We start from the raw sequence: 72,089 nt of genomic DNA on the forward strand, positions 1-72,089 counted from the left end.
TCATGACATTATGTACACCTTGGAGGACTGTTCAATACAAAACTAGTTACTAAGTCTACAAAATCACATAAACACTTATACATTTTTGTTTTTAAGTCTGTCACATAAGACAATTAGTAAACACTTGTCACATTCCATTTTAACCCCTAAACACTATCTACAGAGTGTATTATACAATTCTTACTGTCATCAGTTGCATAAACACTTGCACACTCATGTCTAGAGATTCGTTTAATACAAAACCAATTATAAGTACTGAACTGTAAAATCACATAAACATCTGTACGTTTTTATTTTAAGTTTAACACACCAAGGTTATGCTTATCACATTTTGTTATAACTCTCAATGATCTATAATGCACCACGTACCAGTTTATTACATGATTCTTACAATTGTCACTATTTGCATATAAGTTGTCATACTTTTAACAATGGTTGCAAAAATCTCGATCAAGCACCGATTAATCGGAGATCAATCCCGAATAATCATCGACTACTCCTGATTAATCGTTAGTCTCTACCTCACACTCGACTAGCAACCAACGATTACTTGAAAACATCTTTTAGCCCATGAAATAACATTCCAAAAGTTATATTTTCCAATATGTAGATGCATAATAGTAATATGATGATAGTTGGGCCCAATGAGTAGAATGAAACCATTAACATCTTACAAAAGATTCCCCCAAATTGCAGTCATATGGAATGGAATCCAACAATTCTACTACATCCTAATTCTACGCTGATTATTATACCAAACCACTGACTGCCATCTTCTTTCACTCTTCTTCTTTTTAGTATACTATCAATCATCAATCATCAATCACCAAACAAACACCCCCCAATTGTACAAATCCAAAACCCATTACTTCCTAACCCTAATCGATGAGAAAAAGACCTCGAATCGCTCGAAATAAGGTCTTTTTTTTTTAAATCCATTCAATTTCAGTTTTGCATGTTAATTGTTGTAATTTTGCCCCAATTTTATCTACATGGGATAGTTACTTGCTAATTAGCAACTCTTTTGAACAACAAATATATTCAATTGTGTCAATTAAAATTGTTCATTGATAGTGGATTGTAAATTATTATGATTATTAACCTAATGTTTTGTGATTATTAATATTATTATTATTATGTATGCATGTTAAGTGATAGGTGATTGTTAGAGTCATGGTTGTAAAAATCCCGACTAGGCGAAGATTAATCCTGATTAACAAATTAACCTTTTGCAACTTCCAAAACACTAACAATCGTAGCAAGTAGGAACTGATTAACACTTAAAACACTAAAAATTGATAATTCAGACTTAAAATGGGAATATTGGTCAAATATCGATCCAATATCGCCAAAATTATAGGTACTGATATTTTACCAAGGGACTGATCACTGATATATCATGGTGATATATCAGCGATATCGACTGCATAGCGGTTAGAGTTAATCTAATGTTTTATCATTATTGTGTATGCTGTTATTATTATTTATGTTAACTGATATTTGATTGTTAGAATTAATCTAATGTTTTATTATTTTTGTGTATGTTTAGGGGGTTAATGATGGATTTAACTCAAATGATTTCATCAGCCGAATGCCGGATGATATACTTATATCTATAATATCTACTCTGCCATTAAAAGAAGCAGCGTCCACCAGCAAGCTCTCAACAAGATGGAGATACCTATGGCGTCAAACATACTGTCTTGATTTTGATGCCAACGACAAGTTAGATGATATAGCAGTCGATTCAAAGCTGCGCGTTGTAGAGCGACCCAAATACATCAACTGGGTCAACCGTGTGATCCGCCAACACAAGGGTCCCACCATTGATGATTTAAGAATCTGTTTTGACCTTGATAAGACGTCCAAGTCCGCCATTGATAAATGGGTCGAGTTTGCAGTGTCCAAACGGGTTCAAAAGCTTGAACTTGATTTGTTAGAAAACGGTGAGACGCTTCGTCAAACTCCGCGAAACTATGCTTTCCCGATCAAGATTTTCGATAGGTTGACCGTTCAAACGAAACAGTTTGTCCTTTCCCAAAACCGAGACGCTTAAATCGCTATTTCTGAATGTGTTAATGTGAGTGAAGATACAATTGCAAAACTGTTAGTTAACTGTCCGGTTCTTCAACAGTTATCGATTCACGGGTCCGGGTGATTTGGTAGATGTGAAAATTAGTGGGAAATCGCTTGTGTTGAAGTACTTTGAGATAGTGTTTTGTTTTGGGGTTAAGTCTATTGAGATAACGGATTCAAATCTTGAGTCTTTTAGCTATCTCGGGCCCGGGATAATTATAAAGCTTAATAATCTTCCAAAGCTTGAAGAGATTTCGATCGGTGAAGGGTATTCAGGGTTTGAAAATAATGTGTTTGGACAGATATCTTGTTGTATTTCTCACCTTCAGATTCTTACATTGGATATCTACCGTCCCGAGGTTAGTAAAGTCGGTTTTAACCCGAGTTTGTATTCGCGTTGATGAATAGTTTGCTTTTAAAATTGTGTTGTTCTTTTGCAGGAAAATATAAAGTTTCTTTCTTTCCCTGTACTGCCAAAACTGAAGCAATTGATATTGAAAGTGGGCGCGTGGGATGATGATAGTCTCCTTGAGTTCACTTCTTTGGCAAAGGCGTGTCCAAATTTGCAGAGATTTGTGATGCAGGTTCTTGCTCTACCTGTAATTAATGGATATAGTTTAATCTTCACCAATTATTATTCTTGAAATAATCTTTAGATTAATTGGGATGTTAAGTACCGAAAAAAATCGATGGAACTTGCAACACTTTCGATTTTGGGACATTCTCTCTAAAATCCTGAGGCAGGGTTTAAAGATTAAGTTACTTATATACCCTTATAGTTACAAAAAAATGATGATAGTGAGTTGGGTACTCAAGATTATGCTATTTTATCATTCTTAAGTGTTTTTTAGACATTTATCTTCTCAAACTATGCGTCTACTTAAAGCTGCACTTTTAATGGGACAGAGGGTGAGTTTATGAATTACTCCCTCCATCCCATTTTAAATGTCATGGGACCCAAACACACACAAATTAAGAAATTTTGATCAATTTTATTTTATGAGATGTGAAATGACAATAATGTCCTTTAAGTTATTATTGCATTTAAATTGAGACAACCAAAAATTGGAAATTGAAACATCTAGCATAAATAGTAAGGGCACAATTGGAAATTGAATTTATATGTATGGAAATGACATTTAAATTGGGACAAACCAAAAACGGAAAAATCGACATTTAAAATGGGACGGAGGGAGTATTTGAGTATTACCTGTTTCAATATATCAGAACCGTGTTCTTATCACAGTAAGGTTTTCTATAGTTTGTCATGTTGGTGACTACGGTTGGTTTGCAACAAAAAGTTGTAATGTTGGTTTACTTGTAAATGCCATGACCATGCATAATGGGGCCCATATTGGGGTGCGAATTGCTTACACCAACTTAACATGAATTTGCGGCTTTGGGTTTGGTCTAAACGGGATCAATTTGCAATCAAACCCTTGAGTATGCTTGGCTAAACGTGTCGGTTTGGGTCGGGTTCATGGGCAGGCCTGTTTATCTTTATACTTAATATCATTATTGTTAGTTTGTTTTGCCATTATTTAAGATGATTTTATTTATTTATTTATTTATATATATATTATTTTTTCTTTTGCTAAACTTCAATGTTAAAACACATCAGGTTTTTATATTTTAAACATATTATTTTTTTATATGCATTTGTATTGTGGGTTGTAAATTTGTACTCTTTAGAGTAATAAAGCACCAAAGAAAGTAAAAAATATAAAATTTCGTGTTGATCCGTGGAAACTTATGACATGGTTTTCAGGTTTGTGTCAAATTTCCTGTTGATGCCTGGTTTGACCCGCCAACCCACGAACACGACCCATTTTATGCACCTTTGTGTTGTATCTTGCAGCTAAATTGGATGTCACCAGCCAAGAGAAGAAGAAAGGTAAGGCAGGTGGCTAAGCATTCCCATAAACATCTTCAGTTGCTGGAAATAGTGGGCTATTACGGTCGCACCAGTGATGTTGAACTGGCTGTTTACTTCATTGAAAACGCGGTTTCCCTCCAAAAGATCATAATCGACACTCGTTACCAGGTTTTGGAGCGAACCCCGATTGACAATGACCAGGTGAAGAAGGAGAAAGCTGCTAGATCTTGTGCCAAAAAGCAGATTGAACCAAGAACACCACAAGGTTAGTGTGTGTGGTGCTGATGGTATGTTATACGCTGATTCGACGGTTGTGTTGAATTTGAGTCCGGGTTTTTGAACTTCAGTCTGTTCTTTTCATTTTGACTTATTGACTGGTAAGTTTAAAATGTTATGAATTTTGTGGGTCAACGGTATGGGATCATTGTGAGTTATGAATTTGGTGTAATGTACAACTTGTATTGCATGAGTTACATGGCATGGTTTCATCATTTTTGTATAACTGGATTTACTATAACATCAACTAGGAAATTGGAAGATACACTAACTCAGAGTTTGAAAGTGTGAAATAGATTTACTCGAGTTAGAAGAAATTTTATACTTTTTGTTAACTATTACTGAAAGTTGTTTTTTTCTCTTTTATCTTGATTTGCATGATTGATGAAACATTGCGGTTGTTATATGTTTCCCATAGTTCAACGGTAAATAATACTAGTTTATTTTGCTACTGATGAACAATGGTAACTCGAGGTTGTTTGGTGAGATGAAGAAATTATATACTTTTTTTTGTTAACTATTCACTGAAAGTTGTTTTTTTCTTTTATCTAGATTTGCATGATTGGTAAAACGTTGCATGTAATATGGTCTTCAATATTAATTGATCATCACTAGTGAGTTACCATTGTTCATCAATGGTAAATTAGACAAACTGCAGATCAGTAGCAAAATAAACTAGTATTATTTACTGTTGAAGAATGGCACGTAGTGGCATGGTAGAAAACAGGTGATTAAGTGGCACTTGTTGAGCAGTTAGTTATTCTCTAGCGAAGTTCCTACCGAAGCATCTATTGATGTAAGAAACCATCATTCTTTTTCACATTTGTGATGATGGTTCACCCAACCATGAAAAACACTTGGTCTTTCAAAAAGACGAATTAACACTTTAGTTTTCAAGAAAACGTGTGGTTAGTACTATATGCTTCATCTTTTTATAAAAGCTAAAACTTAAATTTATACTAATGTTAAACTAAATGCAATTAAACTAGGACACAAGGATTAAAGCGATAAACACACAAAAAAAAGGAACAAATGATCACAACTAGGTTCAAATTTTATAAATGTTACTAGCATAACTTGCAATGAAATGGACCAAGGTACACTATTAGATAAACATAGTTTCTTTTAATATCTGCATTTAATATTGTCACCACTACTTATCTCTACTATATATAATGCATGAGTGAATGATCTCTTAAATTTTAAGAGGTACAATCACTATTGCATAATAAACAATTATTAATGCATACAAATTTGAAATTTTAGGGTAATATAGTATTTTGGACATGTTGGCAGTTAATAATATTTGTTTTAGAAAAAAGTTACAAATATAGTCCTTCAACTTCAACAAAACTTTGTTAATTTATAAAATAGTTACACATAAACCCTTAATCTTTACCCATTTATTTGACAAATTCATTTAAAATTTTTATTTATTCTATATCTTTTTATATATAATGTTTAAAAAAAAACGGACTTACCGTTGCAATGTGCTTAATTTTGTTGACGTTTCAATGTAAACTTTATTTATTTTGATGTGTTTATTATGATGTACAAGTCAATTAAGCATAAGAGTACAACTCAAATATGCAATTATGAACCAAAAATATAATTACAAATTTAACCCTTTTAACTATACTCAACTTTTGTAAATTTAATTAATAATTACTCTTCCATCCCATTAAGTTTACTCGTATTTTCAACTATTTTCCTTTTTCTTCGTTTTTCTTTTATATTTTTAAATATAATAAATTTCAAAACATACAATAACGACGTGTTTATTTTTGTTTGACGTCTCAATATATGATGTACTAAAAATCGATGTGCGTATTATAAAGCAAAATGATTTCGTGACATTTAAAACAAAGTATCAATTTTGGTTCAGGTCAAAATGCCCAGCAAAATGAGTTTTGATCATTTTTAAAATTTCTTTTTTATTTTTTCGAGTCAACGATCGAGGACTTTGACAATAGGGATGAGCTCGGTACCGTACCGGGTACCGAAAATACAAATCCCGAAATTTGTAAATTCTTGGTACCCGGTACCGATTCCAAAATATTCGGTTCAATACCAGTACCGGTACCAAAGGTAAAAAATTCGGGAAATACTGTACCATACCGATCCCGAAACTCAAAACTTTGGTACCGCCGGTACCAAATCGGTATCGGTATGGTACCGATACCGAATTTGCTTATCCCTATTTGGCAGGTCAAAACGTGTTTGAGTTATAGCAAAGATGTAAGCCAAATGAGTTTAGATATTATAAAAAAAAGTTTGAAATTTCGAAAATGCAATTATACATTAGTTTGTTCTAATACACGCTTTAACACCGGTTATGCATCCGATAACCATGTTTGTGTGCATACCCCGCCGCATCGCGCGGGCCACACGGCTAGTATAGATTACTCCAGTGATTGTTTGTTTCACTAATTAAATTATTTAATATAAAAATTAAAGTAATTGTATGACTATCATGCCCTGTTTATTTAAACTAGAATAGTGCCCCGCGTGATGCAGCTGGGAAACAGGAAACACATACTTTTATAATCATATAACAAATTTTTGAGTGTTCATTATTTTGTTTAAAACTGTAAGACTGTTCACCAGTTTGGTTTCACGGTTGAAACCGGAGCTGACCATACATATTAAAATGTTAATTATTTACTTATTTAGCATTAGATATAATATATATTAGACATAGTTAAAATATAGTTAACCGAAGTTTTATTTAATACGAGCAAAATCGTCTATCACAACTTTAATTTAACCAAATTTTCAGATATGGCTTTTTTATAATCTTTGTTCTTGTTATGATTTCGTATTCTATTTATTCTAATAAAGTTTTATTATTCATGTCACCAAAGTTATCTTTGTTCATAGTAGGATTCTCTTAATAACGTATTAGTTGATTTTTAGTTTGAAGTGAATGTATATGCAGATTTATAATTCTTATTCTAAATTTTAAACTCAAATTTTTTATCGAAGCACAAACTATATCGGAACTTAATCGTTGGTAATGGTTCAGTTTAGTTGGGTTTTTAATTAGAAACAGTTTAGTTTCGGTTTTCGACGACAACAAAAAATGGGTAAAGGTTGGCTCATGGTTTAATTTAAAACCATCAAAGGCAAAACGCAAACACTTTTGCATAATTTTTTTTACTTCGAAAACTATAGCAATATCATACTCAAATTAAAAATAATAAAATGCTCGTTTTTATGATGCCATTTATTTTAAAAAATATTAACGTACGAAAAAGTTATGATCGTTTTTAAAATCATGGGGGTAATTGGGGTTAAAAATGAAAATAAAATAATATATAAGTAAAAGACAAAGGATCAAAGTTATAACTTTAAGGGATGAAACTATTTTGAAGAATTGAAAAATGCACGTGAGATTTTTATGTTACAATTACATTTTTGTCCCTAATTAGTCTTGTACATAATGCAGTAATTCTTGTAAATTACTTAAAGATGGCGTCTTAATTTGACCTTCTTTGGTGTATTATATATAGTAACTAGACGGGTGCCCGCGCCACGCAGCGGGAAACGCAGACTACGTAATAAGTTTATGGGTGTTTATTGTTCGGTTTGAAACCGTAAAACCGTTCATCTTTTGATTTGACGGTTGATTTTTTTTCTTTAACTTTTGGCAAGTTTTTTTCAACTTTCAAAGCATCTGTCTTGGTTTTCGACGACAAAAAAACCGTTACAAAAGGTTTGGCTCACGATTTAATTTAAAATTATCAAAACCATGCCGAAACACACATACATAAAATGTATTTTTTTTAACTGAAAAAAACTATGATAATATCATACTCGAATTAAAGATAAAAATATGCTCGTTTTTATGGTATAATTTTATAAAAAAAATCTTAATGTATGAAAAAGTTATTAACGTTTAAAAATCATGGGGGGTATTTGGGTTAAAAGTGAAAATTAAAATAAGATTTAGGTAAAATATTAAGGGTTATTATTATAATTATTTTTTAAATTTAATTATAATTGAGGGGTAAATATTGTAACTATATATTAAATAAACAGTAAGTTTTGTTTCAATGTGAGAATGACTATTTTGCCCCAATACAAGATTGTACCATATGCAATACTACTTGTGAATCCCTTAAAAAATAGTGTCTTGATTTGCCTTTTTTTGTTACATTATATATAGTATAGATAACACTAGTAGATATATAAACACAATTCATAACATTTCTATAGAAAAACATCATACATGAGTCCATTCTAGCGAGCGATCATACAATTAAAAAGATCAACATTAAATCAAACCATATACATGATTTTGATCACATGTTTATTCGTGCATAATTTGTTATAAAAGAATTGAGACTGGTGCATCGAAACATTATCAATTGACCCTAACATCAAAAAAATCATTTGTTATCAAAAGTTTCTCAAGTCTGACAAGCCTCTCTAATCCTGATATGCCCATCAGCCCATGTTCCCAGTAAAAAAAGATGTTCGAAATTGTTCAAGTACCATCTTTTCATAATATGCTCATACCTGCCCCAGTAAAAAGTACTAACTATAAAACACCTACCAGACGATGTCTACACGCTAGTTTGTGAGTAGAGTTCATGGTCGCCAAATTGACTTTAGCTCTATATCTTCCTTGATTCAACATTCTTTCATATCTTTTTAATCTACAACTCAAACCACATGCTTATATATTTAATATAATAATACTAAAATGTCTAGTTTTGTTATGGATTATGCATACACTATATAGTCGCATGAGCTTGGTACCTGTTAGGGCCCAAATTTTATAGTTGGATCTATGCTCAGGATTCCGAATATGTTCAGGATTCTCGAATACGTTTAGTATCCTGAGTATTAGTGCTAATAAATAGATATTTCTCTCTTGGTGTTGATTTATAATTGCAGATATTAATTGTTGATTTAATCCATGCGAAATACACGGTTGGTGGTTACATAAAACGTGTGGAATGGGTTATAACTGCTGGGATTAAAAGCCAAGTAATGGTTAATGGTCAACAATTGACTATTATGCTGAAATCTCGCACTTATTGTTAATATTAACATGTGTGGGACCACATTTGATGAGTAACTCCCAAAAGAATCGGTCAAAGACGTGGAATGAACATTGAAGAACGTGGATAGACTCAAAAGAAGAGTTCCTCAACGGCTATATTGGAAGACTCTTTTAGTTCCGGAATACTCGGAGGGTTAGTTAGGGATTCCGAGCTATCCTTCCAGTGTCAATATCCCGAGGATGATATTTCGTCCTATATTATTTTTATTTGTTTTGCAGATAATACCACGTGTTAAATATGTTTATAAGAACGTGGATTGCAACGGGATGCTACTTGAACTTTGTCAACAAACAACGTGGGCAGTAACGTCTTGGTTGAAGAAGTAGTCTAGGGTTTCCGGATATTTCGGGATAACAGTTGTAATTTTCTTATTATAAATAGAGCTGATAATATCAATAGGAAACACACACTTTCACGATCTAGCCTACTAGCAATCACTGTAACACTTAGCTCTCGATATTATATCAGTTCCAACCACTGTAATCACCCGTTTTTTATATTAATAAACTTGACGGTGATAGTTTTCACCGTCCGGGGGTTTTTTGTGCCGGAGATTATAATAATCACACGTAATTCGACCAAAAGTTAGGCTTATAATCTTTAACCGAAGGTATTCGACTAAAGATTAAGTTGTAAACTCTTGACCGAAACGAAGACTATTATATTCAAGGGTTTTTTCCCTCATAATCATATCCTCGTGTTCAATCTTTTTACTATTTAGCACCTAGCCTCACACACTAATTTGATCAAAGTTAAATTGCTAATTTTTGACCGAAACAATTTGGCGCCCACCGTGGGGCAAACGGTGCTTTGATCATTATTCATTCTCAAACGAAACCCTACTCTCGATATCCACAACATGTCTTCACAACCCAAGATTGTTTCATCTTCTGCCGCAGCCTCAGAATCCTCAGCGAGGCCGCCCATGCCTCCTCCTGCTGGTGGTATCCCGAAGAAGCCCGACAACGCTCAAAAGAAGACTGCTACTCCTGTATTCTCGGGATCGAAACCATCTTCCCAGACTCCCATCATAGTGTCCAACAACGACCTTCTGTCTTTGTACAGACGGCTACAGGAACAGATGGATCACCAGAACAAGACCAACCAGATGCTTGTGAGGGAACTGGAAGATTTCAAGAAAGCCAAGAAGCCGGCGGAAGAATTCACACCACTAAACCCGAGATCTCTGGATTTCACTCCTCCAGGATCCTCAGGATTGGTTCATCCAGAGCCAGCCACGGCGTACAACCCTGGACACCCATCTTTCCAGCATTTAGGGTCTGCGAGATTGCACTCATCTGGATCCCAAAGATACTCGTATGCGTCATTTGCTGGGCATTTTCAACATGCAGGATCTTCAGGATTTTCACAGCCTGGAGGACCCTCAGGATTGTTCCAACAGTCTGGATCCTCAGGATTGTTCCATCAGGCTGGTCCTTATCAGCAGACGGTATCTTCAGGATTAGCTCAAGCTCAGCAGCCCTCAGGATCCTCTGACGTGCACCAGGGAGACTTTATCCCGATGCAGGCTAACACTCTAACTGCTCCGTTTGGAAATACTCTGTTTGGGAATATGAGCTACATCGCCCAGACCGCTCCTCAAAATGTTAATCAGGGTAACCCTTTCAATACGATTCCATTTAATGCTAATCAAGGATTTTGCCAGGATGCAGGCATAAGTCCAGGCTTAGCCCGAGAATTGCAGAAACTTAAGGACATGATATCGAATGTCCCCGGCGTAACGTCCCATAGCTGAAGTTCCCACTGATAGTCACAGGATATCCCGGTTTGTGCCATTGATTAGCAACGTACAGATCCCAAAACGGTTTCAAACTCCAAATATGAAGCTATATGATGGCTCAACGGATCCTGAGAAACACGTCGCACAATATAGAGAACGCATGGAGATCAATCAAATCCCTATGGAAATCAAAGAGGCATGTCTTTGCAAAGGGTTTGGATCTACCTTGAACGAAGCAGGCATGAAATGGCTACTGAGTATTCCTCCTAACACTATCAATTCTTTTTCTCATTTAGTTAACCTGTTTAATAACCAGTTTTCTTGCAGTAGAACTTTTGAGAAAATGACAGGTGATCTTTATAGGGTTACCCAAAATCCTGAGGAATTCTTAAGAGATTTTATTACCAGGTTTAGTAAGGAGTCGTTGGAAATCCCGAATCTAAACCCTGCTTCAGCAGTGGAAGCTCTCAAGTTGGGGTTAGAAAAAGGCTCCTCTTTCTATGATGATCTTGTTATGACTCCATGCAGGTCATTAGACGAAGCAAGAAGCAGAGCTTTGAGGTTTATCAGGCTAGAAGATGACAAGAAAAATTCTAAGCTCGATATCCCGAAGTATGATCAGACGAACAGGAAATCCGAATCCCCAGGAAAATCATATCGAGCAAAGCCTTACTACAAGCCTGATAACCCCAGGATTAATGCAGTAGATTAAGAAAACGATGAAGAATATCCTAAGATCTCTGAATATTGTTTTTCTGTTGATATTGGTGGATTAATGTGTGCTATGCAGGATTTAGGTGAGAAAGCCAGGTGGCCAAGGAAAACGGAGAGACCAGGAGCCTGGAAAGACAAATCAAAATGGTGTGCTTTCCACGAAGACTTTGGGCACTTGACCGATGATTGCATTGCACTTAGAAGGGAGATCAGTTATCTTCTCAGCAAGGGCCACTTAAAAGAGCTACTTGGCAAGAAGAAGGGAAGAGAGCAGGATCCTGAGAAAATTCCTGAAAAGCCGACTCCTCCACCAACAGATGCAAGAACAATCATGTTCATATCCAGAGGATCCGACATTTGTGGAACCTCGTATTCTGTTGCAAAGAGAAATGTTGACCAAAGAAAGTTAGAAGTGGCTGACAGGCCAACAAAGACATCTATTCTCACTAAAGAGAGGATTATATCCTTCGATGAAAGCGATAGAGTTGATGTTCAGGATCCTCATCATGATAGTTTGGTAATAACTTTATATGTGGCTAACCGTTATGTTCGCAGGATCCTCATAGATGGCGGAAGCTCTGTCAACATCATTCAATTTGACGTGCTGAAAAAGATGAATATTCCTGAGGATGAGATTGTCCCCAGTTCCTTAGTATTGTTTGGATTCAGTGGAGAAACTAAGAGCACTATTGGGGAGATTAAGCTCCCAATATATGTTGAAGGGGTAAATAAAATGCAAAAATTTTGTGTTATTGACTGTTTATCTTGTTGCAATATTATAATAGGCAGGCCCTGGATACATGATATGAAAGCGGTTCCCTCCACTTATCACCAATGTGTGAAGCTCCCAAGTCCGTGGGGAGTTATCAAAATTATTAGTGACCAACAAGACGCAAAGAATTGCTACACCTCTTCCATGAAGTGTACTGCCAAACCCAAGCAGGCGTAGCAATTACAGAAGCCAGCACGAGGCGTAATGGAGGCCAGGGAAAAAGAAATTAAAGAAGTACCTCTTTATCCCAAGGATCCTGAAGTCAAAGTGCTGATAGGAACTAGCATTCCTGAGGATATTGAGTCAAAATTGCTCGATTTCCTCAAATCAAGGTTATCAACATTTGCATGGAAACATGAAGATAGGACAGGTATTTCCAAAGATATTATAACACATAAACTTGGAATTGATAATTCTTTCAGGCCAATCCATCAAAAAAGAAGAAAATTTGCACCTGAAAGAAACATAATTATTCAAGAAGAAGTAGAAAGACTCTTGAAGGAAAAAAATGATTATGGAAGTTCAATATCCCCGATGGTTAGCAAATGTGGTGGTTGTACAGAAAAAGAATGGCAAATGGAGAGTTTGTGTGGATTTCACAGACTTGAATAAGGCTTGTCCTAAAGATCCATTCCCTCTACCACACATCGATTCAATGGTGGATGCTACAGCCGGCCACGAGATGCTGACATTTATGGACGCATCCTCAGGATTTCAGCAAATCCAGATGGAGCCTCAGATCAAGAAGATACGGCATTCATGACTCCCACATGTATTTATTGTTATATTGCTATGCCCTTTAGACTTAGAAATGCAGGTGCAACCTATCAGAGGTTAGTTAACATGATGTTCAAAGAGCAACTGGGGGACACAATGGAGGTCTATATTGATGATGGTGGTGAAATCCAAAAAAGCTGAAGATCACCTTCAAGATCTCAAGACGGCCTTTGATATCCTCGAAAAATACAACATGAAGCTGAATCCTTCGAAATGTCATTTCGGAGTAAAGGCTGGCAAATCCTTGGGATACATGGTTACCAAAAGGGGGATAGAGGCGAGTCCAGAGCAGATACAAGCTATCCTGAATCTGAAATCCCCAGAATCGGTCAAGGATGTTCAAAGGCTAACCGGTAGGATAGCGGCGCTCAACAGGTTCATATCCAAATCCTCAGAAAAATGCAAAGAATTTTACGATATCCTGAAGAAAACAAGAGGTTCGAATGGACCAGTAAGCATGAGGAAGCTTTATCATCCCTAAAAGCTTATTTTTCTTCTGCTCCTCTATTGGTAAAACCAGAAGAAGGTGAATCTCTATCTCTATATCTTGTTGTATCAAATAATGCTATAAGTGCAGTTCTGGCTAAGGATCTCGAATGTCAACAACATCCAATATATAATGTAAGTAAAAGTCTTTTGGATGCTGAAACCATGTATTCTTATCTTGAGAAGTTAATTTTAGCACTTATTATGGCATCTACTAAACTTAGACATTATTTTGAAACTCCTCTATATGTGTTAAAACTAATTACCCTATTAAGTCTGTTTTGAGAAAACCAGAAATGTCAGGTAGAATGGCAAAATGGGCAGTAAAGCTAAGTGCATATGATATAACATATGAACCTAGAACTGCCATCAAATCCCAGGCATTAGCAGACTTTGTGGCTGATTTCACCAATGAACTTAAAGAAAAGGCAGACTTGGAAGTCCAACAACTTGAAGAAACCAAAGATAAGTGGATTCTATACACTGATGGTGCTTCAAATGTTAGGGGAACAGGTCTCGGGATTCTGCTGAAATCGCCACAGGTATGAAGCTTTGATAGCAGGATTACAACTAGCAATCGACATGAAAATCAGGTTTATTCAAGTACATGTTGATTCATTGTTATTAACTAATCATTTTAATGGTTCATATACTGTTAGAGGAGAAAGACTAATGAAATATCTAGAGCTAGTTAAAAAACTAGCAAAGTGTTTCGAAACGTTTGATATTTCGCAGGTACCTAGGGAAGAGAATGTTGAAGCAGACGCCCTAGCTTATTTAGCTTCATCCTTCAGGATACCAGAAGGTGTCAAGATCCCTATCGTACATATCCTAAGCCCAGTGATAGAAGAGCAAGGTGTCAATGAAATATCAAAAGATGGCGAAGATATGGGGGCCAAGAATCCTGAGAATAGTGAAAACTTCTGGATTACCCCAATCAAAGAATATATTAAGGATGGGGTTATCCCCAGAGATGAAAACCCAAGAGCTTTTCGCACAAAGGTAATCCCATATATTATAATGAATGATATATTATACTATAAACCTCTTGCAGGACCATATCTTAGGTGCTTGGAGAAGGAAGAAGCTCAAGAAGTTCTTCAAGATATCCATGATGGAGATTGTGGGAATCACACTGGGGGCAGAGCTCTATTCTCCAAAATCCCGAGGACGGGGTATTTCTAGCCAACGATGAAGAGAGATGATATGAATTATTCTCAGAAATGTGATGCATGCCAGAGACATAGCAACATTTTACACCAGCCAGCAGAACCATTATATCCTATTATATCCCCTTGGCCTTTCGTGAAGTGGGGGATGGATATCGTGGGGAAATTACCAAGAGCCCCAGGAGGAAAAGTCTTTATGCTGGCAATGACGGATTATTTCTCTAAGTGGATCGAAGCGGAAGCCTTTGTTCAAGTCAGAGAAAAAGAAGTCATCTCATTCATCAAGCGTAATATCCTGAACAGATTTGGGATTCCAGCAGAGATAGTGTGTGATAATGGCTCACAGTTCATCGGCAAAAGAACAACCAACTTCTGTGCCAGTTGGGGAATCAAGATGATCACATCAACACCTGTCCACCCTCAAGCTAATGGACAGGCCGAATCAAGCAACAAAATCATCATCAATAACCTGAAGAAAAAGTTGGGGTTTAAGAAAGGAAAATGGGCCGAGGAACTTCCTTTCGTTCTTTGGGCAGATAGAACCACTTCGAAGAATGCTACGGGTCAGACTCCTTTCTCATTAGTGTTTGGAGCTGAAGCAGTTATCCCCACAGAGATGGTTATCCCAACGGCCAGAGTCACTCATCAAAATCCCGAAGATAACACTCGAAGCCTACTTGAAGATCTAGATGCGGTAGAAGAACTCCGGGATTTGGCAAAGATCATAATGGCTTCTTATCAACAGAAGATAGCAAAGTCCTACAACAAGAATATCAGAGTTCGAAGGTTTCAAGAAGGCGATTTGGTTCTCCGAAAAGCTTTTCAGAATACTACCAATCCTACGGATGGCAAGCTCGCTCCAAAGTGGGAATGCCCTTACCTGATCGATTCAGAAGCAGGAAAGGGGGCATACAAATTATCTACTTTGGATGGTGACCTACTACCAAGGGCTTGGAATTCTATTCATCTCAAAAAATATTTCATGTAAGATTCCTATCCCGAGGATAACTGTTATACTTAACAGTTAAGGTATGTACTCAAACTTAAACTTTTATTCATTTATTATTATTCTTATTCTTCATACAAGGTACTGACTTAAGCATCGGAGGGGTGTTAGCAAGGCTAACACCCACCCCTCAATTAGAATTGACTGTTTTGTAGGGCCTTGTCGCCAGCTTATCCTTAAGGTATAAGAGGTTTTCACCTATTCCAAGGGTTAAGGGATCTTCATCTCTTCTTAAGTCGCCTGTAGAGCACGTATATTCAACCTTAGTTTGAGAGGCGGGGCCAGCACATGAAATATAGTGACTTGTTACCTCGTTATCCTCGGCTAATGGTTTGGATATTGAGGTTCAAGGGATCTTCATCTCTTCTTAAGACGCCTGTAGCGCATGATTTATTCGGCCTTAGTTTGATAGGCGGGGCCAGCACATGAAATATAGTGACTTGTTACCTCGTTATCCTCGGCTAATGGTTTGAATCATATGTTTATGGTAGACGTACCATAATCTAAGGTTAAAGAGATTTACATCTCTTCAAAAGGGCCTTGACGCCAGTTCATTCTTAAGGTTTAAGAAATTTACATCTCTTCTAAAGGGCCTTGTCGCCAGAATTTCTAATAATATTTTCAGGATAATGTTAATGTCACAATTCTATTGTTATATCCCCAGGATTAGAAGAATACTCTAAACAATGATCTTATTGCAAGGATAAGACGGTCTGGACAATTTCCAGGTTAATTGATACGCGGTTCTGGTATGATTTACTATTTGCAAGTATTTAAAGTTTATGACTTGATAGTGGTTTATTGGTAAAACTTAAACTATTACTAAGAAAATTTTCATTTCTAACAAACTTAAATTTTTCTCTAATAACGGGAACAGGGATTTCGAAGGACTGATCTATTCCCGTAATATTGTCAACTTTAGTCGGTGCTAAATCATAAAATTTTGATGCTACATGGAAAACCGTTTATCATTAGAAATTTAACAGCTGAAATTGGTAAAAACAGTTGTCAAATTTTGGGGACAATTGTTAGGGCCCAAATTTTATAGTCGGATCTATGCTCAGGATTCCGAATATGTTCAGGATTCTCGAATAAGTTTAGTATCTTGAGTATTAGTGCTAATAAATAGATATTTCTCTCTTGGTGTTGATTTATAATTGCAGATATTAATTGTTGATTTAATCCATGCGAAATACACGGTTGGTGGTTACATAAAACGTGTGGAATGGGTTATAACTGCTGGGATTAAAGGCCAAGTAATGGTTAATGGTCAACAATTGACTATTATGCTGAAATCTCGCACTTATTGTTAATATTAACATGTGTGGGACCACATTTGATGAGTAACTCCCAAAAGAATCGGTCAAAGACGTGGAATGAACATTGAAGAACGTGGATAGACTCAAAAGAAGAGTTCCTCAATGGCTATATTGGAAGACTCTTTCAGTTCCGGAATACTCGGAGAGTTAGTTAGGGATTCCGAGCTATCCTTCTAGTGTCAATATCCTGAGGATGATATTTCGTCCTATATTATTTTTATTTGTTTTGCAGATAATACCACGTGTTAAATATGTTTATAAGAACGTGGATTTCAACGGAATGCTACTTGAATTTCGTCAACAAACAACGTGGGCAGTAACGGCTTGGTTGAAGAAGTAGTCTAGGGTTTCCGGATATTTCGGGATAACAGTTGTAATTTTCTTATTATAATTAGAGCTGATAATATCAATAGGAAACACACACTTTCACGATCTAGCCTACTAGCAATCACTGTAACACTTAGCTCTCGATATTATATCAGTTCCAACCTCGGTAATCACCCGTTTTTGATATTAATAAACTTGACGGTGATAGTTTTCACCTTTCGGGGGTTTTTTGTGCCGGAGATTATAATAATCACACGTAATTCAACCAAAAGTTAGGCTCATAATCTTTAACCGAAGGTATTCGACTAAAGATTAAGTTGTAAACTCTTGACCGAAACGAAGACTATTATATTCAAGGGTTTTTTCCCTCGTAATCATATCCTCGTGTTCAATCTTTTTACTATTTAGCACCTAGCCTCACGCACTAATTTGATCAAAAGTTAAATTGCTAATTTTTGACCGAAACAGTACCGACATCAGAAATCGCGATCTTGATTTTCCCAAAAAACTTGGTACTGAGACCCAAAATGATCGGTTCGGTATCATTACAGTAGGAAAAAGTTCGGTAAATACAGTACCGGTACCGATCCCAAAAATTCCGTTCCCGATTTTCTCAAAAGTTTAGTACCTATACTAGTATCGAATTGCTCATTTTGATACTGGTTCAATTGCAACACCCGATACTATTTCATCATCCTTATAAATATAAAAGTAGAATTAAAAATCTTATCGAATAAAATGGGAAATATAAAAAGATTAAAAATTAAAAATTAAAAAGTGAAACATGGTATCCAACAAAAGGTCGAAACGTGGCAAGTGATGACCGGATCTCATGCCCCAAAACTAGTACACTACTATAGTACTATGTATATATCATCATCTTTCTAGAAAATGTGATCCAACCATCACATGAAAATCCTAATTACTCTCTCCTCATCTTGCTAGATTCAAACAGTATCACTCATTTTTTTCCCATTAATCATTATCAACACCATTATAAATGATTCATCCATGGAGGATGTGCAAAGAAGTTGTCTGTTTTTCAGATGAATTTGATTTCTAAATCCTTAACTTATTATGTTTTGTGGTGATGGTTTGAAATTTGGGAACATAATATTTTGATTTTAGATGGGTGACATGATTATGTTCTGAAAATTGAAAATTAATTTTTCAAAAAATAAAGAAAGCTTCCATGTCTTGTTGATGGGGATAAAACTCTGTTCCTCACCAATTCGTTAACGGAAAGCGAAACGTTGAACGTCTCATGATTTACTTTTGCTTTGCGTGTGCACTGCAGTTCGGGCTGTTTCTCGACAAAGAAACTGAATAACAAATGACTTGTTGATCACATACAATGAAAAATGGTCATCAGTAGCTTCTTTGTTAGTCAAAAGCATCATTTGGTTGTATGATTTGCTCTTTGTGTAACCCGGGTGACCATTTTCATCTGCTACATGACATTGTGACTCGTATGACATGTCATGAAAAATGGTCACGGGGTCGTATGTTTTTGTTAGTGGTCATAGCGATTCTTTCTTTGTTAGCCAAAAATATCATTGGGTCGTATGTTTTGCTCCTCATGCGACCCATGCGCCATTTTCATCTGTCATATGACATTACTACTCGAATGACATGTCAATGATGTCTGAATAGAATGGCAGTGGTATTTGTTTAGATTTGTACTTAATTAGTTAAATTGTTTTTATAAAAGACGCTACAACATCTTGAACACCTTTCAAAGTCATATTCGGGTGTTCAAAGTCATATCCGACGACACCATGAATAACATAAAACCCTTGACAAAAAATTGGTTTAGTGTGGCATTTTTAATTTCTTGTAGATCGTTGTTTTTATAATCTAAGTTTATTACAAAGAAACCCTCTCAAGAGGCTGGCCTAGTGGCCTTACCAAAATTTTCATATACAAGAGCTTAGACTCTCCCTAGATTATAATTTACATGATTAAATACAATCAATCATATCAATCAATCATACCCAGTGAAATCCCACCAATAGCATAGCTATAAGTAGGGTCTGGGGAGGGTGGGATGTAGGCACACCGTACCTCTATCCACATGGATAAAGAGGTGGCTTCCAGAGAGACCCTCAGCTCTAAAGTACATATGTATGAAGCAATACAAAGGAAATCAGAGTTTAACAGTAATAATAATAATAATAATAATAATAATAACAATACTATTTATGTAGAGAAAATATTATTATGGTGTGACTAAAATCAGGTAAATAGAAGCCCTAAGGTATTCCTTTCTCCCTAAAAATCCTTAACTTTAATTCTACTTCTCCAAGAATTCCTATCCTCAACCATGTCCTCGGAGAGGTTTAGGTCTATCAAATCATGCTTAATCCTCTCATCCCAAGTCAATTTAGGTCGTTCTCTACCCCTTCTCCCCTCTATAGTAATGTTTTCTATGGATCTAACAGGATTCGTCGTTTGTCTTTTCTTCACATGTCCAAACCATCTCAATCTCCACTCTCTTATCATGTCTGCTATGTTCGATATCCCTAATCTCTCCCGAAACATGACGTTTCTTATTCGGTCTAACCTTGTGTGCCCACACATCCAACGTAGCATTCTCATTTCTGCTACCTCCATCTTCCGCACTTGTGCCTTCTTGATGGCCCAACAATCTGTTTCATATAGCATTGCAGGTCTAACTGCAGGTCTAACCTACATGATTAAATACAATTTAATCTAATTATTATATTCAACTAGAATCAGAAAACCCGAACCAAACCAAACTTATGAATTTGCATTACTAATTTTGAATTTTCAGTACTTTATAAGAATTAAATAAATAGTGTTAACTAAATATTTTGTGCCAAATGTTTTTTCGCCCCAAAAATTTGAAGCCCAAAAGGCAAACTGAAAAGCAAAACCAAACGAAACCCAATAAAACCAAAACTGAACCCAAACGAAAATCCGAAAGAATCGAAACCGCAAGGTTTAAAAAAAACTCAACTAAATTTTTGGATTTTTGGTTCGGTTTTAACATTAACTGACCCATACATACCTCTAGGTTATCATATTTAACCCATTTAATATATGTTGTATTCGGGTTGACTTTTTTATTAAACGGGTCGTGTTCAGTTTAGCATTGTTAGTCCTTTTAGTTAAATAGGTTGATCTTTATCTTGTTTAATTAATGAGGAAATTACCATTTGCTTCCCTGTGTAATATCTTCGCTAGATGGATTGATCACTGAAAATGAATTTGCGCATGTTGCGCCTCTGTGTGTTTCTTGGGCGGGTTTTTTTGGATCCTTCCGTCAGTTGACTGTTGGATGGCAAGGGTATTTTACTAATCTTCTAATAAATAATAAATATAATAATAATAATAATATTCATCATCGTAGCAGATGAATCATATTAATAACAATAACAATAACAATAATATGGGATTAACAACAGCAGCTCATCATCATCATCATCATCATCATCATCGTAGCACCATCTCCAGCGCCGACACTTGTTTCTCTGACGACCCGAAGCACACCATCTTATCTCTAACATATTTCTCTCAAATCACCACCAAAATCACCACCCGAAGCACACTCGTTTTTCCGGCGCCGACACTCGTTTCCCCGTTTCCCTTTTTTCCGGCAACCAACTATTTTCCGGCAACCAAGTTTTATCCGGCACCACCAATATCAAGACAAGCACAATATATTAATACAAAAGATTAATGGAAACAAGTTTTTGTCTTTTAGATTCAACAATATATTAATTCGTGTTCGTTTCGTTATTTTTGGGTTCAGTTCGGGTGAAAAGGTATATCAAAAAGGTGAAATATATAGGTTTGTTTCGTTGTTTTCGGGTTCGGTTTGGGTGAAAAGTATATAAAAAAAGTGAAATATATAGGTTCGTTTCGTTGTTTTCGGGTGAAAAGTATATAAAAAATGAAATATATAGGTTCGTTTCGTTGTTTTCGGGTTCGGTTCGGGTGAAAAAAGTTAAATATACAGGTTCATTTCGTTGTTTTCGGGTTCGGTTCGGGTAAAAAAGTGAAATATATAGGTTCGTTTCGTTGTTTCGGGTTCGGTTCGGGTGAAAAAAGTGAAATATATAGGTTCGTTCATTGTTTTCAGGTGAAAAGTATATTAAAAAGGTGAAATATATAGGTTCGTTTCGTTATTTTCGGGTTCGGTTCAGGTGAAAAAAATGAAATATATAGGTTCGTTTCGTTGTTTTCAGGTGAAAAGTATATAAAAAAAGTGAAATATATAGGTTCGTTTCGTTGTTTTCGGGTTCGGTTCAGGTGAAAAAAGTGAAATATATAGGTTCGTTTCGTTGTTTTCGGGTAAAAAGTATATAAAAAAATTGAAATATATAGGTTCGTTTCGTTGTTTTCGGGTGAAAAGTATATAACAAAAGTGAAATATATAGGTTTGTTTCTATTGGGTCCATATTTGGTGGTTTGTACTTAGTTCTATCTTTATTGGTTTTCGTGTTGGGCTATGTATGTAAACCGAGATCCATTATGGATCTCGGTGGGCTTTGGGCTTTGTTGGGCTAGCTAGTTGGTGACTCTATATATATATATATATAATCTATTGTATAGGGTTTTGGTTGCTAGTTCAGTGGTTGGTGAGCAGAACCAGAGATCTCGAATAAACCTTCATAGCCACCATCTAGAGAGCAATACCGGTTTGTGTAAACTCATGTACCAGACGATTTGTTAATATAATCGTGTGCATTTGGTGTATTATTGTTTTCATATATTCATATTGTTCTTCTATATTGTTCTTGAATCATCACGTTGTTAGGATTCCGCACTAACATCGTGTTTGGGTTGATATCATACTGTAGTGATCCAGATTCGGGACTTACAGTTTCATTGTTTTCGGGTGAAAAATATATAACAAAGGTGAAATATATAGGTTCGTTTCGTTGTTTTCGGGTTCGGTTGGGGTGAAAAAAGTGAAATAAATAGGTTCGTTTCGTTGTTTTCGAGTTCGATTCGGGTGAAAAAAGTGAAATATATAGGTTCGTTTTGTTGTTCTCGGGTTCGGTCCGGGTGAAAAAAGTGAAATATATAGGTTCGTTTTTGTTGTTTTCGGGGTTCGGTTCGGGTGAAAAGTAAATAAAAATAGTGAAATATATAGGTTCGTTTCGTTGTTTTCGGTTTCGGTTCGGGTGAAACATATATAAAAAAAGTGAATTATATAGGTTCATTTTGTTGTTTTCGGGTTCGGTTCAGTGATATAAATAATAAAAAAACGATTTTTTTAAATTTTAGAGGGAATTAGGTTGCAGGGGTACATTTGTTAATTATTTGAAACACAGATGTTTTAATTGCGCAGCTTAAAAGGGCATAATAGTCATTACACAAGTCATCTGGATGGTTAACGATAGTTTGACTAACGGAATGGCACACCCTGACCCGCCCGAGAAACTCAGAGGCGCAACATGCGCAAATTCTTTTTCAGTGGTCAATCCATCTCGCGATGATATTACCCAGGGAGGCAAATGGTAATTTTCTCTTAGTTAATTAAACAAGTTGACCCACCAACCTATTTAGCCCATTTATTACAACCCATCAACCCGAGTACACACTTATATCATAATTTAGTTAATTAGTACCCGCCAACCGGTTTTAAACATTTATATCTATATTATCTATAAGGGTTGAGTTATAATAAGAAGATTAGTTTTCCTAAGAAGGATAGGAAATAATCTTGTCCATTCATTTTAAAATTGAATGATTGAGATTATATTAGAGAGATCATCAAGTGTAAAACAAGAGTAAGGGCATAATAGGGATAATACATTTGTTGACTTTCTCTCTCCACATGCAATGCACATGTCAAATACCCCCATCATTTTAAAACGCTCATAACTTTTTTATACGACATTTTTATTTCAAAACAATTTCACCATAATAACGAGTTTTTTTTATCTTTTATATGAGTACCATATTGATATATAAAAATAAAAAAAAATTCGTGGGTTTTTTACATAGTGTGTTTTACCAAAATTGTGTTTTACAAAATTGTGTTATACAAGTGTGTTTTATTTTTTCATAGTGTTTTTTACATTGTGTAATTTAATTGTGTTTTTGTCATTGTGCTTTTATTTTCATAGTGTTTATTCCATTGTGTTTTTTACATCGTGTCTTTTTCATTGTGTTTTATTTTCCGACGAAATTTTTGAAGACTTTTCCGGCAAGGTGGTGGCGGTGGGCGGTGGTAGTTGTAAGAGATAAGTGTAAATTTAAGTGGGTTTTAATTAAATGGGTTTTTGAAATTAAATTAAGTGGGTTTTTAATATTAAGGTATTAGACAAAAATACAGAGAATCAAACTTCTTATTTGATCCATTCTCTTATCTATAAAACACATAAGAAGGATAAAAATGGTAATTTGTTATTTCCAGTGAGACGCCGCTCTATTAATTGCTTATTAAATCTCAGATCAACTCTCCGGCCAATCTCCGGAGCATTCAAGCATGCCCGTTACAAACGTTGGCCTCCATTAATGCCCACGTAAGCGTAACACTCTTCAGTTGCTCCCTTCAATTTCAATTCTTCCTAAAAAACCTAACGCTGTTCAATAACCCAACATCCCAACCTACATACATACATACATATCCTCTTTTTCGCTTGGCTGACTGTTCCCTCGGGCATCATCAATCTCTCTCATGCTCTGGCGCCCATTTCAGGTAAATTATATACCGGTTTCTAGGATTTCGTTGACTTTAATTAATTTCTGTTGATTTATCGTTGATTTTAGTATTTAATTTGAATGCATCTGATCCCTAATTGGAGCCCAGTTTTGACCTTGTTTGTGTTTTTTTATTTCTACATCTTCTATGTTCTTGCAAATTTTGTTTATTTCTTCTTCAATTTTGTGCTTAATTTGATAATCGTTTTTGAATTTAGGAAATTTCTTGTACAGAGTTTATGCTAAAATGGTAGTTATACACATTCAGTTCCCATCAGACGCATTTTGGAAGATTGGTGTATTGCTGGTCAACTTCATTTTGGGTCCGTTAGGAATTGTGATTGTTTAACCTTTTGAAAGTCAAACTATCATTCAGCAGCAGTTAACGAATTCACGTATTTGGCTCAATATTGCACCAAATACTGCTTCAAATAGGTTTAGGTCACTCGTGGTTTTATATGAATGCAAAGACAAAAGGCCACATTCATTTCATAGAAACTTACATGCAAGGAATTAAATTAAATTCAGTTCACAACAATCTATTTTGAAAGCCTGATTTAATTATTGATGAAGGCTACTAAAGAGTGTAGCTACAGGGCTTGTGGGGTTTTAGAATATACACCAACTCATAATTTTGAATTCTGGTTATTAGTGTGATTTATTTTTGTTTTTTGTTTTTTTAATATTTTTTTATATATACCTGTAAGCAGGCAGCCATTAAGAAAAATTATAGACATGATGCACAAAATGTTGGTGATGAAGGTGGCTTTGTTTCTTATTCTGGTAATTATGGTTTTTTCATCTAATATGGACACAATGCACCAAATGTTTAAACATGCTGATTAGGACGTTCATGTTAAATCAGCAGATACGCTTAGGTAAAGGGGTCACATGATGAAAGGTACATGAGATAAACCGAAGAGGAAAATAGTTTAGAAAACTATTATGCATTATTGCAACAATATAAGCTTAAAGATGGACGTGTGTGCAATCATCTTTTCTCCTAGATAATGTTTGTCATTTTTGAAGCTTAGCAGGCTTGTATGTGTCCGCTGCACTAATAATACGAAAGTACCCTTGCCTTTTCAATTGAGGATCGTGTCATATGGGGCGTTATAGTTAACTTTCCAAGAGTCATGAGTCTTACAGGAGGCTGGACATCTGTATTCTGTGATAGTTCATTTTTAGATTTAGCGATCAGAAATTACTTATATGTACAAGTGTGTCAATGTATTTGCATGCCATTTAGATGATGTGGACAAAAGCCCGGAAGATGCAAATTATGAAGTGGATATTCTTATAAGATGTGCGGTTTCTAAGGATGAACTTTCTAAGAAAATAATTAAGCTTATTCCACTTAAAGAGCTCGATGAACTGACTGTTTTTTCTGTTCTTATTTCTTAGGCAAGTTTTTGACTGTCTTTGTATGCTCAATTCTGGTCAATGTACATGTGCCGTCACTTTTTCGAGTGCTAAGAATTGTTTAGTTAACTTCTTGGAAGAGCATTGAAGATAGGCCCATTTTAGGAACTTGGAGTATTGATGAAGTTAAACAGATATCTGCAAGGTCAACTCCAAGAAAATCACCTGGATGACACACCAATCAGAGGAACCGTTGGGAGATACTGGAGTCATACCGTAGGCTGCAGCAACCAACCATCAATTCGATGACTGACGGTTGTCTTCGTTCGCCAATGTTTGCCTTCACATGCTTCAGTCACGAAAACCATGTACGTCTTCATCCTCTCCGTTTATACATGATGTTTTAATCTACTTGAAAAATTGTTGGATTTTTTTTTGTTTATATTGCTAAATTAATGGCTTTTAAGCTTTTGTGTCTTTTGCACTTAGGGGTTTCTTGTTGTTTTTATAGTATGCAGCTCCTGTGTGGTTTGTGATAGGTATGTTTCCTCTTCTGCATGTTTACTACTACATCATCACCATGTATTATGTTAATTTTTTCCGCACATTCACTTTTTAGAGTTTGTCTATATTTTTTTAATAATGTCCATATCATTAGGTGTCGTGACTTATTTTAATACACAATAAATCAGACCCATCGACAACACCTGTTGAACACGAATTGCGGAATACACACGAACAACTGAACACTCGGACCACACACTCTCCCTCTCTGCCACTCAAGAACACAAGGTGAGCACAAAGATTTAACGTGGTTCGGTCGCTACACTGCAACCTACGTACACCAGGTAACTAGGAGTTTTATATTACTTGTGATGGTGAAAAAAAGATACAAGATCAGTCTCTTATATAGAGATTATATAGAAATTTGTCAAACAAAGAAATTAATGCTGCAGAAGAAAATGGATAACACACAGTGTCTTGAGCCACTTCTTTTGACACTTCTTTTGACAGGCTACAAACATGGTTGCAGTTTTCACACATGTTTTTCTGCCTCTGTTTTGACAAACCACAAGAGTGGCTTCACACTCAACAATCTCCCACTTGAAGCCACTGAACAATCTTCACATGTACTTCAACTGTGCATCTGTATTTCTGTAAGAAACTTTTCATCTTCAGTATCTTCCTAGTTACCCCGGCCTTCTCTACAATTAACCTGAAAGCCCGTTGAAGCTCTCATTGAGCCTCAACTCATCAGTCATGGCTAAATCTGCCCCTGACCCATTCTCTGTTCTTATCGGCTCCCACTGACACGAACTGCCCGATCCTGGAACATCCTGAGAATAAACACTCTCTGAATAAAGCAGATAATCAACTGGAGAGACTTTGACAGCTGGAATACTGGTTCTCTTAACCCACTGTAGTCTGGTAACTCTGATTGAAGCACGTCCTGTGCTCCCACTTCCACGAATGCTCCTGATTGATTTCCCTGAACCTTTCTTAGCACGTTCAACTTGAATCCGACCCGTGACTCTGGGTTTGCCATCTGCAAAGCAAACCTTCTTCTGCCCACGAGATTCTGTGAACCGGATCTTGGTCTTCTTTTGAACTGGGACGGTTACTCCCTCAGACGGTAAACTGACCATATACAGCGAACCTCGTTTCTTTCCTCGAGCTATGACAAGATTTCCCTTTAGAACCTTCCACTGCCCGTTCCTGAACTTAACCTCGTGCCCCTGTTCATCCAGCTGCCCAACAGAAATCAACTGTTTCTTCAGACTTGGAATTACCCGGACATCCTTCAAAGTCAATGAACCGACTGGAGTCTTCAGATCTAAGTCACCCATGCTCGTCACCTCAAGAACCTCATTGTTCGCTAGTCTTACCTTACCAAAATCACATTCTTTCAGATTTTGCAGTGCTTCACTGCTGTGGGTAGCGTGAAATGAAGCACCCGAATCCATAACCCAGGAATCCACACTGTTCTCCACACTACATATCAAAACATCGTCATCTAAGTGGTCTACTGCAGCGTTAACTTCTTTCTTCTCATTTGGACATTGATTTCTAAAATGTCCAACTTCTTTACAGTTCCAACAGGTCACATCATTTCGAGTCCTCGACTGACTCCTTTTCCTGTTCCCGCTCCCACTACCTCTGTTATTTCTTCTTCCTCTTCCAACATGCAATAGTCCACTAGAAGACTCACCTGAATTTCTTCCTCTGATGTCTTCACCCACAATGAGATCCCGAATCCCATCAAAAGTGAACTTGCTGGTAGAATTAGTAATCGCTGTAACAGTTCCCGACCAGCTATCAGGCAAGGACGATAACAGTAGTAGAGCCTGAACCTCATCCTCGAATTTTATACCAACCGACCCAAGTCTGGACAAAATCGAGTTCATGTTGTTGATCTGTACAGTTACTAAACTTCCTTCTTTTAACCTTGTGTTAACTAACTCACGAATCAAGAAAACTTTATTTGCTGCCGAAGGCTTCTCGTACATATTAGAAAGCGCATCCATAATCCCACGCATTGTGGTCTCCTTTAGAATGTTGAACGCAACATCCTTCGTCAGCGATAATCTAATAACTGCCTTGGCCTTTTTATCCAAAGTTTCCCATTCGTCTTCTTTCACCTTCTCTGGTCTATCACCCAAGTCCACGTCCAAATCCTTTTGAACGAGCAAATCCTCCATTTGCATTTTCCACCAACCAAAATCTTTACCATCAAACTTCTCAATATGAAGTTTGCTGCTTTCTGCCATTTATCAAACTTGAGGGGTCTCTTGCGTCAAATGACTAAATTGGTGGACTTGTTTGAAAAAAAAACAAAAAAATCTTTATTTGTTTGCTTTCCCTAAAGTCACGTGAACAACAACTACTCCCACCAACAAAAAAATATTGAACCTGCCCACCTCTTTGTCAATCCTCAGATCTGCTACGCAAAAAATAAACCGGGCGGCTTGATTTTTTTTAAAACTGTGAGATCACAATTGCAAGCGGTGGCTGTTGAAATCTCTGGTAAGATAAATCGGCGGAACTGCCGAGTCAATTTTCTGATCGGTGTTGTTGCTAGTGGCGGTCAAACGTTACTGATACGATGCTTGACATTCGGAACAGATACACACTCTGGTCAAAATAAACGTTACTGATACGATACTCTGGTCAGAACCCTGGTTATCTGTGCGTAACAACCTGGCTGTTCGGTTCAACAACAAGAGCCTGAGCTCTGATACCAGTTGTTAGGATCGACAACACCTGTTGAACACGAATTGCGGAATACACACGAACAACTGAACACTCAGACCACACACTCTCCCTCTCTGCCACTCAAGAACACAAAGATTTAACGTGGTTCGGTCGCTACACTGCAACCTACGTCCACCAGGTAACTAGGAGTTTTATATTACTTGTGATGGAGCACGTTCGTCTACATGATTGTTGCTCAGTGTTTTACTGGGCAATTTTTTGGTCAGTTTGTGCTCAGTTTTCATGGCAGTAAAAGAATAATGAACAACCCACTTAATTTTTGACCAATTAAAAACTGAAACGTTTTTTTACTTTACTTTAGGGATGGCAATGGTTCGGGTTTGGTATGGATTTAGGACTCTACGTATCCCAAACTCATATCCGATTATCAAAGTCCGTCCCAAACCCGTCGGCTAGTTATCAGGTAATTACCCGTAGGGTTTCGGGTTTTTGTCAAAATACCCACCAGGTATCTTTTCCAATGAAAATTGCAAAATATGTTTTTTACTAAGTAATTAACTTCAAAATAACGTAGTTAAGCTAAAAATTGCTAAATGCTCTTTTTTCTCTTCAAATGGCATACTTAAGTTACAAATCCAATTCGAACAAAATTAATAGCTGCTCTGCTTTTTTAGTCAAATTTATTATCTTCCACAATGCAATCATATTATTTTAATAATTTGATTTTTGTTTGATTTTTAAGAAGCTAAAAGGTAGACGAAAGATGATCTGATCGGCAATATTACATATCAATCCACTATTTATTTTTATTTTTAAGTTTCGGTTTTCCTTAAGATTGTTTTTCGTATGTTGTCTTTGATGAAAAGTGTAAGTTAAAGCTTGTCCACTGTACTTATTTGTCATTTATTATGTGTCTGTAGGCATAACATAAAGATTTACAAATAAAAAGTGACCCTAAATGACGGTGAGCCCTCATGTATCCAGAATCCAGCTTGATAGTTTCATCACATTCTTTCACAGGGTCAGACAACCAGTTTAAAGTAAACACATCAGATTTGCAACTCATCACAACATTTAAGAAAGCATAGAAAATGCAGTTTCAACTCATATTTACATTTTACAAATAATAATATTGTAGTTTCCAGGTATAGCTGGCAGCAGTGGTAAGCTTGTCCAACCACACGGGCCTATTAAAAATGCGAGAACGGCGTTTTCAAATTAGTTTATAAAGTTACAGGTTTGAACAATCCAAGATAACAGTGTATGCTATAATTGGGATTTTGGAACATGTATTTTGTAGTCTGTATGAATCTATGGCGATGATTTGCGTATGAGGTGACTTATTTTGTAAAAAAATTTAGTAAGATGGTAGTTTTTATAAGTATTTGTATATAAAAGTTGAAAATGATGAAATTATGTCCGTTTTTTATATCAAATTAGGTGGGTTATATTATTTAAACTTGTTTTCGTTTGAAAATTTCTATTTGCAGTGTATATTTTCTCGTTTTTGTTCAAAAATTTAAGCCTGGCCACCTATACTTTTTTTTATTCTTTTTCTTTTTTTTTTTAATTATATGTGTTGACTCCCCCTGCCCCTGGTGCCGTGTTTTCGTCCAAGCTTGCAACCGTATGGGCATACCATGTTACACATCACTAATAACTCATACGCTCACATTTAGTATTAAACTTACATAGTATAGCTACTGTAACGAACCGATTGCGTGCCCAACATAGCGAATGCGTACTATAACGAACTGACTTTCTTTAACATACAGCTACTGTAACGAACTGACTTTCGTTCACAACATAAACGGTAGTGTTTGTAAATTAGTTTTAAAATTACATAGTATAGTGAATGCGTACTGTAATGAACCGACTCTCGTTAACTTAAAATGACGAAAACTTAAATACCGAAACGGTCTACTCAACAGCTAAGTAGTTTTGCACAACATAAACGGTAGGGTTCTTAAATTAGTTTTACACATACATAGTATGGCAAATGCCTACTGCAAAGAACCGACTTTCGTTAACATATAAGGTACAGTTCGTAAATTATCTTTAGTTTATCTGCATTTTGTGGATTTTATGGATGGAAGCCAACTATTCAATTGGTATTATCTTTAGTTTATCCATAATGTTCGGCAACATTATGGATCTTCCTTATATTGGTTGTTAGATTTGAAGAATCATGTACTAATGAACTAACATTGAGGCAACATTTATCTACATTTTGGTCCAACAATTCATGACTTCCCGAACTAACACATGGCCTGTTATATAAACGAACCATATCTTCTTTTGAATTAACCTGAACCAGCCCCAAAACAATAGTTGACCAGATTACACACTTTGACTATTAAAAAGTCAAAATACCTTTAACCAGCTTTTTTTTTTGTACAAATATAAAAAAACCATGTTTACCATATACAACATATTCAACCTACAAGGGTATATATGGAATTAAGGAAAAGTTCAAGTGTGCTACATGTCTGTTGTATACGGGTAAACGGTTTTTTTTAGAGTTTTCATCATCATCATCATCATCGTACTCAGTATATCCCACCAATAGCCAAGCTATGGTAGGGTCTGAGGAGGGTAAGATGTAGACAGCCTTACCCCTACCCCATAGGGATAGAGAGGCTGCTTCCGATGAGACCCCCGGCTCGATAGTAGTTTTGCATCAAGCCTTGGACATAAGGCACATAGCACTCAATCATCGGGACACCGGCTGATTGGTGCATGTACCATTGTCTTTCGGCTATCAACGCCACCACATGATGGCTGATTAACCTTTTTAGAGTTTTAATAAAAAAAAAAAATCGGGTTAAAGGTGTTTTGACTTTTTAATAGTCAAAGTGTGTAATGTGGTCGACTATTGTCTCGCGGCTGCTTCTGGTTAATTCAAAAGATTTGGTTCATTTATAAAATGGGTCACGTGTTAGTTCGGATAAGAGTTTGACTGCGGGCTTGTTTGGTGAAAAACAATACAATTCGTATTGGTTTTGGATATAAAGGGTAATTTTCATATTTTTATTAGGCAGCTGATACTACATCAGATCATCAGTTCCAAATTGAAAATCTAAAGTTTTTAGTGTTTTTGGATACTGATTTGAGGCAAAATACTCTGGTTCTGCTCCGATGCTTCTAGGAAAGAGAGAACCAATCTATATGTGGAATGATGGCTCAATGATCTACCAGATCTAGCTTTCAATATAGATGACCAACCCCGAGAATCAGAAGCCCTCAGCAGCAAGGTAAGAAAACCAATTAGAGTTAGAAGCCTAAACATAACTTTAGGCATCCAAACGGAAAAAATGAATGCTGCATGTTTGTATTTGTTTGTTTAACTCTAACCAAACAAACGATTGAAAATTGACAATTAGACAAACAAGGTTTTCTTGTTCATGCTTGTTTATGTTCGTTTGTTGATCGTATAAAGCGAACGGTTCATGAACGTTAACGAACATAAATGAGTGTACATGAATTTAAAGTAAACGTGAATGTCAATATATCGGGTTTAGAAAGTAAATAAATAAAACTAATCTAAATTGTTATATTAACACGCTAATAGTTTTGCCAACAAGTTTATATATAAATGTTACAGTTTGACTCATATGTTGGTCAAACAATTAGCTTTATGACTTTTTTTGAAATGGCCAACAAACAGAATTGCCTAGGTACTTCGTTCGGGGTGACGTAAATGACAAAAGGCCACAGCCAGCTGGCCAACCCAGCCGTACGAAATCCATAAGCGCCTCCAAGTTATCACAATTAGCTTTATGACTAAATGGTGTTTTGTTGGTTGATAATGTTTTATATAAAGTTTGAATATTATGTGATATAATTAGCTTTATGACTAAATGTTGTTTTGTTTGTTGATATTTTTTATATAAAATTTGATAGAATGCAAACTATAGCATTCACTATCGATTGAATTCCCATTGCTTCCCCGCCGCAACGCGCGGGCACTTATGCTAGTAATAAGTTAAAAGGTTTAGTTAAAAGGTTTGTAGTCATTTTATACTTTTATAAGTGTGTCAAGGCTATGATTGATATCTTGATCATGGATAAATATACGTGTCATAGATGTGTTAATTTAACCCGCTAACTCGAAACATCGGAACCGAATGTATAAATAATAATGATTATGGATTTATGTATATTAATTCAAGGGACAAAATGTGGTGTGGTGGACGGTGGTGTTATAGAAAGGAATTATTTTTAATGTTAATTACTAATTAAATGATTGGCTGGGTTAGCAGAAAAATACTAGTTACCAACTGAGCACTGATTTGGCTAGTTGAATAAAGAATAGTTTTTGAATGATCAAAAATAAATGGACGGTGTAAGTGAGAATGATGAGGTTCACACTTCACATATGTACAAAATCAATCATCATCTCCAACACAAAATAATAAGGATTTTGAATAATATGCAATTATTTGTTACATTATTAATAATCGAATATGCCCTTTTGAATATGCATATAAATTGCTTTCTTCTCTTCTCATTATCACCACTCAAATACTTCTTCTCTAGCACTAAGCTTTAGAAGAGTATTTAAGTAATGGGCAAAGACGTTGAGGTTGGCGGTCATGACTACGGCGCAAAGGACTACCAAGACCCTCCACTGGCTGATTTATTTGACGCCGAGGAGCTAACCAAATGGTCCTTTATCGAGCCATCATTGCTGAATTCATTGCCACACTTCTCTTCCTTTACATCACTGTCTTGACCGTCATTGACTACAAGTCACAAACCGATCCTGCCCATAGCTCCGACCAATGTGGTGGCGTTGGCATCCTTGGCATCGCTTGGGCCTTTGGTGGTATGATCTTCGTGCTCGTATATTGCACTGCTGGCATCTCGGGTAAATTAATTACTTTTCCCCTTCAATATTTAACTATGTATTTCATTTGATAATAATAATAATAATAATAACGTTCAAATGTTCGATTAGTGGATATATTGTAATGATGAATTGAATTCGCAGGAGGACACATTAACCCTGCGGTGACATTTGGGTTGTTTTTGGCTAGGAAGGTGACGCTCCCTAGGGCGTTCTTGTACATCGTGGCACAATGCTTGTGTGCCATTTGTGGGTGCGGTCTAGTTAAAGCTTTCCAAAAAACTTACCATAATGCTTATGAAAAGATAATCGGAAGCTTGCGGTATTTAACTCATACGAGACCTGATTTGAGCTACTCGGTTGGTTATGCAAGTCGGTTCATGCAATCACCAACTCAAGCTCATGCTCAAGCGGTTAAATATATTCTCCGATATCTGAGAGGTACACTAGACTTTGGTATTACTTACTCGAGAGGCGGAAACAGTATGTTGCACGGGTATAGTGATAGTACTCACGCAGTGGATATGGATGATGGTCGGAGTACATCAGGTTTGATTTTCTACTATGGTACATCACCGATATCATGGGTTTCTCAGAAACAAGGAACGGTGGCGTTATCATCATGTGAAGCTGAATTTATGGCAGCTACATCGGCTGCATGTCAAGCTTTATGGCTTTGGGTTTTGTTGTCAGAGATGACTGGATAAAAGGAGGAGATCGTGACGTTGAAGGTGGATAATTCATCGGCTATCGCCTTGATGAAGAACCCGGTTTTTCACGGGAGAAGCAAACACATCAACACACGGTACCATTTCATTCGGGAGTGCATCGAGAGAGAATAAATTAAGGTGGAGCATGTCAGTGGAGATTTACAAAGAGCAGACATCCTTACAAAAGCGTTGCTACGGTTGAAGTTTAACGAGATGCGAAGCTTCATCGGTGTCACAAGATTGGGGGGGTGATTGATAGTGTAATCTTGCGTAAGTGCGAGGACCTAGTTGTCGTACTTACAAACCTAGGGGGTTATTGAGTTAGTTTTCCTCCTATTCTTGTCTAACAAGTAATTGTATGGTTATAAACCCCACTAATCACAACAACTTATTAATCAATGCAATAAAGATTTAGACTTGAATCTTATTGTTTTCAATGTCCTCATATTTTCAATATATAAATTGATTTGATTAAAAATGTCTATTCCTATTTTTGACAAAACAAAATCACTTCAAAGCAAGATTTTGAAAACCAGACTTGTACAGTCGGTGTAGCTGGTTCAGCCGATAACGACTAGAGTCACCGGTCCGGTTACAAACAACTAAATCGGAGGGCAAAAAACCGGCTGATTATTTATAATAAACCAAAAGAAACGATCTTGAACAGGAAAACAACTTGTCAGACTGAAAACAATTTAAAAAATAAAACTTTAGAGATTTCTTAATATTGAGTGAAGTGTCACAATATCTCTCGAGCTGCCTATTCTACTTGATGCAATTTCCTTTTATAATGTTAGTTTGATGTTTTGAGTTGTCTCCAGGACGATGTGGTTGAGGAGAGTAAAAGTTAATGTTTCTAAAGTGGATTAAATAAATATGACAATTGTATAGGTAAACTCCTACGTGAACAAGCTAATATAATGTCATGTGTCCACTTAGATTTGCTTTTATAAGATTGGTAGATAGGTAAAATTGTAAAACTATAATACTAACACGATATGTAACTCTCATAAATATTAAATAGTTTTTAGTAACACCGGTGGCGGATCTTGAATATTTAATTAGGTTAGTCCGAAAATCACGAGACCAAATTTTTTTTCATACTTCTAATTATCAGTCAGCGATGTGGTTCGGATCAGGTCAAACAATAATAACTCTAAATTCAAATTACTGTTTTCACACATAAAAAATCAATTCTTTAAACAAATAAAGACAAATGCGAGGTAAATAAACGTGACGAATATAATCCTACTAACGCAAAATTTAATGGTGTAGTTAGAAAAGTGTTGAAAGATAACAAATTTTCGCTCTAAAGGGGATATAACTACATATGTATCTTTTTTCTTTTCTTTCAAAAGAAAATTCAAAATTTCAACTATTAGGTCATCGGATGTAAGCAAACAAACAAACAAATGTAATGAATAAAATCATATTCAAGTAAGAGTTACCATTAGGGTCTGAAAAGATATGAGATGGCTCAGCTGAATTTAAAGATTTCATTTGAGGATACTATCACATATACATCACATTATCATTATCAAGGGTACATGTAATCACATTTAAAAATAAATTTATATAATATTCTAGTTCAGGTTACTAATTATATACACCCCCTTTGACAAAAAAAAGTTTACTAATACACATATATTATATCAAATTTTAAATGGATAAAAATAGTGTTATTAGTTGATAATATAAAAGCGGACGAGCTTTAGTTCAATTGATATTGATGACTAAATGTCTTATAAAATCTTAACTTTGTATTCTATCTCAACCGAATTATACAACAGAGGGCTTTCGGGTAACAAGATTTTACTAGAACAAGCAGAAAATGGATTTGGACTACTCAGCGATGTATGCAATCACATGCATATGGGGTCTCTTTTGCCATTGAGTTATACCCCGGTTAACTAGATTTTATTCGTTTATTGTTAAAAAAAGAATTTAAAAACATAAGAACTGTATATCAAAATAACATCTAAAACTATATTATAAAAATACATTTGATCCTTTTAACAATTCATGTTATTCTTTGTAGTTATCTAACAGAATATTAACAATCCAATAGTTATCACTCATCATCATGTCTCTACCTTCCCATTACTTGGTTAACTAATGCACAACGTACAAACAAGGGAAGCATATATTTCATAAATATACACCCAGAGTCACATACCATCATCATTTCTGTATAATATTACACTCCAATTATACTCAATTAATTTCTAAAGTTTAAGAACTGATGCACAACGTACAACCACGCAAAGCACACGCTTCATAAACAAAGAGCACGATACGATACCATTACATTTACCAGGTGTGTGTATGTGGGTGACGTCAGCAAAGTACAACATTCCACTCACACACGATTCCTCCTCCCGCCTCAATTCCGTTACATCGATTCTCTCTTTCTCTCTCTCTCACACACATTTGTGACGTCAGCAAACAGACACACACATACAGTCCGCCATTAACAACAACAAACCTTCATTCATTTGCTTCATAATTTTACACAGAGACTATGTTCTACTCTCACCAGCTTCTCTCTCGCAAAGCTCCACTCGGTCAAATCTGGTACGCAATACTTACTCCATTCAATGCGTGGATTTCGATCCAAATTATACGTATAATTTCAGCTTATTTAACTTCCTATTCAATAAGCTTGTGTGTTTTTGATAACTCGGAGGTGTGAGTAGACGTAATTTGTATGTTATTGAGTAATTGCTTAGTGTAGGGACCTGATTTAGACGTTATTTTAAGACTTACATAAGCTGAATTCGTAATCCTGTATAAATTTAAACGTAATTTCAACTTATTTATGTTCGTATTCAATCATTATATCTGTTGCTCGTTATTATTGTGTTTTTGGTGAATCGGAGGTGTGAATGTGTTGTAATATGTGTGTTATTGAGTAATTGCTTAGTGTAGGAATCAGATTTAGGTTATTTTCTACGGTTTTAAGAGTTACAGACGCTGAATTCGTAATCCTGTGTATATTTAAACGTAAATTTCAGCTAATTTATGTTCGTGACTGTGTGTTTTGATAAACCGGAGGTGTGAATATGTTTTCGTTTTAATTTGTGTGTTATTAAGTAATCGCTTTAGGTCATTAACTAATTATATTCGGTTTTAAGTATTACAGATGCTGAATTTATCGTAATCCTGTTTATATATTTGACTAATTGTTTGTACATGACTGTTTATGATGATTATTAGGAGAGCTGCAACGCTACATGCTAAAATCAACCGGAGGAATCTCAATAAGCTTAACATCATCAACATCTGGTCAGATTTAATTAACTGTTTATTTATTATTAGTGTTTATTCGGTTGCGGTAACTGACGGACCTATTTTGGTCAATTGCAGTGAAGAAATACTGAATCCGTCGGTTCCGATGGCTCTACGGTTATCAGGAATACTCATGGGTAAGTTGCTGAATCTGTTTCGTTGAATTCGGTATATTAGTGATTTGAATTTCATGTTTCGAGTATTGTTTAATTTCAGGTGGAGTTGTCATTGTGTACGAGCGGAAAGTGAAATTACTCTACGGTGATTTTCAATTTATCAATCATTTGCTTTGTTCATTGTTTCGTATTATGTTCACTAACTAGAAATTATAATTTTTTGATTACAGAGGACGTCACTCGGTTTCTGGTACGCTTTCAGATCCGTTTCTCTATATGTTCATGTTTGGTTTTATCTACATTGTGAAAAATGGGGAAATGGATTTTGTAGGTGGAAATTAATGAAGCATGGAAGGTTAAAGCTAAACGAGATCCAACCGTGCTTCCTAAGGGCAAATCTCAGGCTAAGTGAGTCTTTAATTTTATTCCATATGTTGATTTTTCACTTATGTTGTAGTTTTCCCTTTAAATTTGCTAATAAACCATAAATGAAGTTCCATTTAGGTAGGATAATTATTATTAGGGGTGTAAACGAGCCGAGTTACTACTTGCTAGCGAGCTGCTCATGATCGGCTCGTGAAAAAGCTCGACCGAGCCGAGCTTAAGCGCGCCCGAGCCTGAACTCGAGCCTAAAAGTAGGTTTGTTTAATAAACGAGCCTGAGCTTCACTTACCGTCACCGAGCTCAAGCCAGCTCGCGAGCTTGCTAATAATACAAATTTTATAATATATATATATATATATATGTATATATGTATATATATAATATTATGAAAAAATAGCTAGAAAAATGAGCTGAGCCCGAGGCGAGCTCGAGCTTGAAAAACTACATATGAGCCGAGTTCGAGCTTTAGAAATTGAGATTGAAATGAGTTCTAGCTCTGTGTAAATCAAACAAGCCGATCCCGAGCCTAGGCGAGCTCGGCTCGGCTCAGCTTGTTTGCACATTGCACCCCTACTATCTGAAAACCAACTGGTTACATAATTGACCCTATTGTATCAAGTTAATAATGGGAAATTACTGTTATATGTTTTATACATGCTTTGTAGTTAGTACATCACATTCTATTGATTCATATTGGCAAAGTGTCATTGTGGAGTCAAATAGACTTTGATTTCATGGTTTATCTAATATATTGCATTTAACTGTTTATTGATACTTTGTGGTAGATATGAAGCTGTTACACTCCCTGATAACGAACCAGTAGACCTAGGAGACATTGAGTAACATCTTCAATTTTCTAACTCGGACACGCTAATGGGGATGAACAGAAGTGCTTACATTGACATGGTAAATTTGTGTCACAAACTACTGATAAAAGTTACCTGTTTACAACATAATAAGCTAAAAGTTCTAAGATGTATTTCTTTTCGGTTTACAGAATCTTGACAACATAGATGAGTCATACATCCGCAACCAGGGGGATGTTGATCTACCTCATGATCATCATCAAGGTACATCTAAAATGATTTATGGATATATTTACTTGCAGACACAGGTTTTATGATTCTGTCATATGTTCCTGATGGTGTGTATTTCTTGTTTTCTCAGCTGATATTGAAAACATCACCCTAATTGATCGATTCGATTCACATCAGACAGATGCAGGACGCTTCAATCAGTTCGAGAGGTAGGTTTTTCAAATACTTTTGCTGGTAAATGTGCAAGTTAACTGTATCATTTTATCACTGTAACAACTGCATTTCTTTTTATATAAACTACTAGGCTAAGTTGAAATTTGTTCATAATATTACATATATAACTGAATGGTGAAAATTACAGGTTTGACATTGAAGGGGATGATATTGACGGTGGTGATGATGTGACACTAGAGAAGTCTCTTTCACATAACCGTACCTCTGACCTACCAAATACTGTTATACCCTCTCCACCTTTACAAGACGAGCCTAACAAACGTAAGTAACATTTAATTTTCTTATTTTCAGACTCTAATATAGGTAGAAAATGACCCGTTTAAATGAACGAATTGATTTTTGGTTATGATTTTTCCCTAACGGGTCACATTAGACAAATTAGACTTATTTAAGCTAAAATAGAAACAGGTGAACTGGTTAAAAGTCACCCAATGTGTACTTTACTGCTTACATCAACTTAACTCATTTTATATTTAAAAATTAGACATCTTATTGTTATAAATTATAACATTGGTGTTGTAAATGGCAGCTGATGAGATACTTGATCAGCATCCAGAACATCAAAACAATCCTCAATCTGATGAGGATAAGGTAATATTTTGAAATATACAATTGTTGAAACATATACATTTGTTGAAATAAAATCAAATATTGCAGGCTCAACATATTCCACAGACGCGAAGACCATCTAGAAAATGAGAAAGGCGGCCCCGTCTGCTATCATGGATTATGAACAAACTGTGATCCCTGGAAATATGTATCAATCTTGGCTTCAAGAAGCTTCTGATCTCGTTTCAAGAAGAGGAAGAAAGATAAAGGTACGTTTCCGAACAATATTTAATTATCAAAACATTATTCAACAACCTATAATGATAACAAACAATATGTTATTGACTTTCTTCAGCCTTCAAGTGGCATTCGGTCCATGAAAATTGAAAAACTCATGGATTTACCACCGGTCCCTCTAGTTGATGGCTTGCTTACAAATGGAAATAAGGATATATATTATCCTCTTCCTTTGTTAAAACAATGGATGAAATTAACTCAACCTGTGCATGATTCCCCGTCAGGTATATATGACTTCTAACAATGTAATTGTTTTTAACAATTCTTATATACTTACCAATGTGACATCATTTGTTTCATTCAGGAGCAAACTCGCCACCACATCCACCGGTACCGTCATCATCATCACCACCGGAAGCAAACAATTATCATGACCCGCCAACATTTGTAAGAAAACTTTGAAGTGTTTTCATTCATATACACAGTAATGAAACACTTACAAATTCGCATCATGCATTATAATATTTAGCCTTTTGAAGATCACCATAGTGGAGTTGGATCTGGATCATTAGGGGTATCCATAGAGAAGAACATGCCAGATGTCAATAACCATGAGATTTCTGAAATCATCAGCATCCTTATGAACAATGTCACCGGGGCTAATGGGGGCCCGGTGGCTGATGCTGACATGACAGTTACACCTGCAAATTCTGGTATGATCGTTTTTTTTCCTATATGCAAATAACTTATGATAAAGGGGGCATATATAAATGTATGTTTTTAACTAACAGGCAGGTTGGCTAAATCTATGAACTCAGAATCTGGACCCAGGTTTGTGCCACAAGTCTCAGATATCAACTTTGAAAGGTTAGTGAACGGGTCAAATAGGTTGACCGGGTCAAAAGTGACCGGAAGTGCATTTGATGTAACATTTTCTTATATTATATTTATGAGATTTAAAATGCTCAGGTCAAGCGAGAAGAGACGTTACTCATCCACTAGAAAAAGTGCGAGTAGCCTTGACCCGGTGGCAGAGGAGTTGTCGTTCAGTCACGCTGATCCCAATTTCAAGCTGGCTCAACTTTCTGAAAACGAATTGTCACCCGAAAGTAATGAAATTAACTACTTATTGCTTTATTTTTACATAATATATTTAATTAACTAATTACATGTTTACGTGTTCAGAGTTGATTGTGGAAAGTGGACCAACACACACCCAAAAGGTCCCTGCAACTGATCAACCAATGGACCAGCTAACTGATTCTATCCGAATGTAAGGTTATCATATATACATACATAGTTTTGATCTGTTGATTAAAATAAGAAAATGTTAAATGTTCAGGCAACTAAAAGCACATTTTGATACACCGGGATGTGCTCAAACTGAATCACTTGACCAGCTTGCATTGGGATTGGACCGGAAAAAGGCTGCCTGTCTGTTTTACCAGACTTGTGGTATGTTTCTTATTATACCTAGTGCTAGTGACATATATTTATATGTTAAGTGTTAAAAGAGAAAAATATTATTAAACGTGCATTTTTGGCGTCTCGTGGTTACATAAAGGTACAACAGAAAGAACCTTATGGAAATATTATTATTTCTCGCGGTGCTAAAATGTGACTAAAAGGTAGAAAGAAAGAGGCAGACCCCATACATAGAATCTAATGAAGTAGTTTATGATGAGGACATGCAAGGATATCCACTGTTGCTTAATTTTTGGTTTATCTAAGTATTTTCCCACTTAATATAATCACTTTTGTAAGGAATAGTAGTTTGAAATTATACATAATATGGGCATGGATCAGTAGCTTGAATATATACACAAAAGGGTTTGTCCTTGTATACTTGGAACCTCTTTCTTCATTATGGAATTTTTTAACTTGATGTGAATCTGAAAAGTAATTACTGAATAATATTTGGTGATAACTATAAATTGGAAGGGCTATGTAGCATATAGCTTCAAATTATATGTTAAGTTGGTGTGAAATGTTGTGTTTTAATCAAGTTCAAGAAGGTCAACATTGACATGTCTATAGCGTTGTCAAACGCACATCATAGTTTGAATTTGTTATCTGAAGGTAGGTGTATGCGCATGGTTTTCACTATGTATAGCATGTATAGCACCTTTGGGTATTGGGGTTTGCTCTTTTATTGTTTTGGATAGGGAACCTGATTTTATCAAGTGTTTATTTTTATTGCTACTTTTTAACCTAATAAAGAACTCGTCTAACCGAATTCACTAGGTGGAGATAAGTCCTAACTAATAATGAATGATGATAACTCTTTTACATAGTTCTATGAGTAATTTGACTGTTTTATTGTTTTAAGTCAATCTTTGGTTTCCTGATGCAATTTTTTGGTGTATGTTTAAATATTGAGTTAAAAAAGACTTGATTTTACCATACACAACACTAATACCCGATAACTCTTATGTTATAATATAAATCTAGACCAAGATTATAGAATTGCAACCAAGTAATCTTCTACCTTAATCATTGTAGTTTGATCTACACATTTATTCAGTTTCTAGATTTTTAAAGTTTCTGTAGCTGCACCTCTTGCGCATAAGGACTATAATTATTGTTTCACAAATATCCATAAAGTGTTAATAGATCATGTGTAGTGGATGTAGCCATATGAAGGCATTTTGCGCCTCTTCAAATAATTACCTCATTATTATTTTATTATTACTTTTTATAAAAAAAAAAACAAATAAATAAGCTCACTAATTACCTTTCACCCTACTGGCGCTTTGTGGGAAGCACTCTACCCCTCCAACGCGCCGGGGGGGTGGTGTTCCCCGACACTTTAGGGCGCTTTGGAGGGGGGAAGCACCCCACTATGCACGATCTTAGGAAGCTCATTAAACCTAATGAAAGGCATTAATTGGTTACCCTGATTAGATTCAGTAATCATATTTACATTATGTTAACCAACTAATGTGATTCACCATTAAAATATACTAAGTGAATACAAGATTGTACATTCAAAATAACTTAGTATCATAGTTATCAAATGTGCTAGGCGCACAGGCCTCGCGTGGAGCTTAGGGCGCAAGATGCAAAATAAGCGAGAGCCTGAGGGGAAAAGAAAACACTTGAATAAAAAATCAAAGTTATGTTGTGTATATGAAAAATAACACTACTCTTCAAACATAGTAAACAAAATCTATTACTCCCTCCGTCCCATTATAAGTGTCCATGTTTGAAAAACACAAAGTTTAAGGTGGATTAAATGATTACTTTTTTTTCTTACCAAATGACAATAATGCCCTTGAAAAGTGGGTCCATCAATATTGTTTATTAATGTTAGTTGTGTGTGTTTAAGGGTAACCTTAGAAATTAGCTAATAAATTTTGAAATTGGACATTTGTAATTGGACAAATAAAAAAGGAAATGTGGACACTTATAATGGGACGGAGGGAGTAGTAACAAAAGTTCTAAAATAGTCAACATTCGTAATTCTATAACTTGAATAACAAAATGTTAAATGCAATTCCTTTGACCACTCCTAGATATAAGTTTCAATAGCACTTTTGTGTTTCTTTTGCTTGGCTTTTATCTTCTCATGTTCCTGTCGTACACATTGCCAGAGCGCTCGCCTAGGAATTGTTAGCGTATTTATTGAGTCTCGCCTGAAAAATGGGCCTAGGCGCAAAAAGCGAGGGCATTTAATAACTACGCTTAGTATCAAATTTAATCTTACCTTATCATTACCGAAGCCCAAAAATTGAGACTTTCAAAGATTTGTCAAGTCAAGCACTAGATATCGTATTTAACTTGTAGGATACGGGCATCACACAATTCGAGCCCAAGTATTCATTTATTCAATATGGACCCTATGCGCATAGATGACATGGCTAGAATCGATAACAATTTATAAGCAATTAGGCATAAGTAAAACATCTATAAATATGCGGTGCTAACACAAGATTATTATTTAATTAAGATTCAAGATTTGAGAGAACTAATATACATGTTCACTAGAATAAATAACCCAATGATTGCTAATATGCCACCCATGAATGTTCTTGGATCAGGATAGTTCCCTGGAAACTGGGTCTGAGCTCTGTTAAGATAGTAAAAAAAGAAAACAAGATGGTTGTGTTGATACACGTATATACCTTAGAGATGATTAACTGACACGAGTTTATTTAGAATGGGCTACTTGTCTAAATTTGAACTAGAAAAATAAACACGCGACTACTAAGGTTTTTCATATACGCGATAAGAAAATCTTTATTAAAATATCATATATGTGGTGAATTTGAAATTTTCCACCATTTGTTCAATGATAATAATATAGATTCAACTTCAAGTGTAATATTAAGCTGAACGAACACCCCGTCACGTCACACTAACTAGCTCAAGTTTAAAAGAGGCTATGACATTGATGATTTATAAGTTCATAATGGCCTTTAAGTATAGACATACATAATTAAACACATTTACTGTATAAATGACTTGATCATACTAGTAATTAGGGAATATTTCATCTTATAGTAACCGAGTTTCTTTAGTATTCGACTGTAGTCACCGACACTTTCTTTCTAAACAAAAAAATCACTCAAGTTTTAATATTGTTCCATTGTTGTGGAATTTTCAAAAATGTTGATTTTTTTTAAACTAAGTATGACCTAAATGGAACGGTTAATAGATTTGTAAATTTATTAATGTAAATATTTTAAAATTAAGTGACTTAAATGAAACATATTTGAAACTTGGTTACCATTTAGGGATTATTTTGTTCAAGTTTAACCTAAAGTGTAACTGTAAATAAAAGAAATCACTATATAAAAACCAAGTTTTATGATTATTCAATTTAGCCCAATCAATTTTACAGTTACTAAAAATCTCAGAACAGTGAAAGTACGGAACTATAATGAAACTTGAGTGATTTTTATCATAAACCGAATGAACACGAACAATGTACTATATTCTATGTCAGCCTGTCAGGAATTGTTCAAAAGTTTCCAAATTGAAGGCATTAAGTTACTAAACAAAGTATGGACATTGGACCTTTTATACTCACTAAAACAAAAACAATAACATGTTGCCGGCATGCCTCCACTTGAAACCGCTGAAGCATGAGACGTTTCTGTTTGATATCTGCAGCATACGGATCATCAAGCTGACCCTGACCTTCTATAGGCAACGACCATGTTTTTGCAAAGTAACATGCAATACATCAACCTCTGCCATACATTACAATTCAAAACAACATCACAAACTATCAATAAACAGTAACAACAAAATCAAAACGCATACCTGTTGTCAAAACAAAGAACCGTCTTCACAGCCGACGATAAATCATGCTGCAAAAGTTGTACCCAACAATTTTTCATTTTGAAAATTATTTTGTATTCCATAACAGACAACCTAACTAAATGATTATTTCTCTAACACAAATAAACATGATACATTGTAAGTCGACCCGAGAACCAAAAGTACCCCACCCGAGAAACTAGAACTCAAACCCAAACTGACCGGACCCAAAAAACCCGAACCTGATAAATGGCCAACCGAATTACTATTGCTGCTTAACTGAAATATCATGTTTTTAATTAAATAGTTTCAATTATCCAATCTATTTTTTTATGTTTTTTTCTTTTGTTATAGTTGAAATTGGTTAGGTTATGATGTTCTAAGTTCAATTAATAAGCTTTCAAACTGAAATATGATGGTGAGAGGATCAAGAGAAAAGTTATCCTTAGAGAAAAAAACTTAAATACTCCTAAAGAATTATTTTTAAAGAACAATAAAAAATGTTTTCAAATTTTCATTTCTTCGATTCTTATAATTTGTTACTCTTTACCCGAAAAAAATAATAAATAAATACATAAAAGACGTTGTAATGCACACCCACATTCTTTTGTAATTTCGCCATGTCTGAAGCGAGTTGACCGATTTGCTTCATCATTGCCTCCGACGATTTATCCCATAACTCGAACTGTTGCTTCGTCTAGGCTTGTGATCAGTCATAACTTTCAATAATGCATCCAACTTTGAGTGCACCGACTCATCCGAATTTCCCGAGGACCTTTCTGTTGATCCTGATTACCCCAAGAATTTCCGCCCTGGTTACCGTCTCTGTTATACCCCCGATTCTGATTACCCGAACCCTGCTGATAACTGCTCTGGCGGTAATTACCCTGTGATCTGTTCTGGCTCGAACCTTGAAAGTTCGGGTTCAACTGAGAAGACGCGTTCCCGTAACGAAAGTTCGGGTGATTCCTCAGGCCCGGGTGATATGTGTTCGAATTGAACCCTTGGCCTTTGGAATCCTCGTAAGCATAATTAACTTCCTTGATGTCATCCTCCTCATCATCATAATACTCGGGGCAATTTTCTGTCTTATGCCCGAGTTCACCACAATCTTCACAAACCGGGAATTTAACACCAATTTTCCCGACCTCTTTTTTCTTACCCTTCTTCAACTCAGCCAGTTCACGTTCCAACTCAGTAATTCTTTCAGATTCACTCGCAACTGACTTAACTGACCTTGATGAATTACCCCGTCTTCGTCGTTCAGCTGCTGCTTCAGATTTCGAATCTTCACACATAAACTCTAGAAACTCCCAATCATCTTCCTTAGGCTGATTTAGCAACTGACCATTACACGAGGCCTTAAGATGCTTTCGGTCCTCGTATGTCAACCCATCAACAAAGCACGTTACCAGTTCCCACAGTTCAATTTGGTGACGCCTGTGACCTGAAATCCAATAATACACGTATGAAGTATCGATAGTTCTAGAATAAAAAGTTAAAACTAAACAATAAACGAACTAAAACATATACAAATTAACCGACCATCACATCCCCACACTTATCTTTTGCTTTCCCTCAAGCAAAACTCTAAAGCAAACATCAACTTCCATCATAGGTATGTAGATTATCGCCATTAATACTAGTAAGGTTTAAGGTCATACCCAGTTTTCCAGACTGACACTGTTTTTAGATTGACATCTCACAAATACGGTTAAATGCTATAATAAAAACAATAGAGCCACCCATACAAGTGTAATTTGTTTCCGGTTAAGGTAAACATGCTCATACCCCTCGTAATATAACATCTCTCCTCTCAGTTTAATATATGAACTAGCAAAAGATGTTCCAGTATCACTCTGCTCTCAGTATCACTCATAAGTACATATTCATCCATCAAGCTTCTTTGACACAAATGCAAATCAAGAGGACTTAAAAGGGTTGTAACGGGCCAGGTGTAAGGGTATGGAAGGAAAATATTTAAGTAGCTCAAACGATCCGACCAGGCTTATTACAAAACATCTAAATAAATGAAACTACTATACAAACTGACTGACTTATTATACAACCTCTAAATAAGCAACTAACATACATACTGATTTCACATTTTTTTTACCAAACGAACTTCAACGAACTACAGAATACATAACTGAATATAAACAGACATCTTTTTGGCTTTTTCCTCAGTTTTTTTAAGCATAATAACGTGATGCTTAATAATGGAACAAATACAAAGACAATTACAAATAAACCTAGTAAGCTGGATCGTCTCGTAACATAATGTCGGGGTTAAACAAACGAAAAATAAATCCAAGAAATATTTTCTAAGGGACCCAACCCCCCGCCCTTAACATAAACCATCCTCATATGTATAATGTATGATGCCCCAACCCCCAGTACCCACACTCACGCTCATCCAGACGAGGCTTAACCTAGTTGCCTCTATCACTTTTGCATTTTGCCAACTACGATCCCGTAATCCATGAACATCAGTGGAAGCACTCAAATGACATGTGTATACTATATATTATATGTGTATTATATATATTTGGGTCAACTCACACACGTACCGGAGGAATATGGTTGACGATATAAACATGTGTACCTGTCCCCATGACTCGTTATCCCCGCCTAAACGACCCTATTTTCAACTTCTCGTTATAAAAACATTTGTGAGTAAGACTAATGAGAAGCTAACAAACCAACCATGAACAGAAACCTATGACTTGGCATTAATGGCAATAACTAACAGTTAACAACTTTGGTTTCTGAACACTCTTCGAGGTACTATCGGGCTAAAATTTTTCAAATTTCTCCTATCCCCACACTTGAGGTTTACATTGTCCTCAATGTAAGAATACTTAACATTGTCCTCAAAGTTAAAATAGATAAAACGATTAATGAACATTTAAGGGACGGGGTTGAAATTAGCTTTTTGACTATTAAGCAATTTTAAAACTTTGGGGCTCAAATGTGACGGTTCTATTAACAATTATACAATTACACTTTTAACGATTAAAGTAATAAAAACAAAATAAATTATGAAACTGATATCACCTGATATCAAGTGACTGGAGAAGGACCAGTCTGCTCGTGAACTCTCATAACACTCGTATACTCTCGTCTCATCCAATTACCACAATGACAATCGAACCTGTAAAATATCGAGATGTGTAGAAGCAAGCTTCTCACAAGTGTAAGACATAGGTCTTTTAAGAGTTATGAACATAAATATTTATTTATTTTATTAAAACACTTACCGAGCCAAATTAAGTCGTTTCATAATAAATTCTGTTAAATTAGTTAAAAACGTTAAAAGACCTAACTCACTTTCGTAGGAATCACGATTGCATTTAGCGTATGCAATAAGCCCTGTAAACCCCCCGTAGCCCGGGAGGACGAGTGGGGTCTCGTGAGGGTTTATAGTGAACTACACCCACAAAGTTCGATTACAACAAATCATTATCATCATCATCGTACTCAGTATGAGGAGGGTAAGATGTAGACAGCCTTACCTCTATCCCATAGGGATAGAGAGGCTGCTTCCAGTGAGACCCCCGGCTCGATAGTAGTTTTGCATCAAGCCTTGGACATAAGGCACATAACACTCAATCATCGGGACACCGACTGATTGGTGCATGTGCCCTTGTCTTTCGGCTATCAACGCCACCACATGATGCCTGATTAACCTTCCGCCACTTTTAACGTTATTTTCACGAGATTAGAAAAATAACGTCAAAATTAAGTATACAAATAAATCAAACACAGTAGCAATCAAAAGATATAATTACATAAGCACCCACCCGGTTTCCCATATAGTATTCCCCATAATATAATATAATACAGACCATGAGGATAATAAAAAAAAATAAAGTAAAAAGGGTAACCAAAAACTACTGTGCTGGTGGATCATCCTCTGCACCATCCTGCAGGTCCACAGGCTCCACCTCTGTAATAGTCAATGAGTCTGGGAGCGGTACCTGCAAAGCAGTAAATAATAATCGAAAGTAATCATCATAACGGGCCCGTTGTGCCACCTGCTCCTGCTGTATCTCCGACTGCCGCTGAAATATCATATGTAGTGTGACTGGCTGCTGCGGCTGGCGTGAGAAAGATGCTGATGCCTGTCGGAGTGGATGCTGCTGCTGCGGTAGCATGATGTGTGGAGTCGGACCACGCTGCTGACGTGTCGGAATACCTCTCTATAGAGAAACTGCAGCCTCCAATCCCTCTGGTGGTGGTGCCCGTGGACCCTGTCGGACCGGGACTAAAGCTATTGGATCATGCTCCTCAACGATCCCAGCCCGACGGGCCTCTAGTAGTCTGAAAATGCCTGTGGCTGGCCCCAACGTAAAATATCTGGTCGGATAACGCTCAAATACACCAAGTCGCTCGGCGATCCTCGTAATATACGGCCCTAAGGGTAAGCGTGCCGAGGATCCCGATAAACTGCGACCCCATGCAAATGACGTGAGCAGGATCATCGCCACATTGGTCGGACGCTGGCCAATTATAGAATATAAGCACAACAGATCTAAGTTGTTGCACTTCTCGTGGCCCGTATGTCGGCCGACGAGAGTACATGCAACGATCCTGTGAATGTAGCGATGGACGGGGTCCCTAATAGGCGACTCCATAACAGCACTGGAGTGGGCCCCGTTGGCGATCTCGGCCCAATACTGGCCGAGCTGGGTCTCCGTGAGCCAGTGCTCACGGGGCGCTTGAGTATGTGTCGTGTAATCACGTATACTCTGCAGGAAGTCACACGCCAGAACCTCCTCGGCCGTATAAAATCCAGTGGCCACAGTGCCGTTCCAGTAAGAATGAAACCGTGCGTAGCTCACTGAAGTCCGTGGGCGTAAAGTCAAAGGTCGAATAAAACTCACGTGTGAGCTTGACATACGAAATCGAGTTTCAAAATTAGTGTTAAATTGAAAATTGATCCAACCCGTGGAAAGTGATAGATAAACTGATTTGTATGCCTAACCGGTGAAGTTATTAGGCCTAAAAGACTCTAGAACAGTCATTGTCTGATATGGTAGCTTTCTATGGTGCGTAAAGTAGAAGTGATACAAACTAAAACTACTCGATTTACTGTGGAGAGTCATTTTGAAAGTGCATGTCTCCACATATATATCTCCGAATGATAAGCAGAAAAGTGATTATCTAGTCATACACGAGCCCGTGAGTGTCTTGATCCCCACGAAGACTGTGTTCTTTTTCTACAGTGATCCAGATTCGGGACTTGCAGTTGTCTGTTATGTTTTTTTTTAAAAAAAAACTTTTATCATTATGTCTTACAAAGATCATCAGGTCACAAATATCAAGGATGAGGCATCGACTGGGTATTGTGAAAGCAAATTGAAAGTATTGTGAAGACGACTCGTGTATATTGTTTGATCAGACACTACGAGTCGAAGTCAAATCGGGGTGATCTGGGGAAAGCCAAATACGCCTTGAGAATAGATAGGAGGCATCACAAATTTCTCAAGTGATGTCCATCTAAATTTTGAGCTTAATTGAACTTAATCCGTATCACAGAAGCAATGAAAACCATACTAAGTTTTATACCTGCCTACAACCAGTTTCTCTATGTCATACCCGTGTGACAGCCTCTTAATCAGTATGATTCCTGTTCGGATCTTTTCTAAAACATGCAGGGTTTCTGAAAGACTGAAATTTGATCCCGTCATTTTATTTTACCTTTGTTATGTAGTAAGTTATATGGGTTATCTTCATTGTGTTTGAATTAAAATCCTAGTTACTCGTTTTTGATCAATTTTAATTTAAACTTCACTGTGGCGAAGTTATGCTACAGGCGAACTTACATATATAGCGAAGTTATGTTGGTGCATAAATGTCAGTAGTTCATATGTCTAATGTCTGTAATCGAGTCTGTAATATTGTTTATGTATTTGTTTGTTTAAAGCGAAGTTGTTGACAAGTTCGCTTAGGCGAACTTGTTAACCAAGCGAAGTTGTTGACAAGTTCGCTTGTTAACCAAGCGAAGTTATGGACAACTTCGCCTGAGGCGAAGTTGTCGTGTATTTATATAGGTTACGGCTTATTGTTTAGAAGTTGTTCAAGTTGTTCGTGTAAGTCAGTTATTGTTCGTGAGTCAAGTGACGTGAGGTCGAGAGTCTGTAACTGTGATTATATCACGTGTTGAGTTATTAATATAACGTGTGTTTGTTCGTATCGTATTCGTGTGTTCGTGTGTTTGTGTTCTACGTCCGTAACGATCTACACAGGGATTCCGCACCTGTGTATATCGGGATATCTCGTGTGATCCGTCAAGGGAACCTACAAGTTAGAACAACTTCGCCGTTGGGTTTTACAAAACAGTATAAAAGGCCAACCAAGGTCAAACTCGGTCAAACCTTTTTACTCTTAAACCCTCGGCGAACTTACACTTTGAATCAACATCATCTAAATCTGTTTCTCGTCTGCTATTAAGGTTCTTTAGGATCTTTCGAAACATAATTTATATCTTTTGGTTGTTAATCAATTCCACAATGTCGGATTTAAACCAGTTTTCTTATGAAACCCTTAAGGCACTGATTCTCTTTGGGTTGAGGTTGTTTTGGTGATAAATGGTTATTCGTAACCCTAATCGCACCTCTCTCTACCTACTTTCAACCTCTGATCGTCCTGATTTTCAATCGACAGGGAGTTAAAATTACTCAGTTTATGGAGCGAAGTTAGGCCTTGGGCGAAGTTAAACCTAACTTCGCTCACTACGAGAACTTCGCTTCTGAAACACTTTTGTCCAATTACTTCAACTTCGCTTGTGTATTGTAAACTTTGTTACACACTGTATTAAAACTTTTCACACCAAGCGAAGTTATATCTCAAGCGATGTTACCAACTTCGCTAAGCCTCAACTTCGCCACTATCATAACAGCGAAGTTATAAGCTGTTTCCACATTTGTCTAACTTAGCTCGGTTATTTTTGCAGGTATGGCTGCTGTGGCTGGTGCTAGTGGTACAGGTGGTGACGAAGATGACGGTGATAAGAGACAGTTCTTTTCGGGTCACAACATGTATGTCACTTTGGATCCGGATAGTCGTGAAGCTGAAGGATTTACTGAGATCATCTCGTTTCTCATTCGTTTACGTATATTCCATACTATCAAAACTACTCTGCCGATATCTCTCCCAAACATTGAAGATTTTTGGAGGACGGTGGAATATGACTGTCGGGTTGAACCACCAGTGATGCGTGCTACTGTGAACAATCAAGTGGTGCAGTTATCGGCTAATCAGATCAGGAAAGCTCTACAGTTGGGGGTTGAGACCACTCAGAATCCTATTGAATTTTCACCAACATTCAGGATCAGACCTTTTCTTCATATGGGGTATTCAGGTCCGTTGGAATATTCTCAACGTCGAAAGGGATTTTTGTTGGACCAGTGGCATTTCTTAATGCACGTGTTGATCGTGTGCATGTTTGGTCGCAAGGCTGGATCTGATGGTAAGGGTGCGAGACGATGCAGTCTGCAATGACTGCCTTGACTTACAACAAGCCGTATAGTTTCAGTCAGATGATATTCTATGAGATTGATCGTCAAAGGAGAGCCGTGGCATGTGAACGGTTCTTGATGTATCCCAGATTCTTACAGATGATCTTTAATCATGTTGCTCCCAATCTGCCACAACGCCGCCCTATCTCTTATGTAGAAAGTATAAGCAAGAGGATTTTTGCACAATGTAAGTCATCAAGTGCACATAGCAAGCCTGAACTTCGGCCGAGGCACACTGCCTTATTTGGGTATTTAGTGAATCCTGCTTATGTTGCTCCACCAGAGGATGAGTTTAGTGATCCAGCTCCGCAACAAGTTGATGTCCCTCAGCCACCTCCAGTGGTTCAACCACCACAGGTGGTTCAAGAAATTCCTATAGTTGACCAAGTTGCAGCTCCCGCCGAACAGGTTGATCTTGAAGTTGCCTTTGGAGGGTAAGGTTTTTTTTGACATGGATAGGGTTGATCCTGCTGAAATTCATGCCTCAGTGGTTGATGTTTCTAGTGTGCACGTTTCTACAGTTGCTGCTTCTGTGGGTCCATCTGTTGCCTCTGTGGAGGATTTTGAGGAAACCTTATCTGATTTTTCCACTGATAACATTGCTGAAGCACAGAGAGTTCTTGCCAGACAAGAAAGAATCCAAGGTAAACAGAAGAAAGATTCAGATGAGAGTGAATCAGATTATGAGGAGGAGATGTATTGTTTAGTACGAAGATCAAAGACGGCCAGAGTTGGTGAAAGTTCAACTGTTGTCCATTTTTCCCCACCATCGTTATCGGGTATGTCTGTGTTACCTCCATCTTCGTCTGATCCATTGCCAGTGACCTCAAGTGTACCAATAATGATCTGGTTTAGCTCCATCTACGGTACAGATGCCGGAAATTGTTTCTTTACCTCCTCCTACTCTTACTCCATCAGAGGTGGTTGCCAGGTTTGTTGAGTCCACGCTGGTAGCAACTGACGGGTTGTCTGTCTCTATTTCACCCATAGTTACTATACAGCCGACATCTGATATTCCAGTAAGCTTGGGAATCCCATCACCTTATGCTCAGGATACTTCTCACATGAACTTTGATTTTGATACTATACTGTCTGATTCTCAGCGGATTTCGGCCCTTGAAAGAGTTGTTGATGAGCAGTCTCGGATAAACCTCAATCAGACATAAGCTATTCAACTGCTCGTGGCTGAGAACTAGATTCAGTCATCTCTTCTTATCAAACATGGTAAACTCTTTGATGCTCTTAAACAGTTCTTTGCATCTCAGGAGGAGACAAGCTGCAAAGGTGATGAGCTAAGAACGAAGAAAAGACAGGATATAGACGACGATCCCAATGCTTCGAAAGATGCAGGTGGTGAGCTACCAAGAACTGAACAAACTCCTGTGGCTTCCACATCTTAGGGGGAGTCTACTGGTCCATCGGGTGGTGCAGGTGGTGAGACAGTGGTCGTTGATGATGAGGATGATTTGGGTGATGATGTGCTGACTATTAGTGAGATTGAGAAAATTGGTGAACAGATAGAGATCGATAGTGGGTTAGAGGAAGGAGAGATACTTGATGATAGTGTTGAGCATGATATCCCAAGTGTTGGTCAAGAGAATTTGGTTCAAAATGAAAATGTGTCGGGTGATTCTGAGTGGGAGGAGCAGCCAAGGTGGAAAGAAGGCTGTGCTCAATGGTTCTTCAAAACAAAGAAGCCAGTGGTACCCACGATGTTCAAGAAAAGTTACAATATCAAGGGTTATGCTCAATCGAAGAAATGGATTATTTGTTGGCTGTATGATGAACAGTTAAAGTTGTTTGTGGTGAAAAGATATGATGGGATTCAATACTTTGCAAAGAGATTGAAGTCATTCAACACGTTGCCTGAGTGTGAAGTGAAAGATTTAGCTCGGTTAAGATTGATTAATAGAAGTGATGATGATTTTGCGAGATGGGTTGGAAAGACTGTGTGGAAGGAGAGTGTTAAGGAGAAAAAGTTTGAGTTATTGAAGCCTCAAAAGGGGAAGCTGATTGAAGATAAGGAGCAGGGTATGCGGGCTGAAGCCCAGATGGTGATGAGGTACAAGCCGATTCGTTGTTTGAAAGAAGTTCCAATGAAGCTTATGCCTCGATATGTGTTGAAGGATCTCAAGTGGTGGTATGTTGACTGTCAGACTGCCGAAGCTGTGATGGAAGATCAAGACAAACAGGAGATCTTGAGAGTATATGATCCAATGCACTTGGTTAATTTGTCTCAAGCTGATTTGTAGGTACTCAATGATAAGAAGATCTTTTATATACCTGCGTGGAAAGACGAAGCGAAGAAATACCAGAGGGTGGTCTCAGTTTGTGTGAGACAAGGTGTTCATGCTTGAAGATGAAGGGTACATGCTTTTTGGATTACGTGACACGACAAAAGTGTTGGAGATATGAAGCTACTACCAAGGGGGAGTCTATTGGTGCATGATGCCAGTAGTTCATTTATCTTGAGTCTATTGTGTCTGTAATCGTTACATTGTTCTTATTTTGTTGAACGTGTTTTCTTGGTTTATGTATTAGCGAACTTGGTAGGCAGTGAAGTTAGGGATAACTTCACCTAGTATGTTAGGCGAAGTTGTCACTATATATATAAACCTAACTTCGGGCTTTTTGGTTAGATTTGACAGCTGAGTTTTGTAACAAGTGGTGTTACGTGTTTAGTGTCTTTGGTTCTCTATATCGCAATATAACATGTATTCTTTTGTGTTTGCGTGTTTGTGTATTATTTACGTATTACTCGTGTAAACACTCGTATCGTATACGTAGGGGATTCCGCACCTCGTGTTATGAGATACTCCTCTGTAGATCCGGCTGGGAAGCTACATCAACGTTTTAGCCAATATGACCTGACCATTACCCAACATGACCCAACAGTTACCCAATCTGACCCAACCCATTTAGACCATCAGACGACCTGATGTAATCCATTTTTGATAGGTTACCTAATAAAACTTGACACGTTTTGATTGCTTTCCCATCAACGTATTTGAAGTGTATCATCTTGGAAGTATAATTCATCCGGATTCTTGAATGTCACGTTATACTTTAATATGTCACCAAAGTCAGGTTTACAATTTTAGAATTGAATATTAAATGAATGCATATTACACTAAAAGTTTTATATGGTAGTAACTTCCCCACTTTTAGAAGGCTTTTGCTCGGACAGCATAGTCCTTGTTTTTCTCAAAAAGCCCAGTCGTTTTCTTTCTTTTCTGAATGCAAGTCACCATGTGAAACATTAACAAATACATTCTTTACAAGTCATTTTATTAGTTAAAATGATGATCACAAGAAACTTATCAAAACATAGTTATTTAACATACCATATATATATAGCAAACAAAATCCTGCTCTCCTTGCTTTCTCTCAATGAAGTCATAAAGAGCAAACGGAATGCAAACTTACGTGAGGTCTAGGAAAACTCATGTACCTGCTTTCTTGCTCTTTGAATTCTTAGCTCTTCAACAATTTCTATATCTCGAATCTTCATATCGGTTTTTCCTTCCACACCTTCCACATCTAGAGAGGCAAAATATATATTAATATTATATTAGAAAAAAAAGTAAAATGTTAATTAGCATGAACATGATTTACCATATTAATATTAGTTTCTCCTTCATCTGTTTTGACGAATCAAGAATCTTAGGTGTCTGTGCATTTAGCATATCAACAAATTAGAAAAAGATGAACTGATACAAAAAGAAGCCCAGCAAGCAAGTTAAATAAACCTGATTACTACTTACACAAAGATATCAATGGCTGCTCTAGCATCTGTAATTGCTTTTGCATCTTGTCACATTCAACAATTAGTCTGTCTATAAGACCCTCAAATTCCCTATTATAATTATCTTAGACCTTTTGCCTTTGTTTCTTGGTATCTGATTACAGTTAAGCAACAAACATTGAAAATCGCAGTGTTCAAATCTTGCATATGGTCTAGCAACTTTAGATAACGGCTTTATAACACTTTAAAAATATACTAAATATAAGATTGATAAAATAAACAGTGAGAAGAAAGATACTATTTCGTCAACTGAAATGAGCGCACGGTGCACCTTTGGGCTTGGTCCCATGTCCATTTTATTGAATTCAAAACATAAAAAAATAACTAAGCATAACAAGAACAACATGTGACAGCTAATATTATATGCACAAGTTGATTGTATTGCAATTATCAACCAGACTAGGTTGCATTCACCTCCCCCTTTTCTAGTGGTGTTAACGAGCCAAGCTCAACCAGGGTCTAGGTCGGCTTGTTTCAAGCTCTAAATTTAAAGCACGGGCTAAAATATGTTGGGTATAATCTTGATGTTTCGAGTCGGTTCGGGTCGAGTACGGGCTAAGAGAATGGGTCATCAATAACTAACAGATCAGTTGAAGTATTGGCACTATGTTGACCAATTCAAGTGGGAGAACGTGGGAGTTTATTGGAGATAACTTTGCTAGCTAGTGGCAGAAATATAGGAGTTGAATTATTCTTTTTAGCATGTGTTTTGTTTAGTATAAATAGGAGTAGTAGTAGCTTTATTTTGTACCTCTCATTTTATTCTAATAGAACAGTACATTCATATATCTTCTTCCAGTTATACAAATTTGCATTCCATATTTACGTATACATACGAGTATTGTGTGTTTAGAGTGGGGCCTGAACCAACATTTGGTATCAAAGCCTAGGGCTCGGGAAGAAGGAAAAGGCTGGTTTGAGAGTCGGTTCGCGTAAGAGAGCAGCCCTCGTCTGCGGGGGCTGAAGAAAGAAAGAGACAGAAGGTCTAATAGCGAACCGGTGATCGAAGCACACTTATAGAACGGGAGAAAGTTAAAGCAAGCGCAAAGGGCTGATCAAGTATATGATTGGCAGGAAGAATATAAGCGAGTTTACGCAAAGATCTCGCAAGAACGAAACCATAATGAAGGCTGATCTAGATCGAAGAAAGAAGCTAATGGATTAGGTCAGCAAGAAAGAGAAAGAAAGTTGGGTTCAAATCATTGAATCTTAAAGAAAGAAAGAAAGAAAGAAAGAAAGAAAGAAAGAAAGAAAGAAGAGGCGCCATAAGAAAGAACGAAAGAGGCCGACGTCACTTAGCAATAAAGAAAGGCCTCACAAGAAAGAAAGAGACTGTTGCAGTAAGAAAGAAAGAGAAAGCATCGGCTAGAAAGAAGAAAGTATGAGCATCGATTAGAAATAACGAATGAAATCGATAGCCCGAAGAAAGAAAACCGAAAGTTAGTGAGTGAACGGACCCGTGTGGTTCCTGTAGCATGCAAGAACCAAGTCAAGTGTGGCTCATATCAAGTAGCAAGATGGAACCTGTGTGGTTCGCAGCAAGAGCAAGATCGAACCAAGCAAGAAAGCAAGAATGAGGGTTCAAAGAAAAAAAGAAACGAAAGCGCAGGTAGCAAGTAGCCTGTTAGCCGGTTAGCAAGCAAGAAGATTTGAAGCAAGCAAGCAAGAACGGGTTCGAATCAAAGAAAGAAGGCATGTTCTCAAGAAAACCGATTCCGGTTTTAGCATGGAAAGCAAAAACGAATGCAAGCAAGAAACGACAAAGTAGAAAGAACCGAATCAAGATTACGGGGGTGAATGTTGGGTATAATCTTGATGTTTCGAGTCAGTTCGGGTCGAGTACGGGCTAAGAGAATGGGCCATCGATAACTAACAGATCAGTTGAAGTATTGGCACTATGTTGACCAATTCAAGTGCGAGAACGTGGGAGTTTCTTGGAGATAACTTTGCTAGCTAGTGGCAGAAATATAGGAGTTGAATTATTCTTTTTAGCATGTGTTTTGTTTTGTATAAATAGGAGTAGTAGTAGCTTTATTTTGTACCTCTCATTTTATTCTAATAGAACAGTACGTTCATATATCTTCTTCCAGTTATACAAATTTGCATTCCATATTTACGTATACATACGAGTGTTGTGTGTTTAGAGTGGGGCCTGAACCAACAAAATAAACAAAAAAAAAGAAAAGAAAACATGAAACTGTTAAGACCGAATTTTATACGAAAGTGATGTTATTCCCCAAGTGCCCTTCTAATCCAATTCGATTAAATGTTGTTTCTATAAAACCAAATTGTCACAAGTCTCAATCAAACAGCAGTACATGTATTTATACATGACAAAACGTGATAGTAAATGTCTATAAAGTCATTTTTATACTGTACGCTTATAAAGTAGATCTCAAGACCCTGATAGTGATGGTAATTGGAGTTAATAATAAAGCTTTTATAGACAATCCAGGATACATATATCTACTTACAACTGGTGATTGGATTTTCTTAATAACACACTTGTTTTAATTGAATTGACCAATAATTGAGCAGAAGATTCTCAAAATCAAGCAAATACATAAACAACAGAAATACAAGGGAGTTCTTTGGTATTACGCATCAAACATGTACCTGTAATACCGTGTGTAGCTCAAAATCATCATCCCACGATTCTTGTTTCCATAATTTTAAATACTACTGCCAAGAAATGCTGCAGTAGATCACCTAAATTCATCAACAATGCAAACGTTTCATGATTTCCAAAAGCAATAAACATACACAGGTTCTAGATAAGAAATACCTTACCAGAGCCTAACATATTCACGTCACGTAATTCTCCTGGTTCGTCCATCAATTTTCAGTCATGTAGTAGCTAGCTTTGACTGTATCTGACAGCCAATATTATCTACCTAAATGAATTAACTTCTTCTCATTCTTCTTCCCTTATTCGATCTTCAAAAAAAAAGAGCACAAATTAATCCATACACAAATGGATCAGATTAACATGAAACCAAAACAAATCTATGAGAAACTGGAACAAAATTCGCACCTACTGAATCATCGCGGTCACCTGGTGGTGTTGGTAATTCTTGTTAACCACCGTTTCAGTGATTAAGAAATAGTCGATGATCTATTTACAATTAGAATTAATGTATATCGATTAGGATTTGCATATAATAAAAACAAACTTGAATTCATATAGTGAAATGACTTAAAAGATAATGACCATGTATTGAAATACGTAAAAAAAAGGGTGAGAAGGGCTATGAGATTGACAAGTGGCAAAAATAGGTAGTCTTTTATTAGAATAGATAGAAGATAGATAAGTAAGACATCTTGATTTGAATTTTATAACAAACTTAATTTTGCAACTTATTTGCCACAAATTAAACATTAAACACTAAATATAGCTAAACTCAACCAGATCCGGAAAACACTTTTATGTACTTAAAAGACTAAATTTTATAGAATCAATTGCAAAAAAGGTATATTTCATTATACACCTCACAAGAACAAGAACTTTTATTAGACTTTAAACTTTAAAGTAGCATTTTAGTAAGCACACTTCAGTGCAAGAATGCTCAAATACACATGAGTTTAAAGAATCAACCACTTATAGAAATTGTTGCAATTAATTAACGACTTCTTTTGTTTTGATCGATTTGATGAGGATTCACTAAAGAATGCATAGGCAAGGAACTGAAAAAATTGTTTGTATTTTTTTTTTCAACTTGTTATAAAGGGTATAAAATGATTATTTCATAATTTCTGTAAAGGATAAAAAAACACTGATATAAATCCAACTTACAGTTGTATAATTAATTTATTCAATTATGACCCTTTCTAATAACCAATTTCACAAAAATAAAAATAAATAAGAGGTGGTTATTGAGAATGGAATTATTCATCGTGGGATTGGCACCTGTCATAATTTAAGGGCTTCTTGCTTTTATGATTGACACCTGGCCAAAACACCCTTTCTTAGCAGATATCTTTAAGTTTTGCCCTGCGAATATATAGCTAGGGGTGTTCATTGTTGATGTTCATCTGTAAAATATTTGACGACCTCTTTGTAATGATCGGTGCTCTACTTCTCTGGAGGCTGAGACATCGGATTCAGTCTATGTAAGCAGTTTCCGTCTCTAACTATTGATCTGATTTTTAATTTGAACGGGTTCTGATGATTGTTTAATTTGTGTGTTCAAGGGTGCTCACAGCATACGTTGATTATCATAACATATTGATTGTTCATATAGACGTATATCATATCTATCAGGTAAAATCAATTAAGTATCCATAGTCAAAAATAAGACTTAATTTAAATTTCAGTGCATTCTATTGCATATTAGATTTTAGATTCGGGAAAACAAACTGTGATGAGCCTTTGCTACTTTCTTGAAGCCCGTTTTCCCGAATCAATCAGACCGGTAAGAAGCTGTGACGGGCGGGAGTGAGGCTTTTATCTAGGGTTGATGGAGAGGAGGCCTGAAAATTAGATCCCATTTTAGAAACAAGATGGGATTTTTAGCTTTTGTCGGATTAAACCGGAAATACCTCCAATATTTGCTTCTTTTGATGAAGTTTACCATGGAGACGTAATGGTTGAACTTTGATGAAGATTGTAATGTTTCTACTTGATTTGAAGCTCCTATTTATTTGAAGATCTTCCCAAACATTAACATGGCTAAATTACACTCCGTATCGGCCTGTGCTTCGGTTATCGTGAAATAAAAAGGTGTTACTTAAATGATTGAGCAGCGAACAGATTGATGGGTTCGTTTATATTTGAATATTAAGCATCATCAGCTATATGTTATTATTGTCAATTTGTAGCATACTTATACTTATTGTACTTATGATATTATTAGGTCAGACTAGTGTAAATTTGCAAGATCTGTTTGATTCACATTTTCAATAGTTTTAAGATTGCATTTATATTGACTGTGTGATTCTTGTTTCCAAATCCGTACCAAGTTTCTTGTTATTCCTTGAGACATATACCAAAAAACCTGATTTATACCTAAATCGTCCCCTGCACTCAAAACCTGATTTATATTGACCGTGTGATTCTTGTACAGTAGTTTCTTAAGAGATCGAGCGGCTCGTTTATTATAAATACTGGGCCCGTTTAATATCACGAGCCTACTCAAGCTCGATTAAGCTCGACTCGATTCAAGATTTTAGCGAGTTGATCACGAGTAGCCCACAAGCAATTAACTTGGTTCGTTTACACCCCTAACTAACTATCATGGTTCCGTACCAGTTACGAGTCAATAAACAAAACATCACCACAAAACATCAAACAAGAAGCCATGTAATTCCACACATGTTCATGTTCGAACACTAAGGATGTTGATGTTCAATTCGTCTGAATATCATTTGATGGCCGCCGATGTTTGCCATGATTCCTGTAATCCATCTGAATATCATTTGCGTATATATAGCTATGTACGTTCTTTAATTATTGATCTGATCTTTTGTTATGCATATTTTCAGATAAGTTTAATTCATGTTCTGACGATTGTGTTTAATTTGTGTGTTGAAGGTTGGTTAGAGTATATGTTGATTATCATAACATGTTGATTGTTCATAGCAGAAGCATATCATCTCCTGTAAGATCTTGTTAAAACCTTCCTTTTCTTAATATGTGTTAATTTGTACTCTAATTATTTAGTAACTTGTTGATCTGGATTTTGTCATTTAGTTGAAGAAGCCGTAAGGAAGGCCTATGTTCCAAACACTATTTTTGTCATGTTCTACGGGTTTAGAAAGATAGAACAAAGGGTAATGTGTCATGTTCATGGCTATTTGTGACGTGCTAGGGCATGCCGGCGAGAGGTGGGTAATCAAGGGTTGGCAGTAAAATTGAGAATCTGGTAACAAAATTGATTCGATTGTGAATCAAATGAAGGATGATGATTGTTGAAGCAGAGAAATTGAATGGACGATTGAAGAACAAAATTAGGGTTTAATGAAATGGGCGCTTGATCATTATTTGCAAAAGTGAAATCGGGTTAAAAGAAAACCCATCGGATCCCGCCAGATTATAAGACCCAAATAAAAATAATGTTGTAGTGAGTTGCCATGTGGACAAAAATCACAATCTAACTGGCATGTGGCAATATAACTCATTCTCATTAATAGTTGTTTAAGATTCCATTCTTTTATTAAATAGGAAGATTCTAGGTCTCATAGCCACGTACAACCATCTGATCGTTATAATCTTATATCATTTCGTACAACATTAATATCATATCTATACTTTTTTTTAATAACGATTTTAATTTTGTTTGGATTAAATAGATACATTTATTTGCTGCCCGGTGCATAATTGATAGTGTTTATTTTTTGTTCAAAAACTGAGTATATTTATTTTATTTTTATGTCTTGTTGATCCAGTAAAGCCCAAATGAGAAATAGTCCAATTAATATTAAATTTTGTATCATTTTATTAGGGTTTGGTGGTTTACCCTGCGTATATATAGCTAGGGATGTTGATGTTCAATTCGTCTGAACATCATTTGATGGCCGCCATGATTACTGTAATCCATCTGAGGCTGAGCGATGTGAATCAGTCTATGTACGTTCTTTAATTATTGATCTGATCTGATCTTTTGTTATGCATATTTTCAAATAAGTTTAATTCATGTTCTGACGATTGCGATTAATTTTTGTGTTGATCGAAGGCTGCTCACAACATACGTTGATTATCGTAACATGTTGACTTTTCATAGCAGAAGCATATCATCTCCGGTAAAAGCTTGTTAAAACCTTCCTTTTCTTAGTATGTGTTAATTCGTACTCTAATTATTTAGTAACTTGTTGATCTGATTTTGTCATTTTAGTTGAATAAGCCTTAAGGAAGGTCTGTGTTCCCAACACAATTTGTGTCATGTTTTATGGTCTACAAAGAGAGAACAAAGGGTAAGGTTTCTGCATATGTCAAATAGGTTACCATTTACATTTCAATAGTTTCTTATTTAATTAAATGTTTCTGCATCTGCATCTGTGTTAGGAATATGGATGGATCAAGGACGGGATGATATAACCGTTTCTAGACTGCTCTGAAAGATGTGCATATATATATAATATTTAAGCATATACTGTTTTACACAATTGGGCCTATGGGTTGTGTTTTATATGAGATGTTAAACATTGTTACTAATTATACTCGTTCAGTTTTATGGGACAAGCCAGACGATTTTCGTAAGGCAATACATGAGGCTAAAAGTGTTTATGGTTGAGAATTCTGGCTCCATTGATTTACAATACCCTTTAAATAGGGAGATTACAATCAGTAAATTAGGAAACGATATATACAAATTATACACAATAAATAAGAGATCATAATCTATTCCTAAAATCAAGGCATAATCACTGCTGGGAATATTATTCGGTTAAGACTCCCCCGCAGTTTGAGCGGGCGAAGGGCACCGAAAAGACTGAAACAACTGACGAGCTAAACCTTTGGTAAATATGTCCACATACTGAAACGAAGATGGCACATGTAAAACTCGAACCTTTTCCCGAACAAAATGTATGTCAATTTCAATGTGCTTGGTTCGCTGATGCTGAACAGGGTTGTCGGACATGTAAACGGTAGAGACATTGTCACAATAAATGACAGTGGCTTGCCATAAAGTAAATTTCGAAGCCAAGTGGCCTCTTCAACGGCATTGGCCACCACTTGATACTCTGCCTCGGCACTGGATCTTGAAATAGTGGGTTGTCGTTTTGAGGACCAGGAGATCAAATTATCACCAAGAAATACACAGTATCCACTGGTGGAACGAGGGAATCGGGGCATCCTCCCCAATCGGCGTCTGAGTAGGCAACCATAGAATGTGTATTAGTCCTCCCAATGTGTATGCCATAATCAATTGTGCCCTGTAAATACCGGAGAATGTGCTTCAGAAAGGCAAAGTGAGGATCCCGAGGTTCATGCATGAATAGGTAAATCTGTTGAACAGCATAGGATATGTCCGGGCGTGTAAAGGTGAGGTACTGTAACGCTCCGCAAGGCTGCGATATAGAGTGGGGTCATGAAAAAGAGAACCAACAGAAGCACTGAGTTTTGCTGATAAATCAACTGGTGTAGCACATGGTTTGCAAGAGGACATAGAAGCCCGATTAATGATGTCCTTAGTATACTAAGATTGATCCAAGAATAAGCCACTAGATGTCTTGGTCACTTTGATCCAAAAAAATGATGTAAGGGACCTAAGTCGGTCATTGCAAACTCTCGTGAGAGCATGCTAATAATATTCTCTAATAACTTATCAGAAGAAGCGGTGAGCAGTATGTCATCAACATAAAGAAGTAAATAAGCAGTCTGGGTGCCGCGTGTGAAAATAAAAAGTGAATTATCACACACACTGCTGTGAAAACCCTGTGACAGAATATGAGAAGCAAACCGAGTATACCAAGCCCGAGGCGTCTGTTTAAGTCCATAAAGGGACTTTTTCAACCTGCATACAAAGTTCGGGCAACGCCTATCTACAAACCCCAATGCATGAAAACAGTTTCGTTTAAGTGACCATGTAAAAGGGCGTTCTTGACATCCAGTTGATGAATGGGCCAAGAACGAGAGACTGCAATGGATAAGACGGTCCTTATGGTGGCCGGTTTGACAGCCGGACTGAAGGTGTCCTCACAATCAATACCAACTGTTTGGGATTTTCCATTAACTACCATACGTTCTTTGTACCTCTCAAGTGACCCATCCGATTGAAACTTGTGTTGGAAGAGCCACATACACAGAATGACCGGTCGGTCGTCTGGTCGAGGCACTAGCTCCCATGTATCATTTACCTGTAAAGCACTAAACTCAGTCTGCATAGCGTGTACCCAATGAGGGTCGGCAAAGGCTTTGGCATAGGATGTGGGAATGGGGTAAATGGTGGCGGATGTAAGAGCATGGTAGGCTTTAGAGCGGGTGGTCATAGGGTGGGTATTTGAAGGAGGAGTGGGTCGAGTGACATGAGATGGTGTAGGAGCGGTAGTAGGCTGGTTTTTAGGTGGTAATGGTGCAGGGTCAGTCGTGTTTTGGGGCTGTGGAGGTGCTGAGGTAGGCTCAGTTTGTGGAAGGTTGGGGCAGGAGACTTTGGGCGATGTCGATATGTCACCGGGAATGGGGATGTTGAGTGTAGATGTGGCTGTGAGGTGGACGCAGGTGGGATAGGACGAGAGAAAGTGAAACCTGGTGGGTTGGTATCATCTAGAAAGTTATAGGTAGAGGATGGGGTAGGTATGGTGTAAGGGAGCGTTTTTTCGTCAAAGGTGACATGTCGTGAAATATGGACTTTCCTTGTGGTGGAGTAAAAAAAACGATATCCCCTAAAATCAGTGGGGTATCCGAGGAAGATACAACGAATGGCACGAGGGTGTAGTTTCGGGGCTGAGTGGCTGATGTATTTGGGTAGCAAGCGCAACCGAATACACGAAGGTGATCATATGTAGGGTGATGGAGATATAAGGCAAAGGTAGGTGTGAAGAAATTGAGGCGTTTGGTGGGAAGGATGTTGTGAAGGTAGGCGGCGGTGTGAAGGGCCTCGACCCAAAAGACAGGTGGTAAGTGGCCATGAATGAGGAGCGAACGAATAATGTCGTTAAGGAGACAGATCATACGTTCAGCTTGGCCATTTTGAGATGAGGTTTGGGGGCAAGAGAAACGGAATAAGAGGCCATGGTGTTGGGCAAAACTTTTGAAGGCATGGTTATCGAATTCACCACCCAAGTCGCATTGAAAGGTCTTAATGTAGCAGTTGAATTGGGTGGCTATTAATTGATGGAATTTTGTAAATGTGGTGAAGGCTTCTGATTTAAATTTCAAATGGTAGACCCACACAAAATTTGAAAAATTATCAATTAATACCATGTAGTATTTATAGCCAGTTTTGTTAGGGATAGGAGATGTCCACAAGTCACAATGTATAATATCAAAAGGGGAAAAGTAAAAGAGTTTGATTCATAAAATGGCAAACGTTTGCTATTAGATAAATGACACGAATTTCAAAATGAAGACTGCTTGTTTTTATTACAAGAAAAACCAAAATGTCTAGATAAAACATCTAAAACTTGAGTTCCAGGGTGCCCGAGACGGTCGTGCCATGGTAAAGTTGTAGATGTGATTGAACAAGCTTGCGGTGGAAGGGTTGGTGGAGTGACTGGATAAAGATCTCCCGTGCTATTGTGGCGGGAAAGGTGCCGTCCAGTTTTGAGATCCTTCAATGAAAAACCAAAGGATCAAATTCAATGGAAACATTGTTATCATGAGTGAATCGACGGACGAACAATAAGTTTTTAATGACTTGTGGACTATAAAGGATGTTTGGAAGGATATAAGTTCGGTTAAAAATGGGAAGGAAACCAGTACCCGAACCCTCAATCGGTAAACACTGTCCGTTGTTGACTAAAAGTTTAGTATTAACAGGAAATGAGTCAGGGTGACGAATCATACCTCAGTTATCAGTGACATGGCTCCATATATTGAGTCGGGTCGTTGTATTTTAGTTGCATAGTGTTGAAAGCTTGGCTGAGATCCGAAGGGCTCAACGCATCAAACCCGGTTGGTGAAGCTGTAGGAAAAACATGTGCTAAGCCGTATGGTTGCTGACCTGGGTAACCCGTGTAGTGGGCAGCGGGTGTGTTTTGGGACTGATTAGGGCACCATGTATTCTGAGTTGGGTAGGGGCAAGGTGGGGTATTCCACCAAGCCCACTGAGGGTACGGCTGGTTAGGAGAAGGAGGTGTGAAAGACCAAGGGTCCCTGTGGGGTTTCCTCGGTGGCTGCGACCTCTGCCTCGTCCTCGGGAGTTGTTTCTGCCCGGACCACGACCCCTATAATTGGACTGACCCTGCACCATTACCACCTAAAAACCAGCCAACTACCGCTCCTACACCATCTCATGTCACTCGACCCACTCCTCGGTTGCCAGTGACATGGCGTTCAGCTCCGGTGTCCATATATTGAGTCGGGTCGTTGTATTTTAGTTGCATAGTGTTGAAAGCTTTGGGAGGGGATGTTCTGAGCAGTCGGAGTAACAAGGACAGAAGAGGTCTGCTGTTGACGCACAGCCTGACGGATGACTTCGTCGTTCAACATTGATCGGGCACGATCCCAGTCTGCATCCTGGGAGTTTATCAGCGAGGCAGTAGTGTCAAACTCAGGGGACGGCCTCAGACCAGTTGCAGAACCAGGCAAGATTCACTGACGGGCTGGTCAACATCTGTTAATTGATTGGCGAGATCTTTCAGTTGCTTGCAATAGTCATCAATGGAACTACAAGCGGCGAGGGTGAGATTCACGAATCTGGTTTCATGGCAGCAGCTTTTGCTTTCTTGTTGCTGAGGAAGATGCGTTGCAGTTTTAGCCAGGTGGTCCGAGCCATGGCTTCGGTGTCAATGATGCGAGTGAGCAGGTCATAACTGTAGAGTATATCCATTGGGAGACCAATGCATCCAGCTCTTTCCTGGCGGTGAATGAAGGATCCGAAGGTTGAAGGTTTTGGGGTGGTGTGTCATCGATGTGATCAATGACACGGTAGGCAATGGAGTGAAACTTAAAAAGCTTTGCCCACGAGGTGTATGTGATATTGGTGCCGCAGGGTGAAGGGTTAGAGGATGAAGACTGCTGATCGTCTGTTGTGGTCATAATGGCGGCAACATTGCAAAAAAAATAGCCAGAAAAAAAGGAAGGGGAAGAGGTGGGTGCTTTTCAGAACCGAAGCTCTGATACCATAAAGTGTTTATGGTTGAGAATTCTTGATGATCTCCATTGATTTATAATACCCTTTAAAAAGGGAGATTACAATCGGTAAATTAGGAAACGATATAAACAAATTATACACAATAAATAAGAGATCATAATCTATTCCTAAAATCAAGGCATAATCACTGCTGGGAATATTATTCAGTTAAGAGAGGCATACCAAGCAGGAAACGGGTATTTAAACTAAGCCTATGTGGACAATTTAGGCGGGATGCGCTACAACACGTGTAAATAACGTTTCTAGTCAGATTCCAGAATCTAGTCACCGTGGTCATGCAAGTTGCTCATGTAATCGTGTTTAAGTATTCCTTTTCTTAATATGTGTTTATACTCTTATTTACTAACTTGTTGATTTGGATTTTGTTATTTTAGTTAAAGAAGAAGCAAACATGGAGGCAAATCATGAAGCGGTTGGGAACATCGGGAGTGAGAACCTTGGGGATTAAGTAATCCCATTCTGCAAGTTCACAAAAAACCAAGCGGGTGAGGTTAACGGAAAACCCACTGACGGATGCTTAAGAATTTTGGCTTTCGCAATGGGGTTAGAAGGCAGTGCATTAAGTAAGAACACGAGCAAAGCGTTCAACATTTCTTGGCAGATATTTTCATCAACCAGAAATCAAGTTGTAACTTTTATCATTTGGTTTCTAATGAAAACATTTGTTTGGTTATACATCTTTAATATTTTTTGTATATTTATTTATTTGATTTCACTTCGCATATTCATTTCGGTTTTACATTTCAAGCTAATATAGATTTGGATCTGGACCTATGGTATGATATGGTGCTAAGAAATACTTAATATGTGGTAGAGAGAAATGTTTCAAATGTGTGTAACAAGCGACAATATTTAATGCTAATATAACCTTTGAAAGGATTTCATTCCCACCGATGTTCAACATGCAGTACTCGATAGAAAAAAAAATATTGACAATCCTAAATATAGTGTCTAAAAAGAATTAATTAGTCGACCTTTCGATTGAAAAAAAATATTGACAATCCCAAAAATAGGGTCTAAAAAGGATTTATTAGGCGACCTTAATGTGAGAACCCAAGACTCACGTTTGATTAACATAGAATATCCATAAGACGCAAACGTTGATGTTCTGTTAGTCAAGCTTAATCTGACCCGATGGGCTAATGAAACAAACTCGGCCCACATTCTAGAATGCACAAGATAGGCTTGGCCCATGAATAGAAAAATCATCGATGTAGGCCCAACCCACATGTATAACATCCTATGGGCTTGGCTCCATATCTTACACAAGAACCCAATACTCGTTAACTTTAATATTATTACTTCCGCATTCCACCAAATAAAAACATGTAATATTATAAATGAGCCATCGTTAAACTTTCCAAATACTCCATACAACTAATTTATGACAAAAAGTATTTATAAAAGTGTTTAACAAGAAAAATACTAACTTAGGATAACTTTGAAATTTAAATATGCAACATATTACTTATTATTGACAAATAATTTCCTTCACTTATTTTTTTTATAAACATAGTTAGCTGGATCCTTTTTTCAACTCATTAAAATGATAAAATTTTATAAAACATTTATTTGATGTCCTGTATGTCCTATTTCGTGTAAAATCCCCTAAGATATGATGCCTCTTTCATCTCTCTATATAATCTCTGGCAATCACAATCATATCTCACTTACAAACTTCTAGCAATGCATGTCTGCTGCTTGTACAATAAAGAACCGAAGCTGCCATCTATGATCAAGAATTCGGGTAAATATTAATGTTTAAATAAATCCCTATTCCATTTTGGCATAATCCAACTATTGATTGCGATGCTATTATGAAAATTTTCTCCCAGAACCTGTCGCCTTGTTAAAGGTAACCACGAGTGATTGCTTTGGTATCATTCTTTTTGTTTTCTATTGAAAAATTGGTTTTATATAATCTCAGCTATAACCTATTGGCATATAACAGTCCTAATTATAAACTTACCCGGTAGCGGTTCCAACTAAAGGGGTATATTTTTAACGGACCATGATTAACGGATGTTAACTCCGTTAGTGATTTGCTGATGTGGAACTTCTCTCCGACCGCATCACGCCGAAACCTTCAACTCGCCTCCATTCTCCATAGTACCGTTACACCTTCTTTGTAACATTTCATATTGTTTTTATTTGTATTCGTTTTTATTTACCCGACTCGGGAATGATATTCGGACCTTTCAGATTATTTAAAATTTTCGTTTATTAGTATTTAACTTGGTTTAACCCTTTCATATCCTCATAACTTCAAACTCGTCAAACAACTATTAAAAACTCTTAAAATCGTTTAAAATGGCTAAAGAACGCATATTCTACAAGGATCAAATATGACACAATGGAAAGTCGGTAGGCCCATTTTGTGTTTTAGTCTTTTGTACTTGACTATGCTTAAATGTGTATATAAGTTAGCTAGTCAGTTTATATTTTTGTAAGTTTGGGCCAAGGCCATGTATGTTGGAGCCCATTGGGTCGTAATAATGAAATGATAGTGCATGAGCAGACAAACTATAAATAGTGTGTGTATCTCATACACAAATAACTTTTTGTCAATTTCACATCCTTATCATATTACAAACTCTCTCTTCTCTTCTTCCCTCTCGGTAATAAATATAACCAAACAAGATCCGAGATCTCCGTCCTCACTAGTGATTTTCGCTATCTACTATAGAGGTTGATCCAAGTAAACTAGTGTTGTGTTATTATATCCGGTCAAGGGACCTACAATTGGTATCAGAACGGGTTGAATCTTATGATTCAACTTTGCTCTAGATATTCAGGTTCTATTTCCGCTATTACCCGAACCAGAATGTTAAAACCCGTTGAAGTTTGAAAATAAAGTTTCTAGATCTAGAAACAAAGTTGGATATAAAGTGGGAAATAAGCGTGTTTGAAGAATTCTCCTTGTAGATCAGGATGTTCGGGATCTACAAGTGCCTAATCCGGGCGTTTCGGGAACCGCTCCACTATACAACGAATATCCGGCGACCCTACGGTTCTTTCCGACAACGAGTTCAAAGATGAAGATGTAAAATACCAAACTCCGATACACATGTGTCAATTATTTCGTGTCATTGCAACTGTTGGATGAAGATGTGACCGACGGGTTTGTGGAAATTGCTGGCGGTGGTGAATGGTGGCTGCCCGAGTTTCAAGTTATAAAAAAATGTTCATAAACGAATCGAATCGAATCGTTTTTCCGGACATTGTGTTGATTAGTGGCGGCAGTAAACAAAGAAAAGAAAGAAAGAAAGTTGAATCTGGTTGAAGACGACATTGGATGATGGACGTGGATGTGATAATATACGGCCGGTGGCGCCCTTTAACGGTTTTCCGACATGGTGGCCGGAAATCATTTTTTCGGCGGATGGTGGCGTATGTTGGATGTTTGATGGGTGTAGAGGATGGATATGTTGTCGGTGCCCCATGATCGTGGATGAGTGGCTGGAAGCGAGACCTG

At 36.9% G+C, this 72,089-nt stretch overlaps 1 protein-coding gene, 1 long non-coding RNA gene and 3 pseudogenes across 3 annotated transcripts; 3 read left to right on the plus strand and 2 right to left on the minus strand.

Moving 5' to 3' along the window:
* The first annotated feature begins 1,549 nt into the window (after positions 1-1,549).
* On the plus strand, positions 1,550-4,222 carry LOC143550405 (putative FBD-associated F-box protein At5g38570; annotated as a pseudogene). The gene is made up of 3 exons (XR_013138323.1): positions 1,550-2,435; positions 2,517-2,660; positions 3,935-4,222. The product of XR_013138323.1 is annotated as a putative FBD-associated F-box protein At5g38570 (transcript).
* Positions 4,223-16,181: 11,959 nt separating this feature from the next.
* On the minus strand, positions 16,182-16,496 carry LOC143550402 (uncharacterized). Its single transcript, XR_013138321.1, has 2 exons — positions 16,413-16,496; positions 16,182-16,275 (listed from the first exon to the last, which is right to left on the minus strand). It is a non-coding gene; the product is annotated as an uncharacterized LOC143550402 (long non-coding RNA).
* Positions 16,497-34,093: 17,597 nt separating this feature from the next.
* On the plus strand, positions 34,094-34,420 carry LOC143550406 (secreted RxLR effector protein 161 pseudogene; annotated as a pseudogene).
* A 2,524-nt stretch (positions 34,421-36,944) lies between these two features.
* Positions 36,945-42,024, plus strand: LOC143550403 (sister chromatid cohesion 1 protein 1-like; annotated as a pseudogene).
* A 23,318-nt stretch (positions 42,025-65,342) lies between these two features.
* LOC143550407 (putative mitochondrial protein AtMg00820) lies at positions 65,343-65,789 on the minus strand. Its single transcript, XM_077041053.1, has one exon. It carries the CDS (start codon positions 65,787-65,789, stop codon positions 65,343-65,345), a length of 447 nt encoding a protein of 148 aa, XP_076897168.1.
* Positions 65,790-72,089: the final 6,300 nt, after the last annotated feature.

The sequence above is a fragment of the Bidens hawaiensis genome, unplaced genomic scaffold (assembly GCF_021521415.1).
Source record: "Bidens hawaiensis isolate Kalapana, Puna unplaced genomic scaffold, B.hawaiensis_p1.1 tig00016040_1, whole genome shotgun sequence".
NCBI lineage: Eukaryota > Viridiplantae > Streptophyta > Magnoliopsida > Asterales > Asteraceae > Bidens > Bidens hawaiensis.

What these genes read in the sequence shown, in the direction of transcription:
- LOC143550407 (XM_077041053.1), bottom strand. Translation starts at nt 65,789, where the DNA reads ATGACCACCCGCTCTAAAGCCTACCATGCTCTTACATCCGCCACCATT.